The sequence below is a fragment of the Pan troglodytes genome, chromosome 15 (assembly GCF_028858775.2).
Source record: "Pan troglodytes isolate AG18354 chromosome 15, NHGRI_mPanTro3-v2.0_pri, whole genome shotgun sequence".
NCBI lineage: Eukaryota > Metazoa > Chordata > Mammalia > Primates > Hominidae > Pan > Pan troglodytes.
Window position 1 is genome coordinate 10,429,445 of NC_072413.2, and position 72,089 is coordinate 10,501,533.

Consider the following 72,089-nt stretch of genomic DNA (forward strand, 5'->3'; position numbering starts at 1 on the left):
CTTTTTGATATTTTATTTACCGTATATAAAATGTATTTGGTGTACTTTCAGTTAATATTATATGTACAATATATGAAATATATTTACTGTACTTTTTGATATTTTCTGTACAGTATATAAGATATATTTGGTGTCCTTTTGATATTTTATGTAAATTATATAATACATATTTGGTGTAAGTTAAATATTTTACATAGGGTGTATCATATATATTGACTGTCCTTTTTGATATTTTATTTTGAGCATATAATATACATTTGGTGTAATTTTTGATATTTTATATACAGTATATTAAATATAAATACTGTAGTTTTTGATACTTTATTTACTGTATATATTACACATATTTGGTGTAGTTTTTGATATTTTATGTACAGTATGTAATATATATTTACTGTACTTTTTCAAAATTTATTTACAGTATATAAAATGTATTTGGTGTACTTTCAGTTAATATTATATGTACAATATATGAAATATATTTACTGTACCTTTTGATATTTTATGTACAGTATATAAGATATATTTGGTGTACTTTTGATATTTTATGTAAATTATATAATATATATTTGGTGTAGCTTTTGATATTTTAGGTAAATTATATAATATTTATTTTGTGTAGCTTTTCATATTTTACATAGGCTGTGTAATATATATTTACTGTAATTTTTGATATTTTATTTACAGTATATACTATACACTTGGTGTAATTTTTGATATTTTATGTACAGTATATTAAATATAATTACTGTAGTTTTTGATAGTTTATTTACAGTATATATAACACATATTTGGTGTACTTTTTGATATTTTATGTACAGTATGTAATATATATTTACTGTACTTTTGCATATTTTATTTACAGTATATAAAATGTATTTGTTGTACTTTTAGTTAATATTATATGTAGAATACATGAAATATATTTACTGTACTTTTTTATATTTTATTTACAGTACATAATATATATTTGGTGTCCTTTCGATATTTTATGTAAAATATATAATATATATTTCGTGTAGCTTTTGATATTTTACATAGGGTGTGTAATATACATTTAGTGTAGTTTTTGATATTTTATGTACAGTATATAATGTACCTTTGGTGTAATTTTTGATATTTTATGTACAGTATACTAAATATAATTACTGTAGTTTTTGATAGGTTATTTACAGTACATATACCACGTATTTGATGTACTTTTTGATATTTTATGTACAGTATGTAATATATATTTACTGTTCTTTTGGATTTTTTTTACAGTATATAAAATGTATTTGTTGTACTTTTAGTTAATATTATATGTACAATATATGAAATATATTTACTGTACTTTTTGATATTTTATGTACAGTATATAATATATATTTGGTGTACTTTTGATATTTTATGTAAATTATATAATATATATTTGGTGTAGCTTTTGATATTTTACATAGGATGTGTAATATATATTTACTGTACATTTTATATTTTATTAAGAGTATATAATATACAGTTGGTGTAATTTTTGATATTTTATATACAGTATATTAAATATAATTACTGTAGATTTTGACAGTTTATTTACAGTATATATAACACATATTTGGTGTACTTTTTGATATTTTATATACACTGTGTAATATATATTTAGTGTACATTTGGATATTTTATTTACAATATATAAAATATATTTGTTGTACTTTTAGTTAATATTATATGTACAATATATGAAATATATTTACTGTACTTTTTGATATTTTATGTACAGTATATAATATATGTTTGGTGTACTGTTGATATTTTACGTAAATTATATAATATATATTTCGTGTAGCTTTTGATATTTTACATAGGGTGTGTAATATACATTTACTGTAGTTTTTGATATTTTATTTACAGTATATAATATACATTTGGTGTAATTTTTGATATTTTATGTACAGTATATTAAATATAATTACTGTGGTTTTTACAGTTTATTTACAGTATATATACCACATATTTGGTGTACTTTTTGATATTTTATGTACAGTATGTAATATATATTTACTGTACTTTTTGATAATTTATTTACAGTATATACAATGTATTTGTTGTACTTTTAGTTAATATTATAGGCACAATATATGAAATATATTTACTGTAATTTTTGATATTTTATGTACATTATATAAGATATATTTGGTGTCGTTTTGATATTTTATGTAAATTATATAATATATATTTGGTGTAGCTTTTGATATTTTATGTAAATTATATAATATTTATTTTGTGTAGCTTTTGATATTTTACATAGGCTGTGTAATATATATTTACTGTAATTTTTGATATTTTATTTACAGTATATACTATACACTTGGTGTAATTTTTGATATTTTATGTACAGTATATTAAATATAATTACTGTAGTTTTTGATAGTTTATTTACAGTATATATAACACATATTTGGTGTACTTTTTGATATTTTATGTACAGTATGTAATATATATTTACTGTACTTTTGCATATTTTATTTACAGTATATAAAATGTATTTGTTGTACTTTTAGTTAATATTATGTGTAGAATATATGAAATATATTTACTGTACTTTTTTATATTTTATTTACAGTACATAATATATATTTGGTGTCCTTTCGATATTTTATGTAAAATATATAATATATATTTCGTGTAGCTTTTGATATTTTACATAGGGTGTGTAATATACATTTAGTGTAGTTTTTGATATTTTATGTACAGTATATAATGTACCTTTGGTGTAATTTTTGATATTTTATGTACAGTATACTAAATATAATTACTGTAGTTTTTGATAGGTTATTTACAGTACATATACCACGTATTTGATGTACTTTTTGATATTTTATGTACAGTATGTAATATATATTTACTGTTCTTTTGGATTTTTTTTACAGTATATAAAATGTATTTGTTGTACTTTTAGTTAATATTATATGTACAATATATGAAATATATTTACTGTACTTTTTGATATTTTATGTACAGTATATAATATATATTTGGTGTACTTTTGATATTTTATGTAAATTATATAATATATATTTGGTGTAGCTTTTGATATTTTACATAGGATGTGTAATATATATTTACTGTACATTTTATATTTTATTAAGAGTATATAATATACATTTGGTGTAATTTTTGATATTTCATATACAGTATATTAAATATAATTACTGTAGATTTTGACAGTTTATTTATAGTATATATAACACATATTTGGTGTACTTTTTGATATTTTATATACAGTATGTAATATATATTTACTGTACATTTGGATATTTTATTTACAATATATAAAATATATTTGTTGTACTTTTAGTTAATATTATATGTACAATATATGAAATATATTTACTGTACTTTTTGATATTTTATGTACAGTATATAATATATGTTTGGTGTACTTTTGATATTTTACCTAAATTATATAATATATATTTCGTGTAGCTTTTGATATTTTACATAGGGTGTGTAATATATATTAACTGTACTTTTTGATATTTTATTTACAGTATATAATATACATTTGGTGTAATTTTTGATATTTTATGTACAGTTTATTAAATATAATTACTGTAGTTTTTGACAGTTTATTTACAGTATATATACCACATATTTGGTGTACTTTTTGATATTTTATGTACAGTATGTAATATATATTTACTGTATTTTTGATATTTTATTTACAGTATATACAATGTATTTGTTGTGCTTTTAGTTAATATTATAGGCACAATATATGAAATATATTTACTGTAATTTTTGATATTTTATGTACATTATATAAGATATATTTGGTGTCCTTTTGATATTTTATGTAAATTATATAATATATATTTGGTGTAGCTTTTGATATTTTACATAGGGTGTGTAGTATATATTTACTGTACTTTTTGATATTTTATTTACAGTATATAATATACATTTGTTGTAATTTTTGATATTTTATGTACAGTATACTAAATAAAATTAATGTAGTTTTTGATTGTATATTTACACTACATATAACACATATTTGGTGTACTTTTTGATATTTTATGTACTGTATGTAATATACATTTACTGTTCTTTTGGATATTTTATTTACAGTATATAAAATGTATTTGTTGTAGTTTTAGTTAATATTATATGTACAATATATGAAATATATTTACTGTACATTTTGATACTTTATGTACAGTATATAATATATATTTGGTGTACTTTTGATATTTTATGTAAATTATATAATATTTATTTGGTGTAGCTTTTGATATTTTACATAGGGTGTGTAATATATATTTACTATATTTTTGATATTTTATTTACAGTATATAATATACATTTGGTGTAATTTTTGATATTTTATGTACAGTATATGAAATATAATTACTGTAGTATTTGAGAGTTTATTTACAGTATATATAACCCATATTTGGTGTAATTTTGATATTTTATGTACAGTATGTAATATATATTTCCTGTACTTTTTGGTATTTTATTTACAGTATATAAAATGTATTTGTTGTACTTTTAGTTAATATTATAGGTACAATATATGAAATATATTTAGTGTTTTTTTGATATTTTATGTACAGTATATAAGATATATTTGGTGTCCTTTTGATATTTTATGTAAATTATATAATATATATTTGGTGTAGCTTTTGATATTTTACATAGGGTGTGTAATATATATTTACTGTAATTTTGATATTTTATTTACAGTATATAATGTACATTTGGTGTAATTTTTGATATTTTATGTACAGTATATTAAATATAATTACTGTAGTTTTTGATAGTTTATTTACAGTATATATAACACATATTTGGTGTACTTTTTGATATTTTATGTACAGTATGTAATATACATTAACTGTACTTTTTGATATTTTATTTAGAGTATACAAAATGTATTTGTTGTACTTTTAGTTAATATTATAGGCACAATATATGAAATATATTTACTGTACTTTTTGATATTTTATGTAGAGTATATAAGATATATTTGGTGTCCTTTTGATATTTTATGTAAATTATATAATATATATTTCGTGTAGCTTTTGATATTTTACATACGGTGTGTAATATACATTTACTGTAGTTTTTGATATTTTATTTACAGTATATAATATACATTTGGTGTAATTTTTGATATTTTATGTACAGTATATTAAATATAATTACTGTAGTTTTTGATAGTTTATTTACAGTATATAAAACACATATTTGGTGTACTTTTTGATATTTTATGTACAGTATGTAATATATATTTACTGTACATTTGGATATTTTATTTACAGTATATAAAATATATTTGTTGTACTTTTAGTTAATATTATATGTACAATATATGAAATATATTTACTGTAATTTTGATATTTTATGTAGAGTGTATAAGATATATTTGGTGTCCTTTTGTTATTTTATGTAAATTATATAATATATATTTCGTGTAGCTTTTGATATTTTACATAGGGTGTGTAATATATATTTACTGTCCTTTTTGATATTTTATTTACAGTACATAATATACATTTGGTGTAATTTTTGATATTTTATGTACAGTATAATAAATATAATTAATGTAGTTTTTGATTGATTATTTACAATACATATAACACATATTTGGTGTACTTTTTGATATTTTATGTACAGTATGTAATATATATTTCCTGTACTTTTTGATATTTTATTTACAGTATATAAAATGTATTTGTTGTACTTTTAGTTAATATTATAGGTACAATATATGAAATATATTTAGTGTTTTTTTGATATTTTATGTACAGTATATAAGATATATTTGGTGTCCTTTTGATATTTTATGTAAATTATATAATATAAATTTGGTGTAGCTTTTGATATTTTACATAGGGTGTGTAATATATATTTACTGTAATTTTGATATTTTATTTACAGTATATAATGTACATTTGGTGTAATTTTTGATATTTTATGTACAGTATATTAAATATAATTACTGTAGTTTTTGATAGTTTATTTACAGTATATATAACACATATTTGGTGTACTTTTTGATATTTTATGTACAGTATGTAATATATATTTACTGTACTTTTGGATAGATTATTTACAGTATATAAAATGTATTTGTTGTACTTTTAGTTAATATTATAGGTACAAAATATGAAATATATGTACTGTACTTTTGGATATTTTATGTACAGTATATAATATATATTTTGTGTACTTTTCATATTTTACGTAAATTATATAATATATATTTGGTGTAGCTTTTGATATTTTACATAGGGTGTGTAATATATATTTACTGTAATTTTTGATATTTTATTTACAGTATATACTATACATTTGGTGTAATTTTTGATATTTTATGTACAGTATATTAAATATAATTACTGTAGTTTTTGATAGTTTATTTACAGTATATATAACACATATTTGGTGTTCTTTTTGATATTTTATGTACAGTATGTAATATATATTTACTGTACTTTTGCATATATTATTTACAGTATATAAAATGTATTTGTTGTACTTTTAGTTTATATTATATATACAATATATGAAATATATTTACTGTACTTTTTGATATTTTATGTACAGTATAATATATGTTTGGTGTACGTTTGATATTTTATGTAAATTATATAATATATATTTGGTGTAGCTTTTGATATTTTACATAGGGTGTGTAATATAGATTAACTGTAATTTTGATATTTTATTTACCGTATATAATATACATTTGGTGTAATTTTTCATATTTTATGTACAGTATATTAAATATAATTACTGTAGTTTTTGATAGTTAATTTACAGTATATATGCCACGTATTTTGTGTACTTTTTGATATTTTATGCACAGTATGTAATATATATTTACTGTACATTTTGATATTTTATTTACAGTATATAAAATGTATTTGTTGTACTTTTAGTTAATATTATAGGTACAATATATGAAATATATTTACTCTATTTTTGATATTTTATGTACAGTATATAAGATATATTTGGTGTCCTTTTGATATTTTATGTAAATTTTATAATATATATTTGGTGTAGCTTTTGATATTTTACATAGGGTGTGTAATATATATTTACTGTCATTTTTGATATTTTATTTACAGTATAAAATATACATTTGGTGTAAATTTTGACATTTTATGTACAGTATACTAAATATAATTAATGTAGTTTTTGATTGTTTATTTACAGTACATATAACACATATTTGGTGTACTTTTTGATATTTTATGTGCAGTATGTAATATATATTTACTGTACATTTGCATATTTTATTTACAGTATATAAAATGTATTTGCTGTACTTTTAGTTAATATTATATGTACAATACATGAAATATATTTACTGTACATTTTGATATATTATTTACAGTACATAATATATATTTGGTGTCCTTTTGATATTTTATGTAAATTATATAATATATATTTGGTGTAGCTTTTGATATTTTACATAGGGTGTGTAATATATATTTACTGTACTTTTTGATATATTATTTACAGTATATAATTTACATTTGGTGTAATTTTTGATATTTTATGTACAGTATATTAAATATAATTACTGTACTTTTTGATAGTTTATTTACAGTATATATAACACTTATTTGGTGTACTTTTTGATATTTTATGTACAGTATGTCATATATATTTACTGTAATTTTTGATATTTTATTTACAGTATATAAAATGTATTTGGTGTACTTTCAGTTAATATTATATGTACAATATATGAAATATATTTACTGTACTTTTTGATATTTTATGTACAGTATATAAGATATATTTGGTGTCCTTTTGATATTTTATGTAAATTATATAATACATATTTGGTGTAGTTTTTCATATTTTACATAGGGTGTGTCACATATATTGACTGTCCTTTTTGATATTTTATTTAGAGTATATAATATACATTTGGTGTAATTTTTGATATTTTATGAACAGTATATTAAATATTAATACTCTAGTTTTTGATAGTTTGTTTACAGTATATATTACACATATATGGTACTTTTTGATATTTTATGTACATTGTGTCATATATATTTACTGTACTTTTTGATATTTTATTTATAGTATATAAAATGTATTTGGTGTACTTTTAGTTAATATTATATGTACAATATATGAAATATATTTACTGTACTTTTTGATATCTTATGTACAGTATATAAGATATATTTGGTGTCCTTTTGATATTTTATGTAAATTATATAATACATATTTGGTGTAGTTTTTGATATTTTACATAGGGTGTGTCATATATATTCACTGTCCTTTTTGATATTTTATTTACAGTATATAATATACATTTGGTGTAATTTTTGATATTTTATGTACAGTATATTAAATATAATTACTGTAGTTTTTGATACTTTATTTACAGTATATATTACACATATTTGGTGTACTTTTTGATATTTTATGTACATTATGTAATATATATTTACTGTAATTTTTCAAATTTTATTTACAGTATATAAAATGTATTTGGTGTACTTTTAGTTAATATTATATGTGCAATATATGAAATATATTTACTGTACATTTTGATATTTTATGTACAGTATATAAGATGTATTTGGTGTCCTTTTGATATTTTATATAAATTATATAATATATATTTGGTGTAGTTTTTGATATTTTACATAGGGTGTGTAGTATATATTTGCTGTACTTTTTGATATTTTTTTACAGTGTATAATATACATTTGGTGTAATTTTTGATATTTTATGTACAGTATATTAAATATAATTACTGTAGTTTTTGATAGTTTATTTACAGTATATATACCACATATTTGGTGTACTTTTTGATATTTTATGTACAGTATGTATTATATATTTACTGTACTTTTTGATATTTTATTTACTGTATACAAAATGTATTTGTTGTACTTTTAGTTAATATTATAGGCACAATATATGAAATATATTTACTGTACTTTTTGATATATTATGTACAGTATATAAGATATATTTGGTGTCCTTTTGATATTTTATGTAAATTATATAATATATATTTGGTGTAGCTTTTGATATTTTACATAGGGTGTGTAATATACATTTACTGTAGTTTTTGATATTTTATTTACAGTATAAAATATACATTTGGTGTAATTTTTATATGTTATGTACAGTATACTAAATATAATTAATGTAGTTTTTGATAGTTTATTTACAGTATATATACCACATATTTGGTGTACTTTTTGATATTTTATGTACAGTATGTAATATATATTTACTGTACTTTTGCATATTTTATTTACAGTATATAAAATGTATTTGTTGTACTTTTAGTTAATATTATATATACAATATATGCAATATATTTACTGTACTTTTTGATATTTTATGTACAGTATATAATATATATTTGGTGTACTTTTGATATTTTATGTAAATTATATAATATATATTTGGTGTAGCTTTTGATATTTTACATAGGATGTGTAATATATATTTACTGTACATTTTATATTTTATTAAGAGTATATAATATACATTTGGTGTAATTTTTGATATTTTATATACAGTATATTAAATATAATTACTGTAGATTTTGACAGTTTATTTACAGTATATATAACACATATTTGGTGTACTTTTTGATATTTTATATACAGTATGTAATATATATTTACTGTACATTTGGATATTTTATTTACAATATATAAAATATATTTGTTGTACTTTTAGTTAATATTATATGTACAATATATGAAATATATTTACTGTACTTTTTGATATTTTATGTACAGTATATAATATATGTTTGGTGTACTGTTGATATTTTACGTAAATTATATAATATATATTTCGTGTAGCTTTTGATATTTTACAGAGGGTGTGTAATATACATTTACTGTAGTTTTTGATATTTTATTTACAGTATATAATATACATTTGGTGTAATTTTTGATATTTTATGTACAGTATATTAAATATAATTACTGTGGTTTTTGACAGTTTATTTACAGTATATATACCACATATTTGGTGTACTTTTTGATATTTTATGTACAGTATGTAATATATATTTACTGTACTTTTTGATAATTTATTTACAGTATATACAATGTATTTGTTGTACTTTTAGTTAATATTATAGGCACAATATATGAAATATATTTACTGTAATTTTTGATATTTTATGTACATTATATAAGATATATTTGGTGTCGTTTTGATATTTTATGTAAATTATATAATATATATTTGGTGTAGCTTTTGATATTTTATGTAAATTATATAATATTTATTTTGTGTAGCTTTTCATATTTTACATAGGCTGTGTAATATATATTTACTGTAATTTTTGATATTTTATTTACAGTATATACTATACACTTGGTGTAATTTTTGATATTTTATGTACAGTATATTAAATATAATTACTGTAGTTTTTGATAGTTTATTTACAGTATATATAACACATATTTGGTGCACTTTTTGATATTTTACGTACAGTATGTCATATATCTTTAATGTACTTTTTCAAATTTTATTCACAGTATATAAAATGTATTTGGTGTACTTTTAGTTAATATTATATGTGCAATATATGAAATATATTTACTGTACTTTTTGATATTTTATGTAGATTATATAAGATATATTTGGTGTCCTTTTGATATTTTATGTAAATTATATAATACATATATGGTGTAGTTTCAGATATTTTACATAGGGTGCGTCGTATATATTGACTGTCCTTTTTGATATTTTATTTACAGTATATAATCTACATTTGGTGTAATTTTTGATATTTTATTTACAGTAAATTAAATATAATTACTGTAGTATTTGATAGTTTATTTACAGTATATATAACACTTATTTGGTCTACTTTTTGATATTTTATGTACAGTATGTAATATATATTTTCTGTAGTTTTTGATATTTTATTTACAGTATATAAAATGTATTTGGTGTACTTTCAGTTAATATTATATGTACAATATATGAAATATATCTACTGTACATTTTGATATTTTATGTAGAGTATATAAGATATATTTGGTGTCCTTTTGATATTTTATGTAAATTATACAATTCATATTTGGTGTAGTTTTTGATATTTTACATAGGGTGTGTCATATATATTGACTGTCTTTTTCATATTTTATTTACAGTATATAATATACATTTGGTGTAATTTTTGATATTTTATGTACAATATATTAAATATAATTACTGTAGTTTTTGATAGTTTATTTACAGTATATATAACACATATTTGGTGCACTTTTTGATATTTTATGTACAGTATGTAATATATATTTACTGTACTTTTTCAAACTTTATTTACAGTATATAAAATGTATTTGGTGTACTTTTAGTTAATATTATATGTACAATATATGAAATATATTTACTGTAGTTTTTGATATTTTCTGTACAGTATATAATATATATTTGGTGCCCTTTTGATATTTTATGTAAATTATATAATACATATTTGGTGTAGTTTCTGATATTTTACATAGGGTGCGTCGTATATATTGACTGTCCTTTTTGATATTTTATTTACAGTATATAATATACATTTGGTGTAATTTTGGATATTTTATGTACAGTATATTAAATATAATTACTGTAGTATTTGATAGTTTATTTACAGTATATATAACACACATTTGGTGTACTTTTTGATATTTTATGTACAGTATGTAATATATATTTACTGTACTTTTTGATATTTTATTTACAGTATATAAAATGTATTTGGTGTACTTTCAGTTAATATTATATGTACAATATATGAAATATATTTACTGTACTTTTTGATATTTTCTGTACAGTATATAAGATATATTTGGTGTCCTTTTGATATTTTATGTAAATTATATAACACATATTTGGTGTAGTTTCTGATATTTTACATAGGGTGCGTCGTATATATTGACTGTCTTTTTGATATTTTATTTACAGTATATAATATACATTTGGTGTAATTTTTGATATTTTATGTACAGTATATTAAATATAATTACTGTAGTATTTGATAGTTTATTTACAGTATATATAACACATATTTGGTGTACTTTTTGATATTTTATGTACAGTATGTAATATATATTTACTGTACTTTTTGATATTTTATTTACAGTATATAAAATGTATTTGGTGTACTTTCAGTTAATATTATATGTACAATATATGAAATATATTTACTGTACATTTTGATATTTTATGTAGAGTATATAAGATATATTTGGTGTCCTTTTGATATTTTATGTAAATTATATAATTCATATTTGGTGTAGTTTTTGATCTTTTACATAGGGTGTGTCATATATATTGACTGTCTTTTTGATATTTTATTTACAGTATATAATATACATTTGGTGTAATTTTTGATATTTTATGTACAGTATATTAAATATAATTACTGTAGTTTTTGATAGTTTATTTACAGTATATATAACACATATTTGGTGCACTTTTTGATATTTTATGTACAGTATGTCATATATCTTTACTGTACTTTTTCAAATTTTATTTACAGTATATAAAATGTTTTTGGTGTACTTTTAGTTAATATTATATGTACAATATATGAAATATATTTACTGTACTTTTTGATATTTTCTGTACAGTATATAAGATATATTTGGTGTCCTTTTGATATTTTATGTAAATTATATAATACATATTTGGTGTAGTTTTTTATATTTTACATAGGGTGTGTCATATATATTGACTGTCCTTTTTGATATTTTATTTACAGTATATAATATACTTTTGGTGTAATTTTTGATATTTTATGTACAGTATATTAAATATAATTACTGTAGTTTTTGATAGTTTATTTACAGTATATATTACACATATTTGGTGTACTTTTTGATATTTTATGTACAGTATGTAATATATATTTACTGTACTTTTTCAAACTTTATTTACAGTATATAAAATGTATTTGGTGTACTTTTAGTTAATATTATATGTACAATATATGAAATATATTTACTGTACTTTTTGATATTTTCTGTACAGTATATAAGATATATTTGGTGCCCTTTTGATATTTTATGTAAATTATATAATACATATTTGGTGTAGTTTCTGATATTTTACATAGGGTGCGTCGTATATATTGACTGTCCTTTTTGATATTTTATTTACAGTATATAATATACATTTGGTGTAATTTTGGATATTTTATGTACAGTATATTAAATATAATTACTGTAGTATTTGATAGTTTATTTACAGTACATATAACACACATTTGGTGTACTTTTTGATATTTTATGTACAGTATGTAATATATATTTACTGTACTTTTTGATATTTTATTTACAGTATATAAAATGTATTTGGTGTACTTTCAGTTAATATTATATGTACAATATATGAAATATATTTACTGTACTTTTTGATATTTTCTGTACAGTATATAAGATATATTTGGTGTCCTTTTGATATTTTATGTAAATTATATAACACATATTTGGTGTAGTTTCTGATATTTTACATAGGGTGCGTCGTATATATTGACTGTCTTTTTGATATTTTATTTACAGTATATAATATACATTTGGTGTAATTTTTGATATTTTATGTACAGTATATTAAATATAATTACTGTAGTATTTGATAGTTTATTTACAGTATATATAACACATATTTGGTGTACTTTTTGATATTTTATGTACAGTATGTAATATATATTTACTGTACTTTTTGATATTTTATTTACAGTATATAAAATGTATTTGGTGTACTTTCAGTTAATATTATATGTACAATATATGAAATATATTTACTGTACATTTTGATATTTTATGTAGAGTATATAACATATATTTGGTGTCCTTTTGATATTTTATGTAAATTATATAATTCATATTTGGTGTAGTTTTTGATCTTTTACATAGGGTGTGTCATATATATTGACTGTCTTTTTGATATTTTATTTACAGTATATAATATACATTTGGTGTAATTTTTGATATTTTATGTACAGTATATTAAATATAATTACTGTAGTTTTTGATAGTTTATTTACAGTATATATAACACATATTTGGTGCACTTTTTGATATTTTATGTACAGTATGTCATATATCTTTACTGTACTTTTTCAAATTTTATTTACAGTATATAAAATGTTTTTGGTGTACTTTTAGTTAATATTATATGTACAATATATGAAATATATTTACTGTACTTTTTGATATTTTCTGTACAGTATATAAGATATATTTGGTGTCCTTTTGATATTTTATGTAAATTATATAATACATATTTGGTGTAGTTTTTTATATTTTACATAGGGTGTGTCATATATATTGACTGTCCTTTTTGATATTTTATTTACAGTATATAATATACTTTTGGTGTAATTTTTGATATTTTATGTACAGTATATTAAATATAATTACTGTAGTTTTTGATAGTTTATTTACAGTATATATTACACATATTTGGTGTACTTTTTGATATTTTATGTACAGTATGTAATATATATTTACTGTACTTTTTCAAACTTTATTTACAGTATATAAAATGTATTTGGTGTACTTTTAGTTAATATTATATGTACAATATATGAAATATATTTACTGTACTTTTTGATATTTTCTGTACAGTATATAAGATATATTTGGTGTCCTTTTGATATTTTATGTAAATTATATAATACATATTTGGTGTAGTTTCTGATATTTTACATAGGGTGCGTCGTATATATTGAATGTCCTTTTTGATATTTTATTTACAGTATATAATATACATTTGGTGTAATTTTTGATATTTTATGTACAGTATATTAAATATAATTATTGTAGTATTTGATAGTTTATTTACAGTCTATATAACACATATTTGGTGTACTTTTTGATATTTTATGTACAGTATGTCATATATATTTACTGTACTTTTTGATATTTTATTTACAATATATAAAATGCATTTGGTGTACTTTCAGTTAATATTATATGTACAATATATGAAATATATTTACTGTACTTTTTGATATTTTATGTAGAGTATATAAGATATATTTGGTGTCCTTTTGATATTTTATGTAAATTATATAATTCATATTTGGTGTAGTTTTTGATATTTTACATAGGGTGTGTCATATATATTGACTGTCTTTTTGATATTTTATTTACAGTATATAATATACATTTGGTGTAATTTTTGATATTTTATGTACAGTATATTAAATATAATTACTGTAGTTTTTGATAGTTTATTTAAAGTATATATAACACATATTTGGTGCACTTTTTGATATTTTATGTACAGTATGTCATGTATCTTTACTGTACTTTTTCAAATTTTATTTACAGCATATAAAATGTATTTGGTGTGCTTTTAGTTAATATTATATTTACAATATATGAAATATATTTACTGTACTTTTTGATATTTTCTGTATAGTATATAAGATATATTTGGTGTCCTTTTGATATTTTATGTAAATTATATAATACATATTTGGTGTAGTTTCTGATATTTTACATAGGGAGCGTCGTATATATTGACTGTCCTTTTTGATATTTTATTTACAGTATATAATATACATTTGGTGTAATTTTTGATATTTTATGTACAGTATATTAAATATAATTACTGTTGTATTTGATAGTTTATTTACAGTATATATAACACATATTTGGTGTACTTTTTGATATTTTAGGTACAGTATGTAATAGATATTTACTGTACTTTTTGATATTTTATTTACAGTATATAAAATGTATTTGGTGTACTTTCAGTTAATATTATATGTACAATATATGAAATATATTTACTGTACTTTTTGATATTTTATGTAGAGTATATAAGATATATTTGGTGTCCTTTTGATATTTTATGTAAATTATATAATTCATATTTGGTGTAGTTTTCGATCTTTTACATAGGGTGTGTCATATATATTGACTATCTTTTTGATATTTTACTTACAGTATGTAATATACATTTGGTGTAATTTTTGATGTTTTATGTACAGTATATTAAATATAATTACTGTAGTTTTTGATAGTTTATTTACAGTATATATAACACATATTTGGTGCACTTTTTGATATTTTATGTACAGTATGTCATAAATCTTTACTGTACTTTTTCAAATTTTATTTACAGTATATAAAACGTTTTTGGTGTACTTTTAGTTAATATTATATGTACAATATATGAAATATATTTACTGTACTTTTTTATATTTTCTGTACAGTATATAAGATATATTTGGTGTCCTTTTGATATTTTATGTAAATTATATAATACATATTTGGTGTACTTTCTGATATTTTACATAGGGTGTGTCATATATATTGACTGTCCTTTTTGATATTTTATTTACAGTATACAATATACATTTGGTGTAATTTTTGATATTTTATGAACAGTATATTAAATATAAATACTGTAGTTTTTGATAGTTTGTTTACACTATATATTACACATATTTGGTGTACTTTTTGATATTTTATGTACATTATGTCATATATATTTACTGTAGTTTTTGATATTTTATTTACAGTATATAAAATGTATTTGGCGTACTTTTAGTTAATATTATATGTACAATATATGAAATATATTTACTGTACTTTTTGATATTTTCTGTACAGTATATAAGATATATTTGGTGTCCTTTTGATATTTTATGTAAATTATATAATACATATTTGGTGTTGTTTTTCATATTTTACATAGGGTGTGTCATATATATTGACTGTCCTTTTTGATATTTTATTTACAGTATATAATATACATTTGGTGAAATTTCTGATATTTTATGTACAGTATATTAAATATAATTACTGTAGTTTTTGATAGTTTATTTACAGTATATATTACACATATTTGGTGTACATTTTGATATTTTATGTACCGTATGTAATATATATTTACTGTATTTTTCAAATTTTATTTACAGTATATAAAATGTATTTGGTGTACTTTTAGTTAATATTATACGTACAATATATGAAATATATTTACTGTACTTTTTGATATATTCTTTACACTATATAAGATATATATGGTGCCCTTTTGATATTTTATATAAATTACATAATATATATTTGGTGTAGTTTTTGATATTTTACATAGGGTGTGTAGTATATATTTGCTGTCCTTTTTGATATTTTATTTACAGTATATAATATACATTTGGTGTAATTTTTGATATTTTATGTACAGTATATTAAATATAATTACTGTAGTATTTGATAGTTTATTTAGAGTATATATAACACATTTTTGGGGTACTTTTTGATATTTTATGTACAGTATGTCATATATATTTACTGTACTTTTTGGTATTTTATTTACAGTATTAAAATGTATTTGGTGTACTTTCAGTTAATATTATAGGTACAATATATGAAATATATTTACTGTACTTTTTGATATTTTCTGTACAGTATATAAGATATATTTGATGTCCTTTTGATATTTTATGTAAATTATATAATACATATTTGGTGTAGTTTTTGATATTTTACATAGGGTGTGTCATATATATTGACTGTCCTTTTTGATATTTTATTTACAGTATATAAGATATATTTGGTGTCCTTTTGATATTTTATATAAATTATATAATATATATTTGGTGTAATTTTTGATATTTTACATAGGGTGTGTCATATATGACTGTCCTTTTTGATATTTTATTTAGAGTATATAATATACATTTGGTGTAATTTTTGATATTTTATGTACAGTATATTACATATAATTACTGTAGTTTTTGATAGTTTATTTACAGTATATATAACACATATTTGCTGTACTTTTGGATATTTTATGTACAGTATGTCATATATATTTACTGTACTTTTTGATATTTTATTTACAGTATATAAAATGTATTTGGTGTACTTTCAGTTAATATTATATGTACAATATATGACATATATTTACTGTACTTTCTGATATTTTCTGTACAGTATATAAGATATATTTGGTGTCCTTTTGATATTTTATGTAAATTATATAATACATATTTGGTGTAGTTTTTGATATTTTACATAGGGTGTGTCATATATATTGACTGTCCTTTTTGATAATTTATTTAGAGTATATAATATACATTTGGTGTAATTTTTGGTATTTTATGTACAGTATATTAAATATAAATACTGTAGTTTTTGATAGTTTATTTACAGTATATATTACACATATTTGGTGTACTTTTTGATATTTTATGTACATTATGTCATATATATTTACTGTACTTTTTGATATTATATTTACAGTATATAAAATGTATTTGGTGTACTTTTAGTTAATGTTATATGTACAATATAGGTAATATATTTACTGTAATTTTTGATATTTTATGTACAGTATATAAGATATATTTGGTGTCCTTTTGATATTTTATAGAAATTATATAATATATATTTGGTGTATTTTTTGATATTTTACGTAAGGTGTGTAGTATATCTTTGCTGTCCTTTTTGATATTTTATTTACAGTATATAATATACATTTGGTGTAATTTTTGATATTTTATATACAGTATATTAAATATAAATACTGTAGTTTTTGATAGTTTATTTACAGTATATATTACACATATTTGGTGTACTTTCTGATATTTTATGTACATTATGTCATATATATTTACTGTACTTTTTGATATTTTATTTACAGTATATAAAATGTATTTGGTGTACTTTTAGTTAATATTATATGTACAATATATGAAATATATTTACTGTACTTTTTGATATTTTCTGTACAGTATATAAGATATATTTGGTGTCCTTTTGATATTTTATGTAAATTATATAATACATATTTGTTGTAGTTTTTGATATTTTACATAGGGTGTGTCATATATATTGACTGTCCTTTTTGATATTTTATTTAGAGTATATAATATACATTTGGTGTAATTTTTGGTATTTTATGTACAGTATATTAAATATAAATACTGTAGTTTTTGATAGATTATTTACAGTATATATTACACATATTTGGTGCACTTTTTGATATTTTATGTACATTATGTCATATATATTTACTGTACTTTTTGATATTTTATTTACAGTATATAAAATGTATTTGGTGTACTTTTAGTTAATATTATATGTACAATATATGAAATATATTTACTGTATTTTTGATATTTTCTCTACAGTATATAAGATATATTTGGTGTCCTTTTGATATTTTATGTAAATTATATAATACATATTTGGTGTAGTTTTGGATATTTTACATAAGGTGTGTCATATATATTGGCTGTCCTTTTTGATATTTTATTTACAGTATATAATATACATTTGGTGAAATTTTTGATATTTTATGTACAGTATATTAAATATAATTACTGTAGTTTTTGATAGTTTATTTACAGTATATATAACACATATTTGGTGTACTTTTTGATATTTTATGTACAGTATGTCATATATATTTACTGTACTTTTTGATATTTTATTGACAGTATATAATATGTATTTGGTGTACTTTCAGTTAATATTATATGTACAATATGTGAAATATATTTACTGTACTTTTTGATACTTTATGTACAATATATAAGATACATTTGGTGTCCTTTTGATATTTTATGTAAATTATATAATACATATTTGGTGTAGTTTCTGATATTTTACATAGGGTGTGTCATATATATTGACTGTCCTTTTTGATATTTTATTTACAGTATATAATATACATTTGGTGTAATTTTTGATATTTTATGTACAGTATATTAAATATAATTACTGTAGTTTTTGATAGTCTGTTTACAGTATATATAACACATATTTGGTGTACTTTTTGATATTTTATGTAGAGTATGTCATATATATTTACTGTAATTTTTGTTATTTTATTTACAGTATATAAAATGTATTTGGTGTACTTTCAGTTAATATTATATGTACAATATATGAAATATATTTACTGTACAGTTTCACATTTTCTGTACAGTATATAAGAAATATTTGGTGTCCTTTTGATATTTTATGTAAATTATATAATACATATTTGGTGTAGTTTTTGATATTTTACATAGGGTGTGTCATATATATTGTCTGTCCTTTTTGATATTTTATTTACAGTATATAATATACATTTGGTGAAATTTTTGATATTTTATGTACAGTATATTAAATATAATTACTGTAGTTTTTGATAGTTTATTTACAGTATATATAACACATATTTGGTGTACTTTTTGATATTTTATGTACAGTATGTCATATATATTTACTGTACTTTTTGATATATAATTTACAGTATATAAAATGTATTTGGTGTACTTTTAGTTAATATTATATGTACAATATATGAAATATATTTACTGTACTTTTTGTTATTTTATGTATAGTATATAAGATATATTTGGTGTCCTTTTGATATTTTATGTAAATTATATAATACATATTTGGTGTAGTTTTTGATATTTTATATAGGGTATGTCATATATATTGACTGTCCTTTTTGATATTTTATTTACAGTATATAATATACATTTGGTGTAATTTTTGATATTTTATGTACAGTATATTAAATATAATTACTGTAGTTTTTGATAGTTTATTTACAGTATATATTACACACATTTGGTGTACTTTTTGATATTTAATGTACAGTATGTCATATATATTTACTGTATTTTTGATATTTTATTTACAGTATATAAAATGTATTTGGTGTATTTTCAGTTAATATTATATGTACAATATGTGAAATATATTTACTGTGCTTTTTGATATTTTCTGTACAGTATATAAGATATATTTGGTGTCCTTTTGATATTTTATGTAAATTATATAATACATATTTGGTGTAGTTTTTGATATTTTACATGGGGTGTGTCATATATATTGTCTGTCCTTTTTGATATTTTATTTAGAGCATATAATATACATTTGGTGTAATTTTTGATATTTTATGTACAGTATATTAAATATAAATACTGTAGTTTTTGATGCTTTATTTACAGTATATATTACAAATATTTGGTGTACTTTTTGATATTTTATGTACAGTATGTAATATATATTTACTGTACTTTTTCAAATTTTATTTACAGTATATAAAATGTATTTGGTGTACTTTTAGTTAATATTATATGTACAATATATGAAATATATTTACTGTACTTTTTGATATATTCTGTACAGTATATAAGATGTATTTGGTGTCCTTTTGATATTTTATATAAATTATATAATATATATTTGCTGTAGATTTTGATATTTTACATAGGGTGTGTAGTATATATTTGCTGTCCTTTTTGATATTTTATTTACAGTATATAATATACATTTGGTGTAATTTTTGATATTTTATGTACAGTACATTAAATATAATTACTGTAGTATTTGATAGTTTATTTACAGTATATGTAACACATATTTGGTGTACTTTTTGATATTTTATGTACAGTATGTCAGATATATTTACCGTAATTTTTCATACTTTATTTACAGTATATAAAATGTATTTGGTGTTCTTTTAGTTAATATTATATATACAATATATGAAATATATTTACTGTACTTTTTGATATTTTATGTACAGTATATAAGATATCTTTGGTGTACATTTGATATTTTATGTAAATTATATTATATATTTGGTGTAGTATTTGATATTTTACATAGGTTGTGTCATATATATTGACTGTCGTTTTTGATATTTTATTTAGAGTATATAATATATATTTGGTGTAATTTTTGATATTTTATGTACAGTATATTAAATATAATTACTGTAGTTTTTGATAGTTTATTTACAGTATATATAACACATATTTGGTGTACTTTTTGATATTTTATGTACAGTATGTCATATATCTTTACTGTAATTTTTCAAGTTTTATTTACAGTATATAAAATGTATTTGGCGTACTTTTAGTTAATATTATATGTACAATATATGAAATATATTTACTGTACTTTTTGATATTTTCTGTACAATATATAAGATATATTTGGTGTCCTTTTGATATTTTATGTAAATTATATAATACATATTTGGTGTAGTTTTTGATATTTTACATAGGGTGTGTCATATATATTGACTGTCCTTTTTGATATTTTATTTATAGTATATAATATACATTTAGTGTAATTTTTGATATTTTATGTACAGTATATTAAATATAATTACTGTAGTATTTGATAGTTTATTTACAGTATATATTACACATATTTGGTGTACTTTTTGATATTTTATGTACAGTATGTAATATACATTTACTGTATTTTTGATATTTTATTTACAGTATATAAAATGTATTTGGTGTACTTTCAGTTAATATTATATGTACAATATATGAAATATATTTACTGTACTTTTTGATATTTTATGTACATTATATAAGATATATTTGGTGTCCTTTTGATTTTTTATGTAAATTATATAATACATATTTGGTGTAGTTTTTGATATTTTATATAGGGTGTTTCATATATATTGACTGTCCTTTTTGATATTTTATTTACAGTATATAATATACATTTGGTGTAATTTTTGATGTTTTATGTACAGTATATTAAATATAATTACTGTAGTTTTTGATAGTTAATTTAAAGTATATATTACACATATTTGGTGTACTTTTTGATATTTTATGTACAGTATGTAATATATATTTACTGTAATTTTTCATATTTTATTTACAGTATATAAAATGTATTTGGTGTACTTTCAGTTAATATTATATGTACAATAGGTGAAATATATTTACTGTACTTTTTGATATTTTATGTACAGTATATAAGATGTATTTGATGTCCTTTTGATATTTTATGTAAATTATATAATACATATTTCGTGTAGTTTTTGATATTTTACATAGGGTGTGTAGTATATAGTTACTGTCCTTTTTGAGATTTTATTTACAGTATATAATATACATTTGGTGTAATTTTTGATATTTTATGTACAGTATATTAAATATAAATACTGTAGTTTTTGATAGTTTATTTACAGTATATATTACACATATTTGGTGTACTTTTTGATATTTTCTGTACATTATGTCATATATATTTACTGTACTTTTTGATATTTTATTTACAGTATATAAAATGTATTTGGTGTACTTTTAGTTAATATTATATGTACAATATATGAAATATATTTACTGTACTTTTTGATATTTTATGTAGAGTATATAAGATATATTTGGTGTCATTTTGATATTTTATATAAATTATATAATATATATTTGTTGTAGTTTTTGATATTTTACGTAGGGTGTGTCATATATATTGACTGTCCTTTTTGATATTTTATTTATAGTATATAATATACATTTGGTGTAATTTTTGATATTTTATATACAGTATATTAAATATAATTACTGTAGTTTTTGATAGTTTATTTACAGTATATATTACACATATTTGGTGTACTTTTTATATGTAATGTACAGTATGTCATATATATTTACTGTACTTTTTGATATTTTATTTACCGTATATAAAATGTATTTGGTGTACTTTCAGTTAATATTATATGTACAATATATGAAATATATTTACTGTACTTTTTGATATTTTCTGTACAGTATATAAGATATATTTGGTGTCCTTTTGATATTTTATGTAAATTATATAATACATATTTGGTGTAAGTTAAATATTTTACATAGGGTGTATCATATATATTGACTGTCCTTTTTGATATTTTATTTTGAGCATATAATATACATTTGGTGTAATTTTTGATATTTTATATACAGTATATTAAATATAAATACTGTAGTTTTTGATACTTTATTTACTGTATATATTACACATATTTGGTGTAGTTTTTGATATTTTATGTACAGTATGTAATATATATTTACTGTACTTTTTCAAAATTTATTTACAGTATATAAAATGTATTTGGTGTACTTTCAGTTAATATTATATGTACAATATATGAAATATATTTACTGTACCTTTTGATATTTTATGTACAGTATATAAGATATATTTGGTGTACTTTTGATATTTTATGTAAATTATATAATATATATTTGGTGTAGCTTTTGATATTTTATGTAAATTATATAATATTTATTTTGTGTAGCTTTTCATATTTTACATAGGCTGTGTAATATATATTTACTGTAATTTTTGATATTTTATTTACAGTATATACTATACACTTGGTGTAATTTTTGATATTTTATGTACAGTATATTAAATATAATTACTGTAGTTTTTGATAGTTTATTTACAGTATATATAACACATATTTGGTGTACTTTTTGATATTTTATGTACAGTATGTAATATATATTTACTGTACTTTTGCATATTTTATTTACAGTATATAAAATGTATTTGTTGTACTTTTAGTTAATATTATATGTAGAATATATGAAATATATTTACTGTACTTTTTTATATTTTATTTACAGTACATAATATATATTTGGTGTCCTTTCGATATTTTATGTAAAATATATAATATATATTTCGTGTAGCTTTTGATATTTTACATAGGGTGTGTAATATACATTTAGTGTAGTTTTTGATATTTTATGTACAGTATATAATGTACCTTTGGTGTAATTTTTGATATTTTATGTACAGTATACTAAATATAATTACTGTAGTTTTTGATAGGTTATTTACAGTACATATACCACGTATTTGATGTACTTTTTGATATTTTATGTACAGTATGTAATATATATTTACTGTTCTTTTGGATTTTTTTTACAGTATATAAAATGTATTTGTTGTACTTTTAGTTAATATTATATGTACAATATATGAAATATATTTACTGTACTTTTTGATATTTTATGTACAGTATATAATATATATTTGGTGTACTTTTGATATTTTATGTAAATTATATAATATATATTTGGTGTAGCTTTTGATATTTTACATAGGATGTGTAATATATATTTACTGTACATTTTATATTTTATTAAGAGTATATAATATACAGTTGGTGTAATTTTTGATATTTTATATACAGTATATTAAATATAATTACTGTAGATTTTGACAGTTTATTTACAGTATATATAACACATATTTGGTGTACTTTTTGATATTTTATATACACTGTGTAATATATATTTACTGTACATTTGGATATTTTATTTACAATATATAAAATATATTTGTTGTACTTTTAGTTAATATTATATGTACAATATATGAAATATATTTACTGTACTTTTTGATATTTTATGTACAGTATATAATATATGTTTGGTGTACTGTTGATATTTTACGTAAATTATATAATATATATTTCGTGTAGCTTTTGATATTTTACATAGGGTGTGTAATATACATTTACTGTAGTTTTTGATATTTTATTTACAGTATATAATATACATTTGGTGTAATTTTTGATATTTTATGTACAGTATATTAAATATAATTACTGTGGTTTTTACAGTTTATTTACAGTATATATACCACATATTTGGTGTACTTTTTGATATTTTATGTACAGTATGTAATATATATTTACTGTACTTTTTGATAATTTATTTACAGTATATACAATGTATTTGTTGTATTTTTAGTTAATATTATAGGCACAATATATGAAATATATTTACTGTAATTTTTGATATTTTATGTACATTATATAAGATATATTTGGTGTCGTTTTGATATTTTATGTAAATTATATAATATATATTTGGTGTAGCTTTTGATATTTTATGTAAATTATATAATATTTATTTTGTGTAGCTTTTGATATTTTACATAGGCTGTTTAATATATATTTACTGTAATTTTTGATATTTTATTTACAGTATATACTATACACTTGGTGTAATTTTTGATATTTTATGTACAGTATATTAAATATAATTACTGTAGTTTTTGATAGTTTATTTACAGTATATATAACACATATTTGGTGTACTTTTTGATATTTTATGTACAGTATGTAATATATATTTACTGTACTTTTGCATATTTTATTTACAGTATATAAAATGTATTTGTTGTACTTTTAGTTAATATTATGTGTAGAATATATGAAATATATTTACTGTACTTTTTTATATTTTATTTACAGTACATAATATATATTTGGTGTCCTTTCGATATTTTATGTAAAATATATAATATATATTTCGTGTAGCTTTTGATATTTTACATAGGGTGTGTAATATACATTTAGTGTAGTTTTTGATATTTTATGTACAGTATATAATGTACCTTTGGTGTAATTTTTGATATTTTATGTACAGTATACTAAATATATTTACTGTAGTTTTTGATAGGTTATTTACAGTACATATACCACGTATTTGATGTACTTTTTGATATTTTATGTACAGTATGTAATATATATTTACTGTTCTTTTGGATTTTTTTTACAGTATATAAAATGTATTTGTTGTACTTTTAGTTAATATTATATGTACAATATATGAAATATATTTACTGTACTTTTTGATATTTTATGTACAGTATATAATATATATTTGGTGTACTTTTGATATTTTATGTAAATTATATAATATATATTTGGTGTAGCTTTTGATATTTTACATAGGATGTGTAATATATATTTACTGTACATTTTATATTTTATTAAGAGTATATAATATACATTTGGTGTAATTTTTGATATTTTATATACAGTATATTAAATATAATTACTGTAGATTTTGACAGTTTATTTATAGTATATATAACACATATTTGGTGTACTTTTTGATATTTTATATACAGTATGTAATATATATTTACTGTACATTTGGATATTTTATTTACAATATATAAAATATATTTGTTGTACTTTTAGTTAATATTATATGTACAATATATGAAATATATTTACTGTACTTTTTGATATTTTATGTACAGTATATAATATATGTTTGGTGTACTTTTGATATTTTACCTAAATTATATAATATATATTTCGTGTAGCTTTTGATATTTTACATAGGGTGTGTAATATATATTAACTGTACTTTTTGATATTTTATTTAAAGTATATAATATACATTTGGTGTAATTTTTGATATTTTATGTACAGTTTATTAAATATAATTACTGTAGTTTTTGACAGTTTATTTACAGTATATATACCACATATTTGGTGTACTTTTTGAAATTTTATGTACAGTATGTAATATATATTTACTGTATTTTTGATATTTTATTTACAGTATATACAATGTATTTGTTGTGCTTTTAGTTAATATTATAGGCACAATATATGAAATATATTTACTGTAATTTTTGATATTTTATGTACATTATATAAGATATATTTGGTGTCCTTTTGATATTTTATGTAAATTATATAATATATATTTGGTGTAGCTTTTGATATTTTACATAGGGTGTGTAGTATATATTTACTGTACTTTTTGATATTTTATTTACAGTATATAATATACATTTGTTGTAATTTTTGATATTTTATGTACAGTATACTAAATAAAATTAATGTAGTTTTTGATTGTATATTTACACTACATATAACACATATTTGGTGTACTTTTTGATATTTTATGTACTGTATGTAATATACATTTACTGTTCTTTTGGATATTTTATTTACAGTATATAAAATGTATTTGTTGTAGTTTTAGTTAATATTATATGTACAATATATGAAATATATTTACTGTACATTTTGATACTTTATGTACAGTATATAATATATATTTGGTGTACTTTTGATATTTTATGTAAATTATATAATATTTATTTGGTGTAGCTTTTGATATTTTACATAGGGTGTGTAATATATATTTACTATATTTTTGATATTTTATTTACAGTATATAATATACATTTGGTGTAATTTTTGATATTTTATGTACAGTATATGAAATATAATTACTGTAGTATTTGAGAGTTTATTTACAGTATATATAACCCATATTTGGTGTAATTTTGATATTTTATGTACAGTATGTAATATATATTTCCTGTACTTTTTGGTATTTTATTTACAGTATATAAAATGTATTTGTTGTACTTTTAGTTAATATTATAGGTACAATATATGAAATATATTTAGTGTTTTTTTGATATTTTATGTACAGTATATAAGATATATTTGGTGTCCTTTTGATATTTTATGTAAATTATATAATATATATTTGGTGTAGCTTTTGATATTTTACATAGGGTGTGTAATATATATTTACTGTAATTTTGATATTTTATTTACAGTATATAATGTACATTTGGTGTAATTTTTGATATTTTATGTACAGTATATTAAATATAATTACTGTAGTTTTTGATAGTTTATTTACAGTATATATAACACATATTTGTTGTACTTTTTGATATTTTATGTACAGTATGTAATATACATTAACTGTACTTTTTGATATTTTATTTAGAGTATACAAAATGTATTTGTTGTACTTTTAGTTAATATTATAGGCACAATATATGAAATATATTTACTGTACTTTTTGATATTTTATGTAGAGTATATAAGATATATTTGGTGTCCTTTTGATATTTTATGTAAATTATATAATATATATTTCGTGTAGCTTTTGATATTTTACATACGGTGTGTAATATACATTTACTGTAGTTTTTGATATTTTATTTACAGTATATAATATACATTTGGTGTAATTTTTGATATTTTATGTACAGTATATTAAATATAATTACTGTAGTTTTTGATAGTTTATTTACAGTATATAAAACACATATTTGGTGTACTTTTTGATATTTTATGTACAGTATGTAATATATATTTACTGTACATTTGGATATTTTATTTACAGTATATAAAATATATTTGTTGTACTTTTAGTTAATATTATATGTACAATATATGAAATATATTTACTGTACTTTTTGATATTTTATGTAGAGTGTATAAGATATATTTGGTGTCCTTTTGTTATTTTATGTAAATTATATAATATATATTTCGTGTAGCTTTTGATATTTTACATAGGGTGTGTAATATATATTTACTGTCCTTTTTGATATTTTATTTACAGTACATAATATACATTTGGTGTAATTTTTGATATTTTATGTACAGTATAATAAATATAATTAATGTAGTTTTTGATTGATTATTTACAATACATATAACACATATTTGGTGTACTTTTTGATATTTTATGTACAGTATGTAATATATATTTCCTGTACTTTTTGATATTTTATTTACAGTATATAAAATGTATTTGTTGTACTTTTAGTTAATATTATAGGTACAATATATGAAATATATTTAGTGTTTTTTTGATATTTTATGTACAGTATATAAGATATATTTGGTGTCCTTTTGATATTTTATGTAAATTATATAATATATATTTGGTGTAGCTTTTGATATTTTACATAGGGTGTGTAATATATATTTACTGTAATTTTGATATTTTATTTACAGTATATAATGTACATTTGGTGTAATTTTTGATATTTTATGTACAGTATATTAAATATAATTACTGTAGTTTTTGATAGTTTATTTACAGTATATATAACACATATTTGGTGTACTTTTTGATATTTTATGTACAGTATGTAATATATATTTACTGTACTTTTGGATAGATTATTTACAGTATATAAAATGTATTTGTTGTACTTTTAGTTAATATTATAGGTACAAAATATGAAATATATGTACTGTACTTTTGGATATTTTATGTACAGTATATAATATATATTTTGTGTACTTTTCATATTTTACGTAAATTATATAATATATATTTGGTGTAGCTTTTGATATTTTACATAGGGTGTGTAATATATATTTACTGTAATTTTTGATATTTTATTTACAGTATATACTATACATTTGGTGTAATTTTTGATATTTTATGTACAGTATATTAAATATAATTACTGTAGTTTTTGATAGTTTATTTACAGTATATATAACACATATTTGGTGTTCTTTTTGATATTTTATGTACAGTATGTAATATATATTTACTGTACTTTTGCATATATTATTTACAGTATATAAAATGTATTTGTTGTACTTTTAGTTTATATTATATATACAATATATGAAATATATTTACTGTACTTTTTGATATTTTATGTACAGTATAATATATGTTTGGTGTACGTTTGATATTTTATGTAAATTATATAATATATATTTGGTGTAGCTTTTGATATTTTACATAGGGTGTGTAATATATATTAACTGTAATTTTGATATTTTATTTACCGTATATAATATACATTTGGTGTAATTTTTCATATTTTATGTACAGTATATTAAATATAATTACTGTAGTTTTTGATAGTTAATTTACAGTATATATGCCACATATTTTGTGTACTTTTTGATATTTTATGCACAGTATGTAATATATATTTACTGTACATTTTGATATTTTATTTACAGTATATAAAATGTATTTGTTGTACTTTTAGTTAATATTATAGGTACAATATATGAAATATATTTACTCTATTTTTGATATTTTATGAACAGTATATAAGATATATTTGGTGTCCTTTTGATATTTTATGTAAATTTTATAATATATATTTGGTGTAGCTTTTGATATTTTACATAGGGTGTGTAATATATATTTACTGTCATTTTTGATATTTTATTTACAGTATAAAATATACATTTGGTGTAAATTTTGACATTTTATGTACAGTATACTAAATATAATTAATGTAGTTTTTGATTGTTTATTTACAGTACATATAACACATATTTGGTGTACTTTTTGATATTTTATGTGCAGTATGTATTATATATTTACTGTACATTTGCATATTTTATTTACAGTATATAAAATGTATTTGCTGTACTTTTAGTTAATATTATATGTACAGTACATGAAATATATTTACTGTACTTTTTGATATATTATTTACAGTACATAATATATATTTGGTTTCCTTTTGATATTTTATGTAAATTATATAATATATATTTGGTGTAGCTTTTGATATTTTACATAGGGTGTGTAATATATATTTACTGTACTTTTTGATATATTATTTACAGTATATAATTTACATTTGGTGTAATTTTTGATATTTTATGTACAGTATATTAAATATAATTACTGTAGTTTTTGATAGTTTATTTACAGTATATATAACACATATTTGGTGTACTTTTTGATATTTTATGTACAGTATGTAATATACATTTACTGTACTTTTTGATATTTTATTTAGAGTATACAAAATGTATTTGTTGTACTTTTAGTTAATATTATAGGCACAATATATGAAATATATTTACTGTACTTTTTGATATTTTATGTACAGTATATAAGATATATTTGGTGTCCTTTTGATATTTTATGTAAATTATATTATATATATTTCGTGTAGCTTTTGATATTTTACATACGGTGTGTAATATACATTTACTGTAGTTTTTGATATTTTATTTACAGGATATAATATACATTTGGTGTAATTTTTGATATTTTATGTACAGTATACTAAATATAATTAATGTAGTTTTTGATTGATTATTTACAATACATATAACACATATTTGGTGTACTTTTTGATATTTTATGTACATTATGTAATATATATTTACTGTTCTTTTGGATATTTTATTTACAGTATATAAAATGTATTTGTTGTACTTTTAGTTAATATTATAGGCACAATATATCAAATGTATTTGCTGTACTTTTTGACATTTTATGTACAGTATATAAGATATATTTGGTGTCCTTTTGATATTTTATGTAAATTATATATTATATATGTCGTGTAGCTTTTGATATTTTACATAGGGTGTGTAATATATATTTACTGTCCTTTTTGATATTTTATTTACAGTTTATAATATACATTTGGTGTAATTTTTGATATTTTATATACAGTATACTAAATATAATTAATGTAGTTTTTGATTGTTTATTTACAACACATATAACACATATTTGGTGTACTTTTTGATATTTTATGTACAGTATGTAATATATATTTACTGTACTTTTGGATAGATTATTTACAGTATATAAAATGTATTTGTTGTACTTTTAGTTAATATTATAGGTACAAAATATGAAATATATGTACTGTACTTTTGGATATTTTATGTACAGTATATAATATATATTTGGTGTACTTTTCATATTTTACCTAAATTATATAATATATATTTGGTGTAGCTTTTGATATTTTACATAGGGTGTGTAATATATATTTACTGTAATTTTTGATATTTTATTTACAGTATATACTATACATTTGGTGTAATTTTTGATATTTTATGTACAGTATATTAAATATAATTACTGTAGTTTTTGATAGTTTATTTACAGTATATATACCACATATTTTGTGTACTTTTTGATATTTTATGTACAGTATGTAATATATATTTACTGTACTTTTGCATATATTATTTACAGTATATAAAATGTATTTGTTGTACTTTTAGTTAATATTATATGTACAATATATGAAATACATTTACTGTTCTTTTTGATATTTTATGTACAGTATATAATATATGTTTGGTGTACTTTTGATATTTTATGTAAATTATATAATATATATTTGGTGTAGCTTTTGATATTTTACATAGGGTGTGTAATATATATTTACTGTCATTTTTGATATTTTATTTACAGTATAAAATATATATTTGGTGTAATTTTTGATATTTTATGTACAGTATACTAAATATACTTAATGTAGTTTTTGATAGTTTATTTACAGTACCTATAACACATATTTGGTGTACTTTTTGATATTTTATGTACAGTATGTAATATATATTTACTGTTCTTTTGGATATTTTATTTAGAGTATATAAAATGTATTTGTTGTACTTTTAGTTAATATTATATGTAAAATATATGAAATATATTTACTGTACTTTTTGACATTTTATGTACAGTATATAATATGTATTTGGTGTACTTTTGATATTTTATGTAAGTTATATAATATATATTTGGTGTAGCTTTTGATATTTTACATAGGGTGTGTAATATATATTTACTGTACTTTTTGATATTTTATTTAGAGTATATAATATACATTTGGTGTAATTTTTGATATTTTATGTACAGTATATTAAATATAATTACTGTAGTTTTTGATAGTTTATTTACAGTATATATAACACATATTTGGTGTACTTTTTGATATTTTATGTACAGTATGTAATATATATTTACTGTACATTTGGATATTTTATTTACAGTATATAAAATATGTTTGTTGTACTTTTAGTTAATATTATATGTACAATATATGAAATATATTTACTGAACCTTTTGATATTTTATGTACAGTATATAATATATGTTTGGTGTACTGTTCATATTTTATGTAAATTATATAGTATATATTTCGTGTAGCTTTTGATATTTTACATAGGGTGTGTAATATATATTAACTGTACTTTTTGATATTTTATTTACAGTATATAATATACATTTGGTGTAATTTTTGATATTTTATGTACAGTATATTAAATATAATTACTGTAGTTTTTGATAGTTTATTTACAGTATATATACCACATGTTTGGTGTACTTTTTGATATTTTATGTACAGTATGTAATATATATTTACTGTACATTTTTATATTTTATTTACAGTATATAAAATGTATTTGTTGTACTTTTAGTTAGTATTATAGGCACAATAAATGAAATATATTTACTGTACTTTTTGATATTTTACTGTCCTTTTTGATATTTTATTTACAGTATATAATATACATTTGGTGCAATTTTTGATATTTTATGTACAGTATACTAAATATAATTAATGTAGTTTTTGATTGTTTATTTACAATACATATAACACATATTTCGTGTACTTTTTGATATTTTATGTACAGTATGTAATACATATTTACTGTTCTTTTGGATATTTTATTTACAGTATATAAAATGTATTTGTTGTACTTTTAGTTAATATTATATGTACAATATATGAAATATATTTACTGTACTTTTTGATATTTTATGTACAGTATATAATATATGTCTGGTGTACTTTTGATATTTTATGTAAATTATATAATATATATTTGGTGTAGCTTTTGATATTTTACATAGGGTGTGTAATATATATTTACTGTCAGTTTTGATATTTTATTTACAGTATATACTATACATTTGGTGTAATTTTTGATATTTTATGTACAGTATACTAAATATACTAAATGTAGTTTTTGATTGTTTATTTACAGTACATATAACACATATTTGGTGTACTTTTTGATATTTTATGTACAGTATGTTATATATATTTACTGTTCTTTTGGATATTTTATTTACAGTATATAAAATGTATTTGTTGTACTTTTAGTTAATATTATATGTAAAATATATGAAATATATTTACTGTATTTTTGATATTTTATGTACAGTATATAATATATATTTGGTGTACTTTTGATATTTTATGTAAATTATATAATATATATTTGGTGTAGCTTTTGATATTTTACATAGTGTGTGTAATATATATTTACTGTACTTTTTGATATTTTATTTAGAGTATATAATATACATTTGGTGTAATTTTTGATATTTTATGTACAGTATATTAAATATAATTACTGTAGTTTTTGATAGTTTATTTACAGTATATATAACACATATTTGGTGTACTTTTTGATATTTTATATACAGTATGTAATATATATTTACTGTACATTTGGATATTTTATTTACAGTATATAAAATATGTTTGTTGTACTTTTAGTTAATATTATATGTACAATATATGAAATATATTTACTGTACTTTTTGATATTTTATGTACAGTATATAGTATATGTTTGGTGTACTGTTCATATTTTATGTAAATTATAAAATATATATTTCGTGTAGCTTTTGATATTTTACATAGGGTGTGTAATATATATTAACTGTACTTTTTGATATTTTATTTACAGTATATAATATACATTTGGTGTAATTTTTGATATTTTATGTACATTATATTAAATATAATTACTGTAGTTTTTGATAGTTTATTTACAGTATATATACCACATGTTTGGTGTACTTTTTGATATTTTATGTACAGTATGTAATATATATTTACTGTACCTTTTGATATTTTATTTACAGTATATAAAATATGTTTGTTGTACTTTTAGTTAATATTATATGTACAATATATGAAATATATTTACTGTACTTTTTGATATTTTATGTACAGTACATAATATATGTTTGGTGTACTATTCATATTTTATGTAAATTATATAATATATATTTCGTGTAGCTTTTGATATTTTACATAGGGTGTGTAATATATATTAACTGTACTTTTTGATATTTTATTTACAGTATATAATATACATTTGGTGTAATTTTTGATATTTTATGTATAGTATATTAAATATAATTACTGTAGTTTTTGATAGTTTATTTGCAGTATATATACCACATGTTTGGTGTACTTTTTGATATTTTATGTACAGTATGTAATATATATTTACCGTACATTTTTATATTTTATTTACAGTATATAAAATGTATTTGTTGTACTTTTAGTTAGTATTATAGGCACAATAAATGAAATATATTTACTATACTTTTTGATATTTTACTGTCCTTTTTGATATTTTATTTACAGTATATAATATACATTTGGTGCAATTTTTGATATTTTATGTACAGTATACTAAATATAATTAATGTAGTTTTTGATTGTTTATTTACAATACATATAACACATATTTCGTGTACTTTTTGATATTTTATGTACAGTATGTAATACATATTTACTGTTCTTTTGGATATTTTATTTACAGTATATAAAATGTATTTGTTGTACTTTTAGTTAATATTATATGTACAATATATGAAATATATTTACTGTACTTTTTGATATTTTATGTACAGTATATAATATATGTTTGGTGTACTTTTGATATTTTATGTAAATTATATAATATATATTTGGTGTAGTTTTTGATATTTTACATGGGGTGTGTCATATATATTTACTGTCCTTTTTGATATTTTATTTACAGTATATAATATACATTTGGTGTAATTTTTGATATTCTATTTACAGTATATTAAATATAATTACTGTAGTTTTTGATAGTTTATTTACAGTATATATACCACATATTTGGTGTACTTTTTGATATTTTATGTACAGTATGTAATATATATTTACTGTACTTTTGCATATATTATTTACAGTATATAAAATGTATTTGTTGTACTTTTAGTTAATATTCTATGTAGAATATATGAAATATATTCACTGTACTTTTTGATATTTTATGTACAATATATAATATATGTTTGGTGTACTTTTGATATTTTATGTAAATTATATAATATATATTTCGTGTAGCTTTTGATATTTTACATAGGGTGTGTAATATATATTAACTGTAATTTTGATATTTTATTTACCGTATATAATATATATTTGGTGTAATTTTTCATATTTTATGTACAGTATATTAAATATAATTACTGTAGTTTTTGATAGTTTATTTACAGTATATATGCCAAATATTTGGTGTACTTTTTGATAATTTATCTACAGTATGTAATATATATTTACTGTACTTTTTGATATTTTATTTACAGTATATAAAATGTATTTGTTGTACTTTTAGTTAATATTATAGGTACAATATATGAAATATATTTACTGTATTTTTGATGTTTTATGTACAGTATATAAGATATATTTGGTGTCCTTTTGATATTTTATGTAAATTATATAATATATATTTGGTGTAGCTTTTGATATTTTACATAGGGTGTGTAATATATATTTACTGTACATTTTGATATTTTATTTAGAGTATATAATATACATTTGGTGTAATTTTTGATATTTTATGTACAGTATACTAAATATAATTAATGTAGTTTTTGATTGTTTATTTACAACACATATAGCACATATTTGGTGTACTTTTTGATATTTTATGTACAGTATGTAATATATATTTACTGTACTTTTCGATAGATTATTTACAGTATATAAAATGTATTTGTTGTACTTTTAGTTAATATTATATGTACAATATATGAAATATATTTACTGTACTTTTTGATATTTTATGTACAGTATATAATATATATTTGGTTTACTTTTGATATTTTATGTAAATTATATAATATATATTTGGTGTAGCTTTTGATATTTTACATAGGGTGTGTAATATATATTTACTGTACTTTTTGATATTTTATTTAGAGTATATAATATACATTTGGTGTAATTTTTGATATTTTATGTACAGTATATTAAATATAATTACTGTAGTTTTTAATAGTTTATTTACAGTTTATACAACACATGTTTGGTGTTCTTTTTGATAATTATGTACAGTATGTAATATATATTTACTGTACTTTTTGATAGATTATTTACAGTATATAAACTGTATTTGTTGTACTTTTAGTTAATATTATAGGTACAATATATGAAATATATGTACTGTACTTTTGGATATTGTATGTACAGTATATAATATATATTTGGTGTACTTTTCATATTTTACGTAAATTATATAATATATATTTGGTGTAGCTTTTGATATTTTACATAGGGTGTGTAATATGTATTTACTGTAATTTTTGATATTTTATTTACAGTATATACTATACATTTGGTGTAATTTTTGATATTTTATGTACAGTATATTAAATATAATTACTGTAGTTTTTGATAGTTTATTTACAGTATATATAACACATATTTGGTGTTCTTTTTGATATTTTATGTACAGTATGTAATATATATTTACTGTACTTTTGCATATTTTATTTACAGTATATAAAATGTATTTGTTGTACATTTAGTTAATATTATATGTACAATATATGAAATATATTTACTGTACTTTTTGATATTTTATTTACAGTGCATAATTTATATTTGGTGTCCTTTTGATATTTTATGTAAATTATATAATATATATTTCGTGTAGCTTTTGATATTTTACATAGGGTGTGTAATATACATTTACTGTAGTTTTTGATAATTTATTTACAGTATATAATGTACATTTGGTGTAATATTTGATATTTTATGTATAGTATATTAAATATAATTACTGTAGTTTTTGATAGTTTATTTACAGTATATATACCACATATTTGGAGTACTTTTTGATATTTTATGTACAGTATGTAATATATATTTACTGTACTTTTTGATATTTTATTTACAGTATACAAAATGTATTTGTTGTACTTTTAGTTAATATTATATGTACAATATATGAAATATATTTACTGTACTTTTTGATATTTTATGTACAGTATATAAGATATATTTGGTGTCCTTTTGATATTTTATGTAAATTATATAATATATATTTCGTGTAGCTTTTGATATTTTACATAGTGTGTGTAATATACATTTACTGTAGTTTTTGATATTTTATTTACAGTATATAATATACATTTGGTGTAATTTTTGATATTTTATGTACAGTATATTAAATACAATTACTGTAGTTTTTGATAGTTTATTTACAGTATATATACCACATATTTGGTGTACTTTTTGATATTTTATGTACAGCATGTAATATATATTTACTGTACTTTTGCATATATTATTTACAGTATATAAAATGTATTTGTTGTACTTTTAGTTAATATTCTATGTACAATATATGAAATATATTTACTGTACTTTTTGATATTTTATGTACAGTATATAATATATGTTTGGTGTACTTTTGATAATTTTCGTAAGTTATATAATATATATTTCGTGTAGCTTTTGATATTTTACATAGGGTGTGTAATATATATTAACTGTAGTTTTTGATATTTTATTTACAGTATATAGTATACATTTGGTGTAATTTTTGATATTTTATGTACAGTATATTAAATATAATTACTGTAGTTTTTGATAGTTTATTTACAGTATATATACCACATATTTGGTGTACTTTTTGATATTTTATGTACAGTATGTAATATATATTTACTGTACTTTTAGATATTTTATTTACAGTATATAAAATGTATTTGTTGTACTTTTAGTTAATATTATAGGCACAATATATGAAATATATTTACTGTACTTTTTGATATTTTATGTACATTATATAAGATATATTTTGTGTCCTTTTGATATTTTATGTAAATTATATAATATATATTTGGTGTAGCTTTTGATATTTTACATAGGGTGTGTAGTATATATTTACTGTACTTTTTGATATTTTATTTACAGTATATAATATACATTTGGTGTAATTTTTGATATTTTATATACAGTATAGTAAATATAATTAATGTAGTTTTTGATTGTTTATTTACAGTATATAAAACACATATTTGGTGTACTTTTTGATATTTTATGTACTGTATGTAATATACATTTACTGTTCTTTTGGATATTTTATTTACAGTATATAAAATGTATTTGTTTTAGTTTTAGTAAATATTATATGTACAATGTGTGAAATATATTTACTGTACTTTTTGATATTTTATGTACAGTATATAATATATATTTGGTGTACTTTTGATATTTTATGTAAATTATATAATATTTATTTGGTGTAGCTTTTGATATTTTACATAGGCTGTGTAATATATATTTACTATAGTTTTTGATATTTTATTTACCGTATATAATATACATTTGGTGTAATTTTTCATATTTTATGTACAGTATATTAAATATAATGACTGTAGTTTTTGATAGTTTATTTACAGTATATACAACACATATTTGGTGTACTTTTTGATATTTTATGTACAGTATGTAATATATATTTACTGTACTTTTGTATAGTTTATTTGCAGTATATAAAATGTATTTGTTGTACTTTTAGTTAATATTATAGGTACAATATATGAAATATATGTACTGTACTTTTGGATATTTTATGTACAGTATATAATATATATTTGGTGTACTTATGATATGTTATGTAAATTATATAATATATATTTGGTGTAGCTTTTGATATTTTACATAGGGTGTGTAACATATATTTACTGTACATTTTGATGTTTTATTTAGAGTATATAATATACACTTGGTGTAATTTTTGATATTTTATGTACAGTATGTTAAATATAATTACTGTAGTTTTTGATAGTTTATTTACAGTATATATACCACATATTTGGTGTACTTTTTGATATTTTATGTACAGTATGTAATATATATTTACTGTACATTTGGATATTTTATTTACAGTATATAAAATATATTTGTTGTACTTTTAGTTAATATTATATGTACAATATATGAAATATATTTACTGTACTTTTTGATATTTTATGTACAGTATATAAGATATATTTGGTGTCCTTTTGATATTTTATGTAAATTATATAATATATATTTGGTGTAGCTTTTGATATTTTACATAGGGTGTGTAATATATATTTACTGTCCTTTTTGATATTTTATTTACAGTATATAATATACATTTGGTGTAATTTTTGATATTTTATGTACAGTATACTAAATATAATTAATGTAATTTTTGATTGATTATTTACAATACATATAACACATATTTTGTGTACTTTTTGATATTTTATATACAGTATGTAATATATATTTACTGTTCTTTTGGATATTTTATTTACAGTATATAAAATGTATTTGTTGTACTTTTAGTTAATATTATAGGCACAATATATGAAATATATTTGCTGTACTTTTTGATATTTTATGTACAGTATATAAGATATATTTCGTGTCCTTTTGATATTTTATGTAAATTATAAAATATATATTTCGTGTAGCTTTTGATATTTTACATGGGGTGTGTAATATATATTTACTGTCCTTTTTGATATTTTATTTACAGTATATAATATACATTTGGTGTAATTTTTGATATTTTATGTACAGTATACTAAATATAATTAATGTAGTTTTTGATTGTTTATTTACAACACATATAGCACATATTTGGTGTACTTTTTGATATTTTATGTACAATATGTAATATATATTTACTGTACTTTTCGATAGATTATTTACAGTATATAAAATGTATTTGTTGTACTTTTAGTTAATATTATATGTACAATATATGAAATATATTTACTGTACTTTTTGATATTTTATGTACAGTATATAATATATATTTGGTTTACTTTTGATATTTTATGTAAATTATATAATATATATTTGGTGTAGCTTTTGATATTTTACATAGGGTGTGTAATATATATTTACTGTACTTTTTGATATTTTATTTAGAGTATAGAGTATACATTTGGTGTAATTTTTGATATTTTATGTACAGTATATTAAATATAATTACTGTAGTTTTTGATAGTTTATTTACAGTTTATACAACACATGTTTGGTGTTCTTTTTGATAATTATGTACAGTATGTAATATATATTTACTGTACTTTTCGATAGATTATTTACAGTATATAAAATGTATTTGTTGTACTTTTAGTTAATATTATAGGTACAATATATGAAATATATGTACTGTACTTTTGGATATTGTATGTACAGTATATAATATATATTTGGTGTACTTTTCATATTTTACGTAAATTATATAATATATATTTGGTGTAGCTTTTGATATTTTACATAGGGTGTGTAATATATATTTACTGTAATTTTTGATATTTTATTTACAGTATATACTATACATTTGGTGTAATTTTTGATATTTTATGTACAGTATATTAAATATAATTACTGTAGTTTTTGATAGTTTATTTACAGTATATATAACACATATTTGGTGTTCTCTTTGATATTTTATGTACAGTATGTAATATATATTTACTGTACTTTTGCATATTTTATTTACGGTATATAAAATGTATTTGTTGTACATTTATTTAATATTATATGTACAATATATGAAATATATTTACTGTACTTTTTGATATTTTATTTACAGTGCATAATTTATATTTGGTGTCCTTTTGATATTTTATGTAAATTATATAATATATATTTCGTGTAGCTTTTGATATTTTACATAGGGTGTGTAATATACATTTACTGTAGTATTTGATAATTTATTTACAGTATATAATGTACATTTGGTGTAATATTTGATATTTTATGTATAGTATATTAAATATAATTACTGTAGTTTTTGATAGTTTATTTACAGTATATATACCACATATTTGGTGTACTTTTTGATATTTTATGTACATTAGGTCATATATATTTACTGTACATTTTGATATTTTATTTACAGTATATAAAATGTATTTGGTGTACTTTTAGTTAATAATATATGTACAATATATGAAATATATTTACTGTACTTTTTGATATTTTATGTACAGTATATAAGATATATTTGGTGTCCTTTTGATATTTTATGTAAATTATATAATATATATTTCGTGTAGCTTTTGATATTTTATATAGTGTGTGTAATATACATTTACTGTAGTTTTTGATATTTTATTTACAGTATATAATATACATTTGGTGTAATTTTTGATATTTTATGTACAGTATATTAAATATAAATACTGTAGTTTTTGATAGTTTATTTACAGTATATATACCACATATTTGGTGTACTTTTTGATATTTTATGTACGGCATGTCATATATATTTACTGTACTTTTGCATATATTATTTACAGTATATAAAATGTATTTGTTGTACTTTTAGTTAATATTCTATGTACAATATATGAAATATATTTACTGTACTTTTTGATATTTTATGTAGAGTATATAAGATATATTTGGTGTCATTTTGATATTTTATATAAATTATATAATATATATTTGGTGTAGTTTTTGATATTTTACGTAGGGTGTGTCATATATATTGACTGTCCTTTTTGATATTTTATTTACAGTATATAATATACATTTGGTGTAATTTTTGATATTTTATATACAGTATATTAAATATAATTACTGTAGTTTTTGATAGTTTATTTACAGTATATATTACACATATTTGGTGTACTTTTTATATTTAATGTACAGTATGTCATATATATTTACTGTACTTTTTGATATTTTATTTACAGTATATAAAATGTATTTGGTGTACTTTCAGTTAATATTATATGTACAATATATGAAATATATTTACTGTACTTTTTGATATTTTCTGTACAGTATATAAGATATATTTGGTGTCCTTTTGATATTTTATGTAAATTATATAATACATATTTTGTGTAGGTTAAATATTTTACATAGGGTGTATCATATATATTGACTGTCCTTTTTGATATTTTATTTTGAGCATATAATATACATTTGGTGTAATTTTTGATATTTTATATACAGTATATTAAATATAAATACTGTAGTTTTTGATACTTTATTTACTGTATATATTACACATATTTGCTGTAGTTTTTGATATTTTATGTACAGTATGTAATATATTTTTACTGTATTTTCTCAAAATTTATTTACAGTATATAAAATGTATTTGGTGTACTTTCAGTTAATATTATATGTACAATATATGAAATATATTTACTGTACTTTTTGATATTTTCTGTACAGTATATAAGATATATTTGGTGTCCATTTGATATTTTATGTAAATTATATAATACATATTTGGTGTAGTTTTTGATATTTTACATAGGGTGTGTCATTTATATTGACTGTCCTTTTTGATATTTTATTTAGAGTATATAATATACATTTGGTGTAATTTTGATATTTTATGTACAGTATATTAAATATAAATACTGTAGTTTTTGATAGTTTATTTACAGTATATATTACACATATTTGGTGTACTTTTTGATATTTTATGTACATTATGTCACATATATTTACTGTAATTTTTGATATTTCATTTACAGTATATAAAATGTATTTGGTGTCCTTTTAGTTAATATTATATGTACAATATATGAAATATATTTACTGTACTTTTTGATATTTTCTGTACAGTATATAAGATATATTTGGTGTCCTTTTGATATTTTATGTAAATTATATAATACATATTTGGTGTACTTTTTGATATTTTACATAGGGTGTGTCATATATATTGACTGTCTTTTTGATATTTTATTTAGAGTATATAAAATACATTTGGTGTAATTTTTGTTATTTTATGTACAGTATATTAAATATAAATACTGTAGTTTTTGATAGTTTGTTTACAGTATATATTACACATATTTGGTGTACTTTTTGATATTTTATGTACATTATGTCATATATATTTACTGTACTTTTTGATATTTTATTTACAGTATATAAAATGTATTTGGTGTACTTTTAGTTAATATTATATGTACAATATATGAAATATATTTACTGTACATTTTGATATTTTCTGTACAGTATATAAGATATATTTGGTGTCCTTTTGATATCTTATGTAAATTATATAATACATATTTGGTGTAGTTTTTGATATTTTACATAGGGTGTGTCATATATATTGACTGTCCTTTTTGATATTTTATTTACAGTATATAATATACATTTGGTGTAATTTTTGATATTTTATGTAGAGTATATTAAATATAATTACTGTAGTTTTTGATACTTTATTTACAGTATATATTACACATATTTGGTGTAATTTTTGATATTTTATGTACAGTATGTAATATATATTTACTGTACTTTTTCAAATTTTATTTACAGTATATAAAATGTATTTGGTGTACTTTTAGTTAATATTATATGTACAATATATGAAATATATTTACTGTACTTTTTGATATTTTATGTACAGTATATAAGATGTATTTGGTGTCCTTTTGATATTTTATATAAATTATATAATATATATTTGGTGTAGTTTTTGATATTTTACATAGGGTGTGTAGTATATATTTGCTGTCCTTTTTGATATTTTATTTACAGTGTATAATATCCATTTGGGGTAATTTTTGATATTTTATGTACAGTATATTAAATATAATTACTGTAGATTTTGATAGTTTATTTACAGTATATATAACACATATTTGGTGTTCTTTTTGATATTTTATGTACAGTATGTAATATATATTTAGTGTACTTTTGCATATATTATTTACAGTATATAAAATGTATTTGTTGTACTTTTAGTTTATATTATATATACAATATATGAAATATATTTACTGTACTTTTTGATATTTTATGTACAGTATAATATATGTTTGGTGTACTTTTGATATTTTATGTAAATTATATAATATATATTTGGTGTAGCTTTTGATATTTTACATAGGGTGTGTAATATATATTAACTGTAATTTTGATATTTTATTTACCGTATATAATATACATTTGGTGTAATTTTTCATATTTTATGTACAGTATATTAAATATAATTACTGTAGTTTTTGATAGTTAATTTACAGTATATATGCCACATATTTTGTGTACTTTTTGATATTTTATGCACAGTATGTAATATATATTTACTGTACATTTTGATATTTTATTTACAGTATATAAAATGTATTTGTTGTACTTTTAGTTAATATTATAGGTACAATATATGAAATATATTTACTCTATTTTTGATATTTTATGTACAGTATATAAGATATATTTGGTGTCCTTTTGATATTTTATGTAAATTTTATAATATATATTTGGTGTAGCTTTTGATATTTTACATAGGGTGTGTAATATATATTTACTGTCATTTTTGATATTTTATTTACAGTATAAAATATATATTTGGTGTAAATTTTGACATTTTATGTACAGTATACTAAATATAATTAATGTAGTTTTTGATTGTTTATTTACAGTACATATAACACATATTTGGTGTACTTTTTGATATTTTATGTGCAGTATGTAATATATATTTACTGTACATTTGCATATTTTATTTACAGTATATAAAATGTATTTGCTGTACTTTTAGTTAATATTATATGTACAATACATGAAATATATTTACTGTACTTTTTGATATATTATTTACAGTACATAATATATATTTGGAGTCCTTTTGATATTTTATGTAAATTATATAATATATATTTGGTGTAGCTTTTGATATTTTACATAGGGGGTGTAATATATATTTACTGTACTTTTTGATATATTATTTACAGTATATAATTTACATTTGGTGTAATTTTTGATATTTTATGTACAGTATATTAAATATAATTACCGTAGTTTTTGATAGTTTATTTACAGTATATATAACACATATTTGGTGTACTTTTTGATATTTTATGTACAGTATGTAATATACATTTACTGTACTTTTTGATATTTTATTTAGAGTATACAAAATGTATTTGTTGTACTTTTAGTTAATTTTATAGGCACAATATATGAAATATATTTACTGTACTTTTTGATATTTTATGTACAGTATATAAGATATATTTGGTGTCCTTTTGATATTTTATGTAAATTATATAATATATATTTCGTGTAGCTTTTGATATTTTACATACGGTGTGTAATATACATTTACTGTAGTTTTTGATATTTTATTTACAGTATATAATATACATTTGGTGTAATTTTTGATATTTTATGTACAGTATACTAAATATAATTAATGCAGTTTTTGATTGATTATTTACAATACATATAACACATATTTGGTGTACTTTTTGATATTTTATGTACAGTATGTAATATATATTTACTGTTCTTTTGGATATTTTATTTACAGTATATAAAATGTATTTGTTGTACTTTTAGTTAATATTATAGGCACAATATATGAAATATATTTGCTATACTTTTTGATATTTTATGTACAGTATATAAGATATATTTGGTGTCCTTTTGATATTTTATGTAAATTATATAATATATATTTCGTGTAGCTTTTGATATTTTACATAGGGTGTGTAATATATATTTACTGTCCTTTTTGATATTTTATTTACAGTTTATAATATACATTTGGTGTAATTTTTGATATTTTATATACAGTATACTAAATATAATTAATGTAGTTTTTGATTGTTTATTTACAACACATATAACACATGTTTGGTGTACTTTTTGATATTTTATGTACATTATGTAATATATATTTACTGTTCTTTTGGATATTTTATTTACAGTATATAAAATGTATTTGTTGTACTTTTAGTTAATATTATAGGCACAATATATCAAATGTATTTGCTGTACTTTTTGACATTTTATGTACAGTATATAAGATATATTTGGTGTCCTTTTGATATTTTATGTAAATTATATATTATATATGTCGTGTAGCTTTTGATATTTTACATAGGGTGTGTAATATATATTTACTGTCCTTTTTGATATTTTATTTACAGTTTATAATATACATTTGGTGTAATTTTTGATATTTTATATACAGTATACTAAATATAATTAATGTAGTTTTTGATTGTTTATTTACAACACATATAACACATATTTGGTGTACTTTTTGATATTTTATGTACAGTATGTAATATATATTTACTGTACTTTTGGATAGATTATTTACAGTATATAAAATGTATTTGTTGTACTTTTAGTTAATATTATAGGTACAAAATATGAAATATATGTACTGTACTTTTGGATATTTTATGTACAGTATATAATATATATTTGGTGTACTTTTCATATTTTACCTAAATTATATAATATATATTTGGTGTAGCTTTTGATATTTTACATAGGGTGTGTAATATATATTTACTGTAATTTTTGATATTTTATTTACAGTATATACTATACATTTGGTGTAATTTTTGATATTTTATGTACAGTATATTAAATATAATTACTGTAGTTTTTGATAGTTTATTTACAGTATATATACCACATATTTTGTGTACTTTTTGATATTTTATGTACAGTATGTAATATATATTTACTGTACTTTTGCATATATTATTTACAGTATATAAAATGTATTTGTTGTACTTTTAGTTAATATTATATGTACAATATATGAAATACATTTACTGTTCTTTTTGATATTTTATGTACAGTATATAATATATGTTTGGTGTACTTTTGATATTTTATGTAAATTATATAATATATATTTGGTGTAGCTTTTGATATTTTACATAGGGTGTGTAATATATATTTACTGTCATTTTTGATATTTTATTTACAGTATAAAATATATATTTGGTGTAATTTTTGATATTTTATGTACAGTATACTAAATATACTTAATGTAGTTTTTGATAGTTTATTTACAGTACCTATAACACATATTTGGTGTACTTTTTGATATTTTATGTACAGTATGTAATATATATTTACTGTTCTTTTGGATATTTTATTTAGAGTATATAAAATGTATTTGTTGTACTTTTAGTTAATATTATATGTAAAATATATGAAATATATTTACTGTACTTTTTGACATTTTATGTACAGTATATAATATGTATTTGGTGTACTTTTGATATTTTATGTAAGTTATATAATATATATTTGGTGTAGCTTTTGATATTTTACATAGGGTGTGTAATATATATTTACTGTACTTTTTGATATTTTATTTAGAGTATATAATATACATTTGGTGTAATTTTTGATATTTTATGTACAGTATATTAAATATAATTACTGTAGTTTTTGATAGTTTATTTACAGTATATATAACACATATTTGGTGTACTTTTTGATATTTTATGTACAGTATGTAATATATATTTACTGTACATTTGGATATTTTATTTACAGTATATAAAATATGTTTGTTGTACTTTTAGTTAATATTATATGTACAATATATGAAATATATTTACTGAACCTTTTGATATTTTATGTACAGTATATAATATATGTTTGGTGTACTGTTCATATTTTATGTAAATTATATAGTATATATTTCGTGTAGCTTTTGATATTTTACATAGGGTGTGTAATATATATTAACTGTACTTTTTGATATTTTATTTACAGTATATAATATACATTTGGTGTAATTTTTGATATTTTATGTACAGTATATTAAATATAATTACTGTAGTTTTTGATAGTTTATTTACAGTATATATACCACATGTTTGGTGTACTTTTTGATATTTTATGTACAGTATGTAATATATATTTACTGTACATTTTTATATTTTATTTACAGTATATAAAATGTATTTGTTGTACTTTTAGTTAGTATTATAGGCACAATAAATGAAATATATTTACTGTACTTTTTGATATTTTACTGTCCTTTTTGATATTTTATTTACAGTATATAATATACATTTGGTGCAATTTTTGATATTTTATGTACAGTATACTAAATATAATTAATGTAGTTTTTGATTGTTTATTTACAATACATATAACACATATTTCGTGTACTTTTTGATATTTTATGTACAGTATGTAATACATATTTACTGTTCTTTTGGATATTTTATTTACAGTATATAAAATGTATTTGTTGTACTTTTAGTTAATATTATATGTACAATATATGAAATATATTTACTGTACTTTTTGATATTTTATGTACAGTATATAATATATGTCTGGTGTACTTTTGATATTTTATGTAAATTATATAATATATATTTGGTGTAGCTTTTGATATTTTACATAGGGTGTGTAATATATATTTACTGTCAGTTTTGATATTTTATTTACAGTATATACTATACATTTGGTGTAATTTTTGATATTTTATGTACAGTATACTAAATATACTAAATGTAGTTTTTGATTGTTTATTTACAGTACATATAACACATATTTGGTGTACTTTTTGATATTTTATGTACAGTATGTTATATATATTTACTGTTCTTTTGGATATTTTATTTACAGTATATAAAATGTATTTGTTGTACTTTTAGTTAATATTATATGTAAAATATATGAAATATATTTACTGTATTTTTGATATTTTATGTACAGTATATAATATATATTTGGTGTACTTTTGATATTTTATGTAAATTATATAATATATATTTGGTGTAGCTTTTGATATTTTACATAGTGTGTGTAATATATATTTACTGTACTTTTTGATATTTTATTTAGAGTATATAATATACATTTGGTGTAATTTTTGATATTTTATGTACAGTATATTAAATATAATTACTGTAGTTTTTGATAGTTTATTTACAGTATATATAACACATATTTGGTGTACTTTTTGATATTTTATATACAGTATGTAATATATATTTACTGTACATTTGGATATTTTATTTACAGTATATAAAATATGTTTGTTGTACTTTTAGTTAATATTATATGTACAATATATGAAATATATTTACTGTACTTTTTGATATTTTATGTACAGTATATAGTATATGTTTGGTGTACTGTTCATATTTTATGTAAATTATAAAATATATATTTCGTGTAGCTTTTGATATTTTACATAGGGTGTGTAATATATATTAACTGTACTTTTTGATATTTTATTTACAGTATATAATATACATTTGGTGTAATTTTTGATATTTTATGTACATTATATTAAATATAATTACTGTAGTTTTTGATAGTTTATTTACAGTATATATACCACATGTTTGGTGTACTTTTTGATATTTTATGTACAGTATGTAATATATATTTACTGTACCTTTTGATATTTTATTTACAGTATATAAAATATGTTTGTTGTACTTTTAGTTAATATTATATGTCCAATATATGAAATATATTTACTGTACTTTTTGATATTTTATGTACAGTACATAATATATGTTTGGTGTACTATTCATATTTTATGTAAATTATATAATATATATTTCGTGTAGCTTTTGATATTTTACATAGGGTGTGTAATATATATTAACTGTACTTTTTGATATTTTATTTACAGTATATAATATACATTTGGTGTAATTTTTGATATTTTATGTATAGTATATTAAATATAATTACTGTAGTTTTTGATAGTTTATTTGCAGTATATATACCACATGTTTGGTGTACTTTTTGATATTTTATGTACAGTATGTAATATATATTTACCGTACATTTTTATATTTTATTTACAGTATATAAAATGTATTTGTTGTACTTTTAGTTAGTATTATAGGCACAATAAATGAAATATATTTACTATACTTTTTGATATTTTACTGTCCTTTTTGATATTTTATTTACAGTATATAATATACATTTGGTGCAATTTTTGATATTTTATGTACAGTATACTAAATATAATTAATGTAGTTTTTGATTGTTTATTTACAATACATATAACACATATTTCGTGTACTTTTTGATATTTTATGTACAGTATGTAATACATATTTACTGTTCTTTTGGATATTTTATTTACAGTATATAAAATGTATTTGTTGTACTTTTAGTTAATATTATATGTACAATATATGAAATATATTTACTGTACTTTTTGATATTTTATGTACAGTATATAATATATGTTTGGTGTACTTTTGATATTTTATGTAAATTATATAATATATATTTGGTGTAGTTTTTGATATTTTACATGGGGTGTGTCATATATATTTACTGTCCTTTTTGATATTTTATTTACAGTATATAATATACATTTGGTGTAATTTTTGATATTCTATTTACAGTATATTAAATATAATTACTGTAGTTTTTGATAGTTTATTTACAGTATATATACCACATATTTGGTGTACTTTTTGATATTTTATGTACAGTATGTAATATATATTTACTGTACTTTTGCATATATTATTTACAGTATATAAAATGTATTTGTTGTACTTTTAGTTAATATTCTATGTAGAATATATGAAATATATTCACTGTACTTTTTGATATTTTATGTACAATATATAATATATGTTTGGTGTACTTTTGATATTTTATGTAAATTATATAATATATATTTCGTGTAGCTTTTGATATTTTACATAGGGTGTGTAATATATATTAACTGTAATTTTGATATTTTATTTACCGTATATAATATATATTTGGTGTAATTTTTCATATTTTATGTACAGTATATTAAATATAATTACTGTAGTTTTTGATAGTTTATTTACAGTATATATGCCAAATATTTGGTGTACTTTTTGATAATTTATCTACAGTATGTAATATATATTTACTGTACTTTTTGATATTTTATTTACAGTATATAAAATGTATTTGTTGTACTTTTAGTTAATATTATAGGTACAATATATGAAATATATTTACTGTATTTTTGATGTTTTATGTACAGTATATAAGATATATTTGGTGTCCTTTTGATATTTTATGTAAATTATATAATATATATTTGGTGTAGCTTTTGATATTTTACATAGGGTGTGTAATATATATTTACTGTACATTTTGATATTTTATTTAGAGTATATAATATACATTTGGTGTAATTTTTGATATTTTATGTACAGTATACTAAATATAATTAATGTAGTTTTTGATTGTTTATTTACAACACATATAGCACATATTTGGTGTACTTTTTGATATTTTATGTACAGTATGTAATATATATTTACTGTACTTTTCGATAGATTATTTACAGTATATAAAATGTATTTGTTGTACTTTTAGTTAATATTATATGTACAATATATGAAATATATTTACTGTACTTTTTGATATTTTATGTACAGTATATAATATATATTTGGTTTACTTTTGATATTTTATGTAAATTATATAATATATATTTGGTGTAGCTTTTGATATTTTACATAGGGTGTGTAATATATATTTACTGTACTTTTTGATATTTTATTTAGAGTATATAATATACATTTGGTGTAATTTTTGATATTTTATGTACAGTATATTAAATATAATTACTGTAGTTTTTAATAGTTTATTTACAGTTTATACAACACATGTTTGGTGTTCTTTTTGATAATTATGTACAGTATGTAATATATATTTACTGTACTTTTTGATAGATTATTTACAGTATATAAACTGTATTTGTTGTACTTTTAGTTAATATTATAGGTACAATATATGAAATATATGTACTGTACTTTTGGATATTGTATGTACAGTATATAATATATATTTGGTGTACTTTTCATATTTTACGTAAATTATATAATATATATTTGGTGTAGCTTTTGATATTTTACATAGGGTGTGTAATATGTATTTACTGTAATTTTTGATATTTTATTTACAGTATATACTATACATTTGGTGTAATTTTTGATATTTTATGTACAGTATATTAAATATAATTACTGTAGTTTTTGATAGTTTATTTACAGTATATATAACACATATTTGGTGTTCTTTTTGATATTTTATGTACAGTATGTAATATATATTTACTGTACTTTTGCATATTTTATTTACAGTATATAAAATGTATTTGTTGTACATTTAGTTAATATTATATGTACAATATATGAAATATATTTACTGTACTTTTTGATATTTTATTTACAGTGCATAATTTATATTTGGTGTCCTTTTGATATTTTATGTAAATTATATAATATATATTTCGTGTAGCTTTTGATATTTTACATAGGGTGTGTAATATACATTTACTGTAGTTTTTGATAATTTATTTACAGTATATAATGTACATTTGGTGTAATATTTGATATTTTATGTATAGTATATTAAATATAATTACTGTAGTTTTTGATAGTTTATTTACAGTATATATACCACATATTTGGAGTACTTTTTGATATTTTATGTACAGTATGTAATATATATTTACTGTACTTTTTGATATTTTATTTACAGTATACAAAATGTATTTGTTGTACTTTTAGTTAATATTATATGTACAATATATGAAATATATTTACTGTACTTTTTGATATTTTATGTACAGTATATAAGATATATTTGGTGTCCTTTTGATATTTTATGTAAATTATATAATATATATTTCGTGTAGCTTTTGATATTTTACATAGTGTGTGTAATATACATTTACTGTAGTTTTTGATATTTTATTTACAGTATATAATATACATTTGGTGTAATTTTTGATATTTTATGTACAGTATATTAAATACAATTACTGTAGTTTTTGATAGTTTATTTACAGTATATATACCACATATTTGGTGTACTTTTTGATATTTTATGTACAGCATGTAATATATATTTACTGTACTTTTGCATATATTATTTACAGTATATAAAATGTATTTGTTGTACTTTTAGTTAATATTCTATGTACAATATATGAAATATATTTACTGTACTTTTTGATATTTTATGTACAGTATATAATATATGTTTGGTGTACTTTTGATAATTTTCGTAAGTTATATAATATATATTTCGTGTAGCTTTTGATATTTTACATAGGGTGTGTAATATATATTAACTGTACTTTTTGATATTTTATTTACAGTATATAGTATACATTTGGTGTAATTTTTGATATTTTATGTACAGTATATTAAATATAATTACTGTAGTTTTTGATAGTTTATTTACAGTATATATACCACATATTTGGTGTACTTTTTGATATTTTATGTACAGTATGTAATATATATTTACTGTACTTTTAGATATTTTATTTACAGTATATAAAATGTATTTGTTGTACTTTTAGTTAATATTATAGGCACAATATATGAAATATATTTACTGTACTTTTTGATATTTTATGTACATTATATAAGATATATTTTGTGTCCTTTTGATATTTTATGTAAATTATATAATATATATTTGGTGTAGCTTTTGATATTTTACATAGGGTGTGTAGTATATATTTACTGTACTTTTTGATATTTTATTTACAGTATATAATATACATTTGGTGTAATTTTTGATATTTTATATACAGTATAGTAAATATAATTAATGTAGTTTTTGATTGTTTATTTACAGTATATAAAACACATATTTGGTGTACTTTTTGATATTTTATGTACTGTATGTAATATACATTTACTGTTCTTTTGGATATTTTATTTACAGTATATAAAATGTATTTGTTTTAGTTTTAGTAAATATTATATGTACAATGTGTGAAATATATTTACTGTACTTTTTGATATTTTATGTACAGTATATAATATATATTTGGTGTACTTTTGATATTTTATGTAAATTATATAATATTTATTTGGTGTAGCTTTTGATATTTTACATAGGCTGTGTAATATATATTTACTATAGTTTTTGATATTTTATTTACCGTATATAATATACATTTGGTGTAATTTTTCATATTTTATGTACAGTATATTAAATATAATGACTGTAGTTTTTGATAGTTTATTTACAGTATATACAACACATATTTGGTGTACTTTTTGATATTTTATGTACAGTATGTAATATATATTTACTGTACTTTTGTATAGTTTATTTGCAGTATATAAAATGTATTTGTTGTACTTTTAGTTAATATTATAGGTACAATATATGAAATATATGTACTGTACTTTTGGATATTTTATGTACAGTATATAATATATATTTGGTGTACTTATGATATGTTATGTAAATTATATAATATATATTTGGTGTAGCTTTTGATATTTTACATAGGGTGTGTAACATATATTTACTGTACATTTTGATGTTTTATTTAGAGTATATAATATACACTTGGTGTAATTTTTGATATTTTATGTACAGTATGTTAAATATAATTACTGTAGTTTTTGATAGTTTATTTACAGTATATATACCACATATTTGGTGTACTTTTTGATATTTTATGTACAGTATGTAATATATATTTACTGTACATTTGGATATTTTATTTACAGTATATAAAATATATTTGTTGTACTTTTAGTTAATATTATATGTACAATATATGAAATATATTTACTGTACTTTTTGATATTTTATGTACAGTATATAAGATATATTTGGTGTCCTTTTGATATTTTATGTAAATTATATAATATATATTTGGTGTAGCTTTTGATATTTTACATAGGGTGTGTAATATATATTTACTGTCCTTTTTGATATTTTATTTACAGTATATAATATACATTTGGTGTAATTTTTGATATTTTATGTACAGTATACTAAATATAATTAATGTAATTTTTGATTGATTATTTACAATACATATAACACATATTTTGTGTACTTTTTGATATTTTATATACAGTATGTAATATATATTTACTGTTCTTTTGGATATTTTATTTACAGTATATAAAATGTATTTGTTGTACTTTTAGTTAATATTATAGGCACAATATATGAAATATATTTGCTGTACTTTTTGATATTTTATGTACAGTATATAAGATATATTTCGTGTCCTTTTGATATTTTATGTAAATTATAAAATATATATTTCGTGTAGCTTTTGATATTTTACATGGGGTGTGTAATATATATTTACTGTCCTTTTTGATATTTTATTTACAGTATATAATATACATTTGGTGTAATTTTTGATATTTTATGTACAGTATACTAAATATAATTAATGTAGTTTTTGATTGTTTATTTACAACACATATAGCACATATTTGGTGTACTTTTTGATATTTTATGTACAGTATGTAATATATATTTACTGTACTTTTCGATAGATTATTTACAGTATATAAAATGTATTTGTTGTACTTTTAGTTAATATTATATGTACAATATATGAAATATATTTACTGTACTTTTTGATATTTTATGTACAGTATATAATATATATTTGGTTTACTTTTGATATTTTATGTAAATTATATAATATATATTTGGTGTAGCTTTTGATATTTTACATAGGGTGTGTAATATATATTTACTGTACTTTTTGATATTTTATTTAGAGTATAGAGTATACATTTGGTGTAATTTTTGATATTTTATGTACAGTATATTAAATATAATTACTGTAGTTTTTGATAGTTTATTTACAGTTTATACAACACATGTTTGGTGTTCTTTTTGATAATTATGTACAGTATGTAATATATATTTACTGTACTTTTCGATAGATTATTTACAGTATATAAAATGTATTTGTTGTACTTTTAGTTAATATTATAGGTACAATATATGAAATATATGTACTGTACTTTTGGATATTGTATGTACAGTATATAATATATATTTGGTGTACTTTTCATATTTTACGTAAATTATATAATATATATTTGGTGTAGCTTTTGATATTTTACATAGGGTGTGTAATATATATTTACTGTAATTTTTGATATTTTATTTACAGTATATACTATACATTTGGTGTAATTTTTGATATTTTATGTACAGTATATTAAATATAATTACTGTAGTTTTTGATAGTTTATTTACAGTATATATAACACATATTTGGTGTTCTCTTTGATATTTTATGTACAGTATGTAATATATATTTACTGTACTTTTGCATATTTTATTTACGGTATATAAAATGTATTTGTTGTACATTTATTTAATATTATATGTACAATATATGAAATATATTTACTGTACTTTTTGATATTTTATTTACAGTGCATAATTTATATTTGGTGTCCTTTTGATATTTTATGTAAATTATATAATATATATTTCGTGTAGCTTTTGATATTTTACATAGGGTGTGTAATATACATTTACTGTAGTATTTGATAATTTATTTACAGTATATAATGTACATTTGGTGTAATATTTGATATTTTATGTATAGTATATTAAATATAATTACTGTAGTTTTTGATAGTTTATTTACAGTATATATACCACATATTTGGTGTACTTTTTGATATTTTATGTACATTAGGTCATATATATTTACTGTACATTTTGATATTTTATTTACAGTATATAAAATGTATTTGGTGTACTTTTAGTTAATAATATATGTACAATATATGAAATATATTTACTGTACTTTTTGATATTTTATGTACAGTATATAAGATATATTTGGTGTCCTTTTGATATTTTATGTAAATTATATAATATATATTTCGTGTAGCTTTTGATATTTTATATAGTGTGTGTAATATACATTTACTGTAGTTTTTGATATTTTATTTACAGTATATAATATACATTTGGTGTAATTTTTGATATTTTATGTACAGTATATTAAATATAAATACTGTAGTTTTTGACAGTTTATTTACAGTATATATACCACATATTTGGTGTACTTTTTGATATTTTATGTACGGCATGTCATATATATTTACTGTACTTTTGCATATATTATTTACAGTATATAAAATGTATTTGTTGTACTTTTAGTTAATATTCTATGTACAATATATGAAATATATTTACTGTACTTTTTGATATTTTATGTAGAGTATATAAGATATATTTGGTGTCATTTTGATATTTTATATAAATTATATAATATATATTTGGTGTAGTTTTTGATATTTTACGTAGGGTGTGTCATATATATTGACTGTCCTTTTTGATATTTTATTTACAGTATATAATATACATTTGGTGTAATTTTTGATATTTTATATACAGTATATTAAATATAATTACTGTAGTTTTTGATAGTTTATTTACAGTATATATTACACATATTTGGTGTACTTTTTATATTTAATGTACAGTATGTCATATATATTTACTGTACTTTTTGATATTTTATTTACAGTATATAAAATGTATTTGGTGTACTTTCAGTTAATATTATATGTACAATATATGAAATATATTTACTGTACTTTTTGATATTTTCTGTACAGTATATAAGATATATTTGGTGTCCTTTTGATATTTTATGTAAATTATATAATACATATTTTGTGTAGGTTAAATATTTTACATAGGGTGTATCATATATATTGACTGTCCTTTTTGATATTTTATTTTGAGCATATAATATACATTTGGTGTAATTTTTGATATTTTATATACAGTATATTAAATATAAATACTGTAGTTTTTGATACTTTATTTACTGTATATATTACACATATTTGCTGTAGTTTTTGATATTTTATGTACAGTATGTAATATATTTTTACTGTATTTTCTCAAAATTTATTTACAGTATATAAAATGTATTTGGTGTACTTTCAGTTAATATTATATGTACAATATATGAAATATATTTACTGTACTTTTTGATATTTTCTGTACAGTATATAAGATATATTTGGTGTCCATTTGATATTTTATGTAAATTATATAATACATATTTGGTGTAGTTTTTGATATTTTACATAGGGTGTGTCATTTATATTGACTGTCCTTTTTGATATTTTATTTAGAGTATATAATATACATTTGGTGTAATTTTTGATATTTTATGTACAGTATATTAAATATAAATACTGTAGTTTTTGATAGTTTATTTACAGTATATATTACACATATTTGGTGTACTTTTTGATATTTTATGTACATTATGTCACATATATTTACTGTAATTTTTGATATTTTATTTACAGTATATAAAATGTATTTGGTGTCCTTTTAGTTAATATTATATGTACAATATATGAAATATATTTACTGTACTTTTTGATATTTTCTGTACAGTATATAAGATATATTTGGTGTCCTTTTGATATTTTATGTAAATTATATAATACATATTTGGTGTACTTTTTGATATTTTACATAGGGTGTGTCATATATATTGACTGTCTTTTTGATATTTTATTTAGAGTATATAAAATACATTTGGTGTAATTTTTGTTATTTTATGTACAGTATATTAAATATAAATACTGTAGTTTTTGATAGTTTGTTTACAGTATATATTACACATATTTGGTGTACTTTTTGATATTTTATGTACATTATGTCATATATATTTACTGTACTTTTTGATATTTTATTTACAGTATATAAAATGTATTTGGTGTACTTTTAGTTAATATTATATGTACAATATATGAAATATATTTACTGTACATTTTGATATTTTCTGTACAGTATATAAGATATATTTGGTGTCCTTTTGATATCTTATGTAAATTATATAATACATATTTGGTGTAGTTTTTGATATTTTACATAGGGTGTGTCATATATATTGACTGTCCTTTTTGATATTTTATTTACAGTATATAATATACATTTGGTGTAATTTTTGATATTTTATGTAGAGTATATTAAATATAATTACTGTAGTTTTTGATACTTTATTTACAGTATATATTACACATATTTGGTGTAATTTTTGATATTTTATGTACAGTATGTAATATATATTTACTGTACTTTTTCAAATTTTATTTACAGTATATAAAATGTATTTGGTGTACTTTTAGTTAATATTATATGTACAATATATGAAATATATTTACTGTACTTTTTGATATTTTATGTACAGTATATAAGATGTATTTGGTGTCCTTTTGATATTTTATATAAATTATATAATATATATTTGGTGTAGTTTTTGATATTTTACATAGGGTGTGTAGTATATATTTGCTGTCCTTTTTGATATTTTATTTACAGTGTATAATATCCATTTGGGGTAATTTTTGATATTTTATGTACAGTATATTAAATATAATTACTGTAGATTTTGATAGTTTATTTACAGTATATATAACACATATTTGGTGTTCTTTTTGATATTTTATGTACAGTATGTAATATATATTTAGTGTACTTTTGCATATATTATTTACAGTATATAAAATGTATTTGTTGTACTTTTAGTTTATATTATATATACAATATATGAAATATATTTACTGTACTTTTTGATATTTTATGTACAGTATAATATATGTTTGGTGTACTTTTGATATTTTATGTAAATTATATAATATATATTTGGTGTAGCTTTTGATATTTTACATAGGGTGTGTAATATATATTAACTGTAATTTTGATATTTTATTTACCGTATATAATATACATTTGGTGTAATTTTTCATATTTTATGTACAGTATATTAAATATAATTACTGTAGTTTTTGATAGTTAATTTACAGTATATATGCCACATATTTTGTGTACTTTTTGATATTTTATGCACAGTATGTAATATATATTTACTGTACATTTTGATATTTTATTTACAGTATATAAAATGTATTTGTTGTACTTTTAGTTAATATTATAGGTACAATATATGAAATATATTTACTCTATTTTTGATATTTTATGTACAGTATATAAGATATATTTGGTGTCCTTTTGATATTTTATGTAAATTTTATAATATATATTTGGTGTAGCTTTTGATATTTTACATAGGGTGTGTAATATATATTTACTGTCATTTTTGATATTTTATTTACAGTATAAAATATATATTTGGTGTAAATTTTGACATTTTATGTACAGTATACTAAATATAATTAATGTAGTTTTTGATTGTTTATTTACAGTACATATAACACATATTTGGTGTACTTTTTGATATTTTATGTGCAGTATGTAATATATATTTACTGTACATTTGCATATTTTATTTACAGTATATAAAATGTATTTGCTGTACTTTTAGTTAATATTATATGTACAATACATGAAATATATTTACTGTACTTTTTGATATATTATTTACAGTACATAATATATATTTGGAGTCCTTTTGATATTTTATGTAAATTATATAATATATATTTGGTGTAGCTTTTGATATTTTACATAGGGGGTGTAATATATATTTACTGTACTTTTTGATATATTATTTACAGTATATAATTTACATTTGGTGTAATTTTTGATATTTTATGTACAGTATATTAAATATAATTACCGTAGTTTTTGATAGTTTATTTACAGTATATATAACACATATTTGGTGTACTTTTTGATATTTTATGTACAGTATGTAATATACATTTACTGTACTTTTTGATATTTTATTTAGAGTATACAAAATGTATTTGTTGTACTTTTAGTTAATTTTATAGGCACAATATATGAAATATATTTACTGTACTTTTTGATATTTTATGTACAGTATATAAGATATATTTGGTGTCCTTTTGATATTTTATGTAAATTATATAATATATATTTCGTGTAGCTTTTGATATTTTACATACGGTGTGTAATATACATTTACTGTAGTTTTTGATATTTTATTTACAGTATATAATATACATTTGGTGTAATTTTTGATATTTTATGTACAGTATACTAAATATAATTAATGCAGTTTTTGATTGATTATTTACAATACATATAACACATATTTGGTGTACTTTTTGATATTTTATGTACAGTATGTAATATATATTTACTGTTCTTTTGGATATTTTATTTACAGTATATAAAATGTATTTGTTGTACTTTTAGTTAATATTATAGGCACAATATATGAAATATATTTGCTATACTTTTTGATATTTTATGTACAGTATATAAGATATATTTGGTGTCCTTTTGATATTTTATGTAAATTATATAATATATATTTCGTGTAGCTTTTGATATTTTACATAGGGTGTGTAATATATATTTACTGTCCTTTTTGATATTTTATTTACAGTTTATAATATACATTTGGTGTAATTTTTGATATTTTATATACAGTATACTAAATATAATTAATGTAGTTTTTGATTGTTTATTTACAACACATATAACACATGTTTGGTGTACTTTTTGATATTTTATGTACAGTATGTAATATATATTTACTGTACTTTTGGATAGATTATTTACAGTATATAAAATGTATTTGTTGTACTTTTAGTTAATATTATAGGTACAAAATATGAAATATATGTACTGTATTTTGGATATTTTATGTACAGTATATAATATATATTTGGTGTACTTTTCATATTTTACGTAAATTATATAATATATATTTGGTGTAGCTTTTGATATTTTACATAGGGTGTGTAATATGTATTTACTGTAATTTTTGATATTTTATTTACAGTATATACTATACATTTCGTGTAATTTTTGATATTTTATGTACAGTATATTAAATATAATTACTGTAGTTTTTGATAGTTTATTTACAGTATATATAACACATATTTGGTGTTCTTTTTGATATTTTATGTACAGTATGTAATATATATTTACTGTACTTTTGCATATATTATTTACAGTATATAAAATGTATTTGTTGTACTTTTAGTTAATATTATATATACAATATATGAAATATATTTACTGTACTTTTTGATATTTTATGTACAGTAGAATATATGTTTGGTGTACTTTTGATATTTTATGTAAATTATATAATATATATTTGGTGTAGCTTTTGATATTTTACATAGGGTGTGTAATATATATTAACTGTAATTTTGATATTTTATTTACCGTATATAATATACATTTGGTGTAATTTTTCATATTTTATGTACAGTATATTAAATATAATTACTGTAGTTTTTGATAGTTAATTTACAGTATATATGACACATATTTTGTGTACTTTTTGATATTTTATGCACAGTATGTAATATATATTTACTGTACATTTTGATATTTTATTTACAGTATATAAAATGTATTTGTTGTACTTTTAGTTAATATTATAGGTACAATATATGAAATATATTTACTCTATTTTTGGTATTTTATGTACAGTATATAAGATATATTTGGTGTCCTTTTGATATTTTATGTAAATTATATAATATATATTTGGTGTAGCTTTTGATATTTTACATAGGGTGTGTAATATATATTTACTGTCCTTTTTGATATTTTATTTACAGTTTATAATATACATTTGGTGTAATTTTTGATATTTTATATACAGTATACTAAATATAATTAATGTAGTTTTTGATTGTTTATTTACAACACATATAACACATATTTGGTGTACTTTTTGATATTTTATGTACAGTATGTAATATATATTTACTGTACTTTTGGATAGATTATTTACAGTATATAAAATGTATTTGTTGTACTTTTAGTTAATATTATAGGTACAAAATATGAAATATATGTACTGTACTTTTGGATATTTTATGTACAGTATATAATATATATTTTGTGTACTTTTCATATTTTACGTAAATTATATAATATATATTTGGTGTAGCTTTTGATATTTTACATAGGGTGTGTAATATATATTTACTGTAATTTTTGATATTTTATTTACAGTATATACTATACATTTGGTGTAATTTTTGATATTTTATGTACAGTATATTAAATATAATTACTGTAGTTTTTGATAGTTAATTTACAGTATATATGCCACATATTTTGTGTTCTTTTTGATATTTTATGTACAGTATGTAATATATATTTACTGTACTTTTGCATATATTATTTACAGTATATAAAATGTATTTGTTGTACTTTTAGTTTATATTATATATACAATATATGAAATATATTTACTGTACTTTTTGATATTTTATGTACAGTATAATATATGTTTGGTGTACTTTTGATATTTTATGTAAATTATATAATATATATTTGGTGTAGCTTTTGATATTTTACATAGGGTGTGTAATATATATTAACTGTAATTTTGATATTTTATTTACCGTATATAATATACATTTGGTGTAATTTTTCATATTTTATGTACAGTATATTAAATATAATTACTGTAGTTTTTGATAGTTAATTTACAGTATATATGCCACATATTTTGTGTACTTTTTGATATTTTATGCACAGTATGTAATATATATTTACTGTACATTTTGATATTTTATTTACAGTATATAAAATGTATTTGTTGTACTTTTAGTTAATATTATAGGTACAATATATGAAATATATTTACTCTATTTTTGATATTTTATGTACAGTATATAAGATATATTTGGTGTCCTTTTGATATTTTATGTAAATTTTATAATATATATTTGGTGTAGCTTTTGATATTTTACATAGGGTGGGTAATATATATTTACTGTCATTTTTGATATTTTATTTACAGTATAAAATATACATTTGGTGTAAATTTTGACATTTTATGTACAGTATACTAAATATAATTAATGTAGTTTTTGATTGTTTATTTACAGTACATATAACACATATTTGGTGTACTTTTTGATATTTTATGTGCAGTATGTAATATATATTTACTGTATATTTGCATATTTTATTTACAGTATATAAAATGTATTTGCTGTACTTTTAGTTAATATTATATGTACAATACATGAAATATATTTACTGTACTTTTTGTTATATTATTTACAGTACATAATATATATTTGGTGTCCTTTTGATATTTTATGTAAATTATATAATATATATTTGGTGTAGCTTTTGATATTTTACATAGGGTGTGTAATATATATTTACTGTACTTTTTGATATATTATTTACAGTATATAATTTACATTTGGTGTAATTTTTGATATTTTATGTACAGTATATTAAATATAATTACTGTAGTTTTTGATAGTTTATTTACAGTATATATAACACATATTTGGTGTACTTTTTGATATTTTATGTACAGTATGTAATATACATTTACTGTACTTTTTGATATTTTTAGAGTATACAAAATGTATTTGTTGTACTTTTAGTTAATATTATAGGCACAATATATGAAATATATTTACTGTACTTTTTGATATTTTATGTACAGTATATAAGATATATTTGGTGTCCTTTTGATATTTTATGTAAATTATATAATATATATTTCGTGTAGCTTTTGATATTTTACATACGGTGTGTAATATACATTTACTGTAGTTTTTGATATTTTATTTACAGTATATAATATACATTTGGTGTAATTTTTGATATTTTATGTACAGTATACTAAATATAATTAATGTAGTTTTTGATTGATTATTTACAATACATATAACACATATTTGGTGTACTTTTTGATATTTTATGTACAGTATGTAATATATATTTACTGTTCTTTTGGATATTTTATTTACAGTATATAAAATGTATTTGTTGTACTTTTAGTTAATATTATAGGCACAATATATGAAATATATTTGCTGTACTTTTTGATATTTTATGTACAGTATATAAGATATATTTGGTGTCCTTTTGATATTTTATGTAAATTATATAATATATATTTCGTGTAGCTTTTGATATTTTACATAGGGTGTGTAATATATATTTACTGTAATTTTGATATTTTATTTACAGTATATAATGTACATTTGGTGTAATTTTTGATATTTTATGTACAGTATATTAAATATAATTACTGTAGTTTTTGATAGTTTATTTACAGTATATATAACACATATTTGGTGTACTTTTTGATATTTTAAGTACAGTATGTAATATACATTTACTGTACTTTTTGATATTTTATTTAGAGTATACAATATGTATTTGTTGTACTTTTAGTTAATATTATAGGCACAATATATGAAATATATTTACTGTACTTTTTGATATTTTATGTACAGTATATAAGATATATTTGGTGTCCTTTTGATATTTTATGTAAATTATATAATATATATTTCGTGTAGCTTTTGATATTTTACATACGGTGTGTAATATACATTTACTGTAGTTTTTGATATTTTATTTACAGTATATAATATACATTTGGTGTAATTTTTGATATTTTATGTACAGTATATTAAATATAATTACTGTAGTTTTTGATAGTTTATTTACAGTATATAAAACACATATTTGGTGTACTTTTTGATATTTTATGTACAGTATGTAATATATATTTACTGTACATTTGGATATTTTATTTACACTATATAAAATATGTTTGTTGTACTTTTAGTTAATATTATATGTACAATATATGAAATATATTTACTGTACTTTTTGATATTTTATGTAGAGTGTATAAGATATATTTGGTGTCCTTTTGTTATTTTATGTAAATTATATAATATATATTTCGTGTAGCTTTTGATATTTTACATAGGGTGTGTAATATATATTTACTGTCATTTTTGATATTTTATTTACAGTATATAATATACATTTGGTGTAATTTTTGATATTTTATGTACAGTATAATAAATATAATTAATGTAGTTTTTGATTGATTATTTACAATACATATAACACATATTTGGTGTACTTTTTGATATTTTATGTACAGTATGTAATATATATTTACTGTTCTTTTGGATATTTTATTTACAGTATATAAAATGTATTTGTTGTACTTTTAGTTAATATTATAGGCAGAATATATGAAATATATTTGCTGTACTTTTTGATATTTTATGTACAGTATATAAGATATATTTGGTGTCCTTTTGATATTTTATGTAAATTATATAATATATATTTGGTGTAGCTTTTGATATTTTACATAGGGTGTGTAATATATATTTACTGTCCTTTTTGATATTTTATTTACAGTTTATAATATACATTTGGTGTAATTTTTGATATTTTATATACAGTATACTAAATATAATTAATGTAGTTTTTGATTGTTTATTTACAACACATATAACACATATTTGGTGTACTTTTTGATATTTTATGTACAGTATGTAATATATATTTACTGTACTTTTGGATAGATTATTTACAGTATATAAAATGTATTTGTTGTACTTTTAGTTAATATTATAGGTACAAAATATGAAATATATGTACTGTACTTTTGGATATTTTATGTACAGTATATAATATATATTTTGTGTACTTTTCATATTTTACGTAAATTATATAATATATATTTGGTGTAGCTTTTGATATTTTACATAGGGTGTGTAATATATATTTACTGTAATTTTTGATATTTTATTTACAGTATATACTATACATTTGGTGTAATTTTTGATATTTTATGTACAGTATATTAAATATAATTACTGTAGTTTTTGATAGTTTATTTACAGTATATATAACACATATTTGGTGTTCTTTTTGATATTTTATGTACAGTATGTAATATATATTTACTGTACTTTTGCATATATTATTTACAGTATATAAAATGTATTTGTTGTACTTTTAGTTTATATTATATATACAATATATGAAATATATTTACTGTAGTTTTTGATATTTTATGTACAGTATAATATATGTTTGGTGTACTTTTGATATTTTATGTAAATTATATAATATATATTTGGTGTAGCTTTTGATATTTTACATAGGGTGTGTAATATATATTAACTGTAATTTTGATATTTTATTTACCGTATATAATATACATTTGGTGTAATTTTTCATATTTTATGTACAGTATATTAAATATAATTACTGTAGTTTTTGATAGTTAATTTACAGTATATATGCCACATATTTTGTGTACTTTTTGATATTTTATGCACAGTATGTAATATATATTTACTGTACATTTTGATATTTTATTTACAGTATATAAAATGTATTTGTTGTACTTTTAGTTAATATTATAGGTACAATATATGAAATATATTTACTCTATTTTTGATATTTTATGTACAGTATATAAGATATATTTGGTGTCCTTTTGATATTTTATGTAAATTTTATAATATATATTTGGTGTAGCTTTTGATATTTTACATAGGGTGGGTAATATATATTTACTGTCATTTTTGATATTTTATTTACAGTATAAAATATACATTTGGTGTAAATTTTGACATTTTATGTACAGTATACTAAATATAATTAATGTAGTTTTTGATTGTTTATTTACAGTACATATAACACATATTTGGTGTACTTTTTGATATTTTATGTGCAGTATGTAATATATATTTACTGTATATTTGCATATTTTATTTACAGTATATAAAATGTATTTGCTGTACTTTTAGTTAATATTATATGTACAATACATGAAATATATTTACTGTACTTTTTGATATATTATTTACAGTACATAATATATATTTGGTGTCCTTTTGATATTTTATGTAAATTATATAATATATATTTGGTGTAGCTTTTGATATTTTACATAGGGTGTGTAATATATATTTACTGTACTTTTTGATATATTATTTACAGTATATAATTTACATTTGGTGTAATTTTTGATATTTTATGTACAGTATATTAAATATAATTACTGTAGTTTTTGATAGTTTATTTACAGTATATATAACACATATTTGGTGTACTTTTTGATATTTTATGTACAGTATGTAATATACATTTACTGTACTTTTTGATATTTTTAGAGTATACAAAATGTATTTGTTGTAGTTTTAGTTAATATTATAGGCACAATATATGAAATATATTTACTGTACTTTTTGATATTTTATGTACAGTATATAAGATATATTTGGTGTCCTTTTGATATTTTATGTAAATTATATAATATATATTTCGTGTAGCTTTTGATATTTTACATACGGTGTGTAATATATATTTACTGTAGTTTTTGATATTTTATTTACAGTATATAATATACATTTGGTGTAATTTTTGATATTTTATGTACAGTATACTAAATATAATTAATGTAGTTTTTGATTGATTATTTACAATACATATAACACATATTTGGTGTACTTTTTGATATTTTATGTACAGTATGTCATATATATTTACTGTTCTTTTGGATATTTTATTTACAGTATATAAAATGTATTTGTTGTACTTTTAGTTAATATTATAGGCACAATATATGAAATATATTTGCTGTAATTTTTGATATTTTATGTACAGTATATAAGATATATTTGGTGTCCTTTTGATATTTTATGTAAATTATATAATATATATTTCGTGTAGCTTTTGATATTTTACATAGGGTGTGTAATATATATTTACTGTACTTTTTGATATTTTATTTACAGTTTATAATATACATTTGGTGTAATTTTTGATATTTTATATACAGTATACTAAATATAATTAATGTAGTTTTTGATTGTTTATTTACAACACATATAACACATATTTGGTGTACTTTTTGATATTTTATGTACAGTATGTAATATATATTTACTGTACTTTTGGATAGATTATTTACAGTATATAAAATGTATTTGTTGTACTGTTAGTTAATATTTTAGGTACAAAATATGAAATATATGTACTGTACTTTTGGATATTTTAAGTACAGTATATAATATATATTTGGTGTACTTTTCATATTTTACGTAAATTATATAATATATATTTGGTGTAGCTTTTGATATTTTACATAGGGTGTGTAATATATATTTACTGTAATTTTTGATATTTTATTTACAGTATATACTATACATTTGGTGTAATTTTTGATATTTTATGTACAGTATATTAAATATAATTACTGTAGTTTTTGATAGTTTATTTACAGTATATATAACACATATTTGGTGTTCTTTTTGATATTTTATGTACAGTATGTAATATATATTTACTGTACTTTTGCATATTTTATTTACAGTATATAAAATGTATTTGTTGTACATTTAGTTAATATTATATGTACAATATATGAAATATATTTACTGCACTTTTTGATATTTTATTTACAGTGCATAATTTATATTTGGTGTCCTTTTGATATTTTATGTAAATTATATAATATATATTTCGTGTAGCTTTTGATATTTTACATAGGGTGTGTAATATACATTTACTGTAGTTTTTGATAATTTATTTACAGTATATAATGTACATTTGGTGTAATATTTGATATTTTATGTATAGTATATTAAATATAATTACTGTAGTTTTTGATAGTTTATTTACAGTATATATACCACATATTTGGTGTACTTTTTGATATTTTATGTACAGTATGTAATATATATTTACTGTACTTTTTGATATTTTATTTACAGTATACAAAATGTATTTGTTGTACTTTTAGTTAATATTATATGTACAATATATGAAATATATTTACTGTACTTTTTGATATTTTATGTACAGTATATAAGATATATTTGGTGTCCTTTTGATATTTTATGTAAATTATATAATATATATTTCGTGTAGCTTTTGATATTTTACATAGTGCGTGTAATATACATTTACTGTAGTTTTTGATATTTTATTTACAGTATATAATATACATTTGGTGTAATTTTTGATATTTTATGTACAGTATATTAAATATAATTACTGTAGTTTTTGATAGTTTATTTACAGTATATATACCACATATTTGGTGTACTTTTTGATATTTTATGTACAGCATGTAATATATATTTACTGTACTTTTGCATATATTATTTACAGTATATAAAATGTATTTGTTGTACTTTTAGTTAATATTCTATGTACAATATATGAAATATATTTACTGTACTTTTTGATATTTTATGTAGAGTATATAATATATATTTGGTGTACTTTTGATATTTTATGTAAATTATACAATATTTATTTGGTGTAGCTTTTGATATTTTACATAGGCTGTGTAATATATATTTACTATAGTTTTTGATATTTTATTTACCGTATATAATATACATTTGGTGTAATTTTTCATATTTTATGTACAGTATATTAAATATAATGACTGTAGTTTTTGATAGTTTATTTACAGTATATACAACACATATTTGGTGTACTTTTTGATATTTTATGTACAGTATGTAATATATATTTACTGTACTTTTGTATAGTTTATTTGCAGTATATAAAATGTATTTGTTGTACTTTTAGTTAATATTATAGGTACAATATATGAAATATATGTACTGTACTTTTGGATATTTTATGTACAGTATATAAGATATATTTGGTGTACTTATGATATGTTATGTAAATTATATAATATATATTTGGTGTAGCTTTTGATATTTTACATAGGGTGTGTAATATATATTTACTGTACATTTTGATGTTTTATTTAGAGTATATAATATACACTTGGTGTAATTTTTGATATTTTATGTACAGTATATTAAATATAATTACTGTAGTTTTTGATAGTTTATTTACAGTATATATACCACATATTTGGTGTACTTTTTGATATTTTATGTACAATATGTAATATATATTTACTGTACATTTGGATATTTTATTTACAGTATATAAAATATATTTGTTGTACTTTTAGTTAATATTATATGTACAATATATGAAATATATTTACTGTACTTTTTGATATTTTATGTACAGTATATAAGATATATTTGGTGTCCTTTTGATATTTTATGTAAATTATATAATATATATTTGGTGTAGCTTTTGATATTTTACATAGGGTGTGTAATATATATTTACTGTCCTTTTTGATATTTTATTTACAGTATATAATATACATTTGGTGTAATTTTTGATATTTTATGTACAGTATACTAAATATAATTAATGTAGTTTTTGATTGATTATTTACAATACATATAACACATATTTTGTGTACTTTTTGATATTTTATATACAGTATGTAATATATATTTACTGTTCTTTTGGATATTTTATTTACAGTATATAAAATGTATTTGTTGTACTTTTAGTTAATATTATAGGCACAATATATGAAATATATTTGCTGTACTTTTTGATATTTTATGTACAGTATATAAGATATATTTGGTGTCCTTTTGATATTTTATGTAAATTATATAATATATATTTCGTGTAGCTTTTGATATTTTACATGGGGTGTGTAATATATATTTACTGTCCTTTTTGATATTTTATTTACAGTATATAATATACATTTGGTGTAATTTTTGATATTTTATGTACAGT